Raw genomic sequence first — 68,537 nt, forward strand, 5'->3', positions numbered from 1 at the left:
GAGCTCTCACCCACACCCAGCAATAAAGATACCTCTCCTGTACTCGAGTGTCTATTGGAGGCCAAATGGGGAACATGGACTTCCACCCCACCTGGCAGGAATGAGTCAGCAACAACCTTTTTCTTTCTTCTTTTTCTTTTTTTATTTTGGTTAATTTCTCCCTCTAGTATATGTTTTCCTTAGACTTTTTAGAGAGAGTGGAAGGGAGGGAGGGGAGGGGGGGGAGAGAGAAACATTGATGTGAGAGAGACACTTTGATTGATTGCCTCTCCAACAAGCCCTGACCAGGGGTGCTTGAAGCTCAAACCCAGGTATGTGCCCTTAACTGGGAATTGAACCCTTGATCCTTAGGTGTGTGGGCCAATGCTCCACCACTGAACCACACTGGCCAGGGCACAACAACCTTTTTTTAATGACATGGGTCAGAAGTAGCTTGCTAAAACAGAAAAGTTAAATAAAATCTAGAGTCATCTAACATAAATTCCAAAATGTCCAGGATATAATAGAAAGTTATTCATCATGTCAAGAAATAGGAAAATCTTAACTTGAATGAGAAAAAACAGTTAATAGATGCCAACATTGAGATGATACACATGTAGACAAAATTTTTTTTTTCTTTTGGTTAATCCTCACCCAAGGATATTTTTTCCATTGCTTTTCAGAGAGACAGAGAGAGAGAGAGTAGAAGGGAAGAAGGGAGAGGGAGAAGAGAGAGAAACATCCATGTGAGAGAGACATATTGATTGGTTGCCTCTCCAAAGAGCCCTGACGAGGATCGAACCTGCAACCCAGGTATGTGCCCTTGCCCAGGAATGAAGCCCATGACCCTTCGGTGTGTGGGCAGATGCACTAACCACTGAGAACACTGACCAGGGTGTGATGTAGACAAACATTTTTTAAAGGAACTATTACAGAAATTCTTCAATAGAAGTTACATACAGCTTACAACAAATGAAAAGTAGAACATCTCAGCAAAGAAACAGAAGATTAAAAAAAGAACTAAATGGAAAATCAGAACTGAAAAATGACCAACATTTGAAAAAATAATGACTAAAAATGAACCAAATTTGACCAGAAACATAAACCTAAATATTCAAGAAACTAGTAAATCCCAAACAGTTTAATCCAAAGAAATTCACAGCAAGGCACATAGCCATCAACCTTCTGAAAACTAAAACAAAGCAGAAAGAGAAATGACACATTACCCCTGGGAAAAATAATTTGAATGACAGTAGTTTTTCATAAGAAACCATTGAGGCTAGAAGGAAGTGGCAGGAACATTTTTCAAGTTCTGAAAGCAAAGAACTGCCAGCCTAGGATCCCATATTAAAGTGAAAACATTATTCAGGAATAAAGGGGAAAATTAAGACATTTTTAGATGAAAGAAAGCCAAGAGAATTTGTGGAGCTGACTCACCTTACCCTAAAAGAATGGCTGAAGGAAGTTCTTGAAACGGAAGGATAAAAGGAATCTTGGGACATCAGAAAGTAAGAAAGAACTATGGAAAAAATAACAATATAGCACAGCTGTTCACCATTTGAAAAGATCATCAGAATGCTCAGAAGATAATCCAAGAAACTACTTGAGAATAGCATCCTGCCTTTTTATTTATTTATTTATTTATTTATTTATTTATTTATTTATAGCATCCTGCCTTTTTAAAAGACCAGCCTGGCTGGTGTGGCTCAGTGATTGAGTGTCAACCTATGAACCAGGAGGTCATGGTTCAATTCCTGGTCAGGGCGCATGCCCCGGTTGCCGGCTTGATTCCCATTGTGGGGCATACAGGAGGCAGCCAATCAATGATTCTCTTTCATTATTAATGTTTCTCCCCATTCCTTTCTGAAATCAATAAAAATATTAAAAAAAATAAATAAAAAGACCAGTGCCCATGCTCAAAGGTAATGAGCTCAGGCAGAAATCCAACTGAGTTCTCCATGTCAATCCACTCATCTAGGACTTAATACAAACCATTTTTATGATGCTGAAGTCAACTTTTTGCAGGTACATGTCTTAATCATCATGAATGCCATTTCTGTTGCTATTTTTGGTAAACAAAATGAATATTTTTACATGATATGAAAATGCTAGATTGTCAATAGCTTTTCAGAGGCTTTGTGGCCTGCTATGATCTCTTTGATGATTTCATCATTGTCTAACCATATTAAAGTATTACAATTTAGCAATTTTCAGGCATTTTTTGCCAGTTTTTACTGCTTTCTGATGTTTAAGATAGAAAAGTTATTTTATAAGCAACCTGAATACAAAATAATGGAGATGCTAGTTTGTAAACCCAGCAAATTTTATATGCATAGACTGCACACTTTAAAGCATTTCATTGCAACAGTTAATTGCACTGTGTAATCCATAGTTTTTGAATTGTTGGTTCAGTATTTGGCTCTTGAGAAAGCTGGCTTTTTTGTGTTTTTGTTAATCCTCACCCAAGGATATTTTTCCATTGATTTTTAGAGCATGAAAAGGAGAGGAAGAGACAGAGAGAGAGAAACATTGATGTGAGAGTGACAACATCAGTTGGTTGCCTCTAAACAGGTTCCCTGACCAGGGCCAGGGATCAAGCCTGCTACTGAGGTATGTACCCTTGAACAGAATCAAACCTGTCCGCAGACCGACACTGTATCCACCGAGCCAAACTGGCTAGTGTGAGAACATTGGCTTTTGTGTGTGTGTGTGTGTGTGTGTGTGTGTGTGTGTGTGTGTGTTCCATCTAGAATCCTTTTCAAGAGCTTGCTTTATTTTATAAATTTGAAGCTTTAAAATTGCTCTTTCTTTTCCTATATTTAATTTCTTTTTAGGTTACAAAGCTTTTAGAAGCAGACCCAGGCAATTCTCGGATCTAGATAAGCATTTAATTTTACCATTGAGCTGTTTAATGATTTTATAAACATTCTACGCTACTCTATAGGGAACACTTAGTTTTTCATTTGCTCATATTTTTTTAAATCAATTTGTGCCTTTGAGTAAACAAAGGACATAACATATGGAATGTCTTCAAAATACAACGAATTAAACACTCTTGATTTAACCATGATTAAAAAGTCCATAAATAAAAAAATAACATCCTTCACCAAATGGACCAAATTTTGAAAAGCCATTTTATCAAAGAAGATATATAGATGGCAAATAAGTGCAAGCAAAGGTGCTCAACATCATTGGTCATTGGGAAACTGCAAATTAAACCACAATGAGAGAGTGCCTCTGACCTATTGGAAAGGCTAAAATTAAAAACACTGACCATACCAAGTGCTGACAAGGAGTGCTTGAAACTTTCGTACACACTGGCAGGAATGTAAAGTGGTATAGCTATTTGGAAAGCAGTTTCACAATATCTTAAAAACAAAATATACCTACCATGTGATTTAATCATTCTATTCTAGATATTTACCCAAGAGGAATGAAAACATATGTTCATGCAAAGAGTTTAGATGAATGTTTATAGAAGCCTTATTTGTAATAATAAAAAACTTGAAACAACCCAAATGTCCATCAACAGGTGAATGGATAAACAAATCGTGGCATATTTACACATTGGAACACTACTCAGCCATGAAAAGGAATGTAGTATTGATACATGCAGCAACATGGATGAATCTCAAAACACTAAGAAGTTGGACAAAAAAAGAGTATATATTATAAGTTATCACACACACATATATATTTGTATAAAATTCAAAGTTTTCTATTGTGACAAAGATAAGATCAGTGGTTGCCTAGGCACTGGAACAGGGATGCAGAGAGAGGGATTACAAAAGGACACAGGAAAACTTGGGACTGATGGATATGTTCATTATCTTGACCATGGGAATGATGTCACAGGTGTATTGGTATGTGAAGACTTATCAAATTTAACACTTTTAAGTTATATATAAATTATATCTCAGTAAAGTTGTTTCAAAAACTTAAAGACCATCTCTAGGAAGATTATGGGATATAAGACAGGTACGGCTGAATTAGTTTTCTAAGCTTTCTTTTTCTGTGAGGATCAGATAGAAAAACAAAGGGAGAAATCTGTTAGGATGAACTACCCTTCATCTCTCCTGCATGGACATGTTTTCAGAAATATATGTTGTTATGAGTCTTTCTCCATTGCTTGGGGCAGATGGCTGGCACCTGCAGAAACAAGATAAGAACTCCTCTCCACTTAACTGACTTGTGCACTTCCCTCCCTTGACAGACTGGTGCACCCCCCTGACCCTACATGGCATACTTTTACCCTACATAAGAGAACCTAACCACCCTCGGGGCTGACACTTGATATCTGGTATTGAGATCCCTCCTACTTTGTTCTTCTTTCTCAGGATCGCAGCAGCTATTTTTTTTTTATTCCAGATGAATTTTTGGAGAGTTCTTTCTAGATCTGTGAAATATGCTGTTGGTATTTTAATGGGGAGTGCATTGAAGCTATAGATTGCTTGGGGTAGTATGGACATTTTGATGATTTTGATTCTACCAATTCATGAACACGGTATGTTCTTCCATCTGTTTATGTCTTCCTCTATCTCCTTTTTCAAAGTCCTGTAGTTTTCTGAGTTGAGGTCTTTTACCTCCTTAGTTAAGTTTATTCCTAGGTATCTTAATTTTTTTGGTGCAATGGTAAATGGGATTGTTTTTTTAATTTCTCTTTCTGTAAGTTCACTATTGGCGTATAAAAATGCCATAGATTTCTTGGTGTTAATTTTGTATCCTGCTACATTGCCAAATTTATTAGGTCTAATAATTTTTTGATGGAGTTTTTAGGGTTTTCTAAGTACAGTATCATGTCATCTGCGAATAATGACAATTTTACTTCTTCTTTTCCAATTTGGATGCCTTTTATTTCTTTTTCTTGTCTGATCGCTTTGGCTAGCACTTCCAGTACTATTTCGAACAGGAGGTGGCGAAAGTGGGCATCCCTGTCTTGTTCCTGTTCTTAGGAAAATGGTTTTAGTTTTTGCCCATTGAGTATGATGTTGGCTGTAGGTTTGTCATATAAGGCTTTTATTATGTTGAGGTTTGATCCCTCTATTCCCACTTTGCTGAGCATTTTTTATCAGAAAAGGGTGTTGGACTTTGTCAAATGCCTTTTCTGCATCAATCGATATGATTATGTGATTTTTGTCTCTCAATTTGTTTATGTGATGTATCACATTTATTAATTTGAGGATATTGTACCAGCCTTGCATCCTGGAATAAATCCCACTTGGTCATGGTGTATGATCTTTCTAAAGTAATGCTGGATCCGGTTTGCTAGAATTTTGTTGAGGATGTTAGCATCTGTGTTCATCAGGGATATTGGCCTGTAATTCTCTTTCTTTGTGGTGTCTTTATCTGGTTTTGGGATTAGTGTAATGCTGGCTTCATAGAAAGAGCTTGGAAGTGTGCCTTCCTCTTGAATTTTTTGGAATAGTCTGAGAAGGATTGGCTTTAGTTCTTCTTTGAATGTTCGGTAAAACTCCCCTGTAAAGCCATCTGGTTCAGGGCTTTTGTTTGCTGGAAACTTTTTGATTACTGTTTCAATTTAATCAGTAGTTATTGGCCTATTCGGGTTTTTTGATTCTTCCTGATTGAGTTTTGGAAGCTTGTATTTTTCTAGGAATGTGTCCATTTCGTCGAGGTTGTCCAGTTTGTTGAAGTAGAGTTGTTCGTAGTATTTTTTGACAAACCTTTGTATATCAGTAGGGTCAGTTGTTACTTCACCTCTTTCATTTCTGATTTTGTTTATTTGGGTCCCCTTTCTTTGTTTCTAGGTGAGCCTGGCGAGAGGTTCCTCAATCTTGTTAATTCTTTCAAAGAACCAGCTCTTGGTTTCATTAATCTTTTGTATTGTTTGGTCTCTATGTTGTTTATTTCTGCTCTGATCTTTAATATTTCCTTCCTTCTGAATACTGTGGGCTTTTCTTGTTGCTCTCTTTCTAAGTCTTTGAGTTGTAGGGTTAGATCATTTATTGCCAGTTTTTCTTGTTTTTTGAGGTAGGCCTGTAGAGCTATGAACTTGCCTCTCAGGACTGCTTTCATTGTGTCCCATAGATTTTGGATTGTTGTGTTTTCATTGTCATTTTTTTCCAGGATGCTTTTTATTTCTTCTTTGATCTCTCTGGTAACCCAGTCATTGCTTAATAGCATGCTATTTAGCCTCCAAGTGTTTGATTTTTTCAATGTTTTTATTGTAGTTGATTTCTAATTTTATGCCTTTGTGATCTGAGAAGATGCTTGTTATGATTTATATTCTCTTGAATTTGAAGAGACTTTGCCTGTGTCCTAATATATGGTCTATCCTTGAAAATGTCCCTTGTGCACTGGAGAAGAATGTATATTCTGTGGCTTTGGGGTGAAATGTTCTAAAGATGTCAATTAAGTCCATCTGATCTAGTGAGTCATTTAGGATTGTTGTTTCTTTGCTGATTTTTTGTATAGAGGATTTATCCAGTGATGTCAGTGGTGTATTAAAGTCCCCTACTATGATTGTATTGTTGTCGATCTCTCCCTTGATATCTTCCAGGAGTTTTTTTTTTTATGTATTTGGATGCTCCTACATTGGGTGCATATATGTTTATCAGGGTTATATCCTCTTGTTGTATCGATCCCTTTAGTGTTATGAAGTGGCCTTCCTTATCTCTTGTTATGGCCTTCACTTTGAGGTCTATTTTGTCCAGTGTAAGTATTGCTACCCCAGCTTTCTTTTCATTTCCATTTGCCTGAACGATATTTTTCCATCCCTTCACTTTCAGTCTGTGTGAGTCCCTTCTTATGAGGTGGGTCTCTTGTAGACAGCAAAGGTATGGGTCATTTTTTTTTATCCATTCATCCACTTGATGTCTTTTGATTGGAGCATTTAGTCCATTTACGTTTAAAGTTATTATTTAAAAGTACTTGTTTGTAGCCATTTTTATTTTTTGTGCCTGTGTTCTTTCTTACCTTTTTATTTCTTCTTTTTACACCATTCCCTTTAGCATTTCTTGCATTGCTGGCTTGGTGGTGATAAACTCCCTTTGCCTTTTTTTTTTTTGTCTGTGAAGCTCCTTATTTCCCCTTCGATTTTGAATGATAGCCTTGATGGATAGTGTATTCTTGGATTCAGTCCCTTGCTTTGCATCACTTTGTAAATTTCCTTCCATTCTTTTCTGGCCTGATGTGTTTCTGTTGAGAAATCATTTGATAATCTAATGGGAAATCCCTTGTATGTAACTTTCTGTCTCTCTCTTTCAGCCTTTAAGATTCTCTCTTTGTCCTGAATATTTGCCATCGTAATTATGATGTGTCTTGGTGTGGGTCTTTTCGGGTTCATCTTGTTTGGGACTCTCTGTGCTTGTGTGACTTTTTTCTTCCCCACATCAGGGAAGTTTTCGGACAATATTTCTTCAAATAGGTTTTCTAAGCCTTGTTCCTCTTCCTGTTGTTCTGGCACCCCTATTATTCATATGTTGCTTCGTTTCATTTTGTCCCATAGCTCCCTTAGGCTCTCCTCCTGTCTTTTAATTTTTTTCTCCTATTGAAGTTCAGTTTGTGTGTGTTTTGCTTCCCTGTCTTCTAATTCGCTAATTCAGTCCTCCGCCTCTCCTAGTCTACTTTTGAAACTTTCCATGGTGTTTTTTATTGTAGCTATATCACTCTTCATTTCTTCTTGATTGTTGCATAAGTTGTTGATTTTTTTCCTCCATCTGGTTTATGCACTCTAGGACCCTTATTCTGAATTCTTTTTCTGACATATTGCATGCCTCTGTTTCACCTAGCCGCTTTTCCTGCGAATCATCCTTTTCTTTCCTTAGGGTTTTTTTTTTTGTCTACCCATTTTTTGGTCTTACCAACTGATCTAGATGTCGAGTTGTGCAGGGGCTGCTCCTTGGGTGGCAGTGGTTCCTCGGGCCTCAGTTGACCCTCAAGTGGTCGCAGTAGTGGCTGCTCCTCAGTAGGCAGCGGCTCCTCTTGTGGGTGCCGTTCGCAGCAGTGGTGTCTCCTCTGGCTGGTTAGGTGAGGCTGCTTGCCCAGCTGCTGTTCCTTGGGTAGGGGTGGGCTGTTCACGTGGCTGCTGCTCCTCGGATGGGTGCGGACTGATCACGTGGCCGCTGCTCCTTGGATCGGGGCTGGCTGCACACTGCTGCTGTGCCTTAGATGGGGCGGGTTGCTTGTGAGGCTGCCACTCTTTGGACAGGGGCAGGTTGCTTACAGAGCTACTGCTCCTCATGCGAGTGTGGGCTGCTCACGCAGCTGCTGCTCCTCAGAAGGAAGATGGGCTGCATGTGCGGCTGCTGCTCCTCAGATGGGGGCGGGATGCTCACCCAGCTGCTGCTCATCGGACAGGTGCAGACTGCTTGTGGCTTCTGCTCCTTGGACCAGTGTGGGCTGTGCAGAGCTGCCGCTCCTCAGATGTAGTCGGTCTATCTGTTCGTGTGGCTGCTACTCCTCAGACAGGGGCGAGGTGCTTGGGCGGCTGCAGTGCCTTGGGCCAGAGTGAGCTGCACGTGCATCTGCTGCTCCTTGTACGGGGGCTGTCTGCTTGTGTGGCTGCTGCTCCTCAGACAGGGGATGGGCTGCTTGCGTGGTTGCTTCTCTTTGGATGGGAGCGAGCTGCACGTGTGTCTGCTGCTCCTTGGATGGGGGCAGGCTGCTCACCCAGCTGCTGCTCGTCGGACAGGTGCAGGCTGCGTGTGTTTGCTGCTCCTCGGACCAGTGTGGAGTGCGGAGGGTACCGCTCCTCAGATGTGGGTGGTCTGCTTGTGTGGCTGCTGCTCCTTGGACTGGTGGAGGCTGCTCAGGCAGCTACTGCTCCTTGAATGGGAGTGGGCTGATTGTGGTGATGCTGTTCCTTGTATGGGTATGGGCTGCTCACACTGCTGCTGCTCCTCATATGGGGGCAGGCTGCTCGTGCAGCTGCTGCTCCTTGGATGGGGGCAGGTTTCTCACACATCTACTGCTCCTCAGACAGGAGGAGGGTGTGGGCTGTACAGCTGCTGCTCCTCGGATGAAGGCGGGCTGCGTGGGGCTGCCGCTCCTCAATCGTGGGCAGGCTGCTCGTGTGGCTCCTGCTCCTTGGATGAGGGAGCGGGCCACTCACACAACTGACAGCTGCTGCTCCTTGGACAGGGGCAGGCCATGTGAGGTTTCTGCTCTTTGGCCTGGGGCAGGCTGCTCATGGGGCTGCTGCTCCTTGGACAGGAGTGGGCTGTTCACGTGTCTGCTGCTTGCGTGGTTGCAGTGCCCCGGGCTAAGATATTGGGCCAGTCAGAGGGGAGCATGCTTCAGAACTCACAGAAGCCTGCACTCAGGGTGGCTGGAGACTCGTTGACCGTGGGACCACAGCTGAAGTAGCAGGTCCCTAGCAGGGGTGTCTGTAGAGTCCAAGGTGTTATCTGAGGGCACCGTGGGTGGGGGTGAGGCCTGGCTCCCAGTTACAGCAGCTCTCCCCTTATAAACGCTAGGCTTCTGGTGACGAGCCGGCCTCCTGGAACTGCTTACACGATAGCAGAGGCTGCCTAATTAGGCGTGCCCGTTTAGCCTGACCCCGAAGGCCGTGCGGGATCTATCTGTGCCTCACTCACATACACACACACACATCCCACATGACCACACACTCCTCTTTTGGTCCCTCACTGACTCATGCTCTCTCCCTCACTGCCACCTTCTTCCTGCCTCTGTAGTTGGGTCTGGGGTGTTATTGACCCGTTTGTGGATGGAGTTTCCTCTCCAGGTGTCTGGTTATGAGGCTCACTCTCTAGCACCTGGCCAGACAGGATATAATTCGCCTCGATAAGAGACAACACAAAGGGTCCAAAGCACGAATGCACTCACGATAACAATAACCCTATTATAAATGACCACCTGAGAAAAGAGAATGAGGGGCGAGAAAAGAGAGCATAAATGATATCGAAGAGAGCAAAAAAGATAAGAGAGAAAAGAAGAAGGAAGAAAAGGAAATTATATATATGGGGAAAACACCACAGAACCAATACATAAACAAACAAAACAAAGAAAAAAATAATAACAATAAAATTAAAAAAAATACAAACATCAAACCCCCAGCAAAGAGGGTGGGAGCAGAATCTGTAGATGCTGAGCTTATATATAGAAGATAAGGTTAAGAGTTGGATGAATACGGGGAGGATTTCAGTTCAGTATAGAGAAAGTAGAAAGGGGATGGGTGGATAAAAGGAAAGAGAATGAGAAAAAATAATAATAATAAATTTACAAAAAATTTGATTTCAAAAATGGTATAAAAATAGCAAATAAAAATAAAATAAAATAGTGATGAAAAATGTGAAAAGAAATAGAAAATAAAGCAACAAACAAAAACAGGAAAAAAGAAAAAAAGGAGATAACAAAGTAATAAAAAAGAAATAAAGTAAAATAAAAATGAAAAAGTGAAGTGTTCCTTTGGCTGACTTAAGATCCCAGTCTTCTGTACTGTAGTGTTTCCCAGGATCCGATTTCTGTGACTGAAAGTCTCTAGTCCAGCCCCTTTGTGCTCCTCAAATCAAATTCTTTCTTTGAGGGTGTGGGGAGAGAGGATTTAGGGTCTGGTTAATAAAATGTGTAATGAAAAACCGACCAAAGTCTGGAAAACCTCTTCAGAAAGGACTACATTAATCTCTAGTTGTAGATCGTCAACTATTCCTACTAAACATTCAAAGGTTCTTAATGAGATAGTTATCAAAACACACCCAAGATGTAATGCACTCTGTTCTAGAGTCAAGTAAATGTCAATGTCTCCATCAGAATTTGTGATGAACTAACATATAATAATCAGATCTGGCTCGAGATGACCTCAGTTGAAAATACAGGCTCAAAAGGGACATGCTGTTTTCATCAATTCCCAGGTTGAGGCTGGCGAGGCCAAAGGGGATTTCTCTTCCTGGGCACTAGGCCTGTAGCGCAAGTAAAGTTGCCAACCTAGGTAAAGTTGCCGCCCATGTGAATTGCGGGCTTGTGATCCAAGCAGACAGGCATTTCCTAAGTATGCATAGCAGTCACAAACTATAGCACCCCACCCAGACCATATTCCCCCCCTCCCAAACTAAAATAAAACTCTTCATTAAAGCCCAACAGCAATTAAACAATTTTCAATCTTCACTCTACATACAAGGCAACCTGAAATTTAGAGCAAGATTTAAAGAGAGACACATCTTGCCCTAGCCAGTTTGGACCAGTGGATGGAGAGTTGGCTTGTGGAATGAAGGGTCCTGGGTTCCATCTGGTCAAGGGCACATGACTAGGTTGTGGGCTTGATCCCCAGTGCGGTGCGCGCAGGAGGCAGCTGATCAATTATTCTCTCTCATCATTGATGTTTCTATCTCTCTCTCCCTCTCCCTTCCTCTCTGAAATCCATAAAAGAATACTCACCCTGCATCTTCTGTGGCTTCTTCATGTCCCAGTTGCAACTTTAGGAACCCTGATAAGTGCCATCTAGGTTGTAACCTAAAGCCTTTGGGAGGCCCAGGCTTTCTCTGTGTGAGACAGATATCAGGCCTCATTATCGAACCACTCATTCCCCCTTTGTTGCTCCGTGTAATAGAGAACGTAGCCTCCTGTTCCTGGTGACTTGACAACTCACCAAATGAGAGAAAGAGAGACCATAGTAGGCGTGCACAGCAGGATCCTTCCCCGGCCTTCTCTGTGGTCTTTTCCAGCCAGAGGAGTCATTGGTTTCCCTTTTCAAAGGGGCTGGTCTATTTTGCCTGTCACAAGACAAAGAGTATAGCTCAATGATTTATTTTAATTTAGGGTCAGAATGCAGACATTCCTGCTCTTGAGAAAGTTCCCAGACCACTCTACCACAGCCATAATAATTTCTCGAAATTAACTTTTACTTTTATCCAAGAAGCACATTTATGATACTCACTTTTATCTATTAATTTTTACTTATGTAACTTTTACATTGTTTAAAAGTTAAACAATGCCAAAAGGCTCATAAGGAAAAACAGCTATCTCCTATCTGATTTACTCTTTTTGTTTAAAAAAATTGACTTCAGAGAGGAAGAGGGAGTGAGAGAGAATCATTGATTGGCTGTTGCCTGCATGGCCCATACTGGGGATCAAGCCTGCAACCTGGGAATGTGCCCTGAGTGGGAATTGAACCGTGACCTCCTGGTTCATGGTTTGGCTGAGTGGATAGAGCATCAGCCTGTAGGGGCCCAGGTTCCATTCCTGCCCAGGTTGCGGGCTTGATCCCCAGTAAGTGTGCAAGAAGCAGCTTATCAATGATTCTCTCTCATCATTGATGTTTCTCTCTCTCCCCTCCTCTCTGAAAAAAATAAAAATATTTTGAGAAAAAAAAAAGAAAATTAACCACTGAGCCATGCGGGAGGAGCGATCATGAGCACTTCTGTCTGCCAGGACACTCCCTGCATTAAAAAAAAAATTAATGAATAGATTTTATTGGGGAGCCCTAAAAATTTCACTTTGTTTTCTGATGTAAGAAAAAAAATCAAAACATTTTCTTTGATTCTTTCATTTTTCCCCCTGACTTTATAAGAAGTCAGAACATTTCCGTGGGCCCCTCAAGGAGTCGTGGGTCACAGGCGCGGCTGTGCTCAGCGTGCTGACACATGGGTGGCCCCGAGCCCAGGCTGGGGAGAGCCCTCGGGAGACAAGGCGTCTGCCATCCTCTGGTCAGAACCTCCTGCCAGGGCTGAGCCTGCCAGGCTGAGCCGCACCCGCACCCAGTGGGTTTGGGCCTCTGGGCGCCCTCTTGCCCCAGCCCGAGCTGCTAACACCGCCTGGGGCGCGAACCGGCTGAAGCCCAGGTGGCTTCTTGTTTCCCTCGTTTCCCTCGGGTCTCCTTAGCCCTTCTCCTGCCCTGAGGAGTGGAGAAGCGCTGGGGTCCCCACTTGCTGGGGGAAGGCCAAGACCCATCACCCCGCCCTTGGGCTCCCCGCAAGCGCCTGCGCAGCGGAAGGCGCCCCCCTCAGGCCGGCGGCTGGAGGCGGGAGTTGCCTCTGGGTCCAGCTCAGGCTGCACCCCAGGAGCTCGGTCTCCAAGGCCTCGGGGTGGCGGTGAGGTGTGTGGGTAGAGGTTTGGATCTCTGTGGAGAATAGTGTTACACCTGACACTTCCTGTCAGCTACCCCCATGGAACATTCCAGTGGTACTTGCATTGTGCTCTTGGCTTTAACCTTTCTCTTCTCCATCATCCACTCACTCACTCACTCACTCACTCATCCATTCACTGAGTCAGTCACTCTTTTATTCAATAAATATGTGCTGAGGGCATACTCTGTGCCAGGCGCTGTGCTAGGACTGGGGTACAGTGGACACACACACAATGGCGCCTGCCCTCATGGAAGTCAGAGTTTAGTCTTCCCTTGGGAAGCTCTCGGAAGTCTTTTCAAACCTCCACCATTGCAGGCGGGTCTGCCCCGCGCTCCTCATTCCCATTTTCATTCACTTGCTGTAGATTCCGATAGTCCCCCTGACAAAACCCAGTTGGGACAGGAGTGCCCGGTCCTATCAGCGGGACACCTGGGTCTCCAACTCTACCTGGTTGGCCGGGAATTCTCTGCTCAGCGCTCGAGCTCGCGCGGGAGAGGACGGCTGCAGCCCGAGGTGGGGAAAGACCGCCCGCCCACACCTGGGCCTGGCTCCGCCCCTACAGGGCGGGGCACCTCCGCTCCGCCCGCGCTGCACTCAACCCCGATTGGCTGGAGGAGAAAACCAGCACCGCCATTGGTCTCCTCCTGAAGGGGCGGGGCCGGGTGGCGTCCGTTCCGCCCGCCGGAGGCCGAACCTGGCTGAGGAGAAACCAGCGGGACCCAGGCCCGCGGCTCCGCGGCCCAGAGCAGAAACGGTAGGGTGCGCCCCACCCGGGGCCAGGCGGAGCCAAAGATGCCGGCCTCGGCCGCGCCGCCCCGCCCCGGCTCGCATTTCCCGCTGCTGCTGTTGGCGGTGCTGAGCGGCCCGGTGTGCGGTCTGGTTCCCCGCTGGGTGCCCAGGACCTCGCTTCCCGTCTCCGGTAAGGCGCGGGCGCCCTCGCCCTCAGCCCTGTGCGCCGCGCCCAGGCGCCGCCCGCGGGTGCCTACACCCTCCTGCTCCCCGGACCCAGGCAGCCGCATCCTGGGCCCCTCCGCGCCGGTCATAACGGTCATCCGCGCCCGAGACCGGTCTTGTTTTCTTCTCAGTGGGCATTGAGTGTTAGCACTTTGGGCAGACAGAACCAGTGAAGCTGAGAGTTCAACCTGTTGGCAAAAGCTCTCAACTAGTTGATATTAATTTATTCTTAACTTCAGACCAGTGACATTTAGGATGTTTTGAGTTGAGAGGACAAATGATTGGAGTGTGGGCTTTCAGGTTGTGCTGGAGCAATAGCCACTACGTAGAGCTGTGATTACCAGGCTGGGTTGATGTCCAGGGACCCAGAGAGGTCCAGATGGCAAGGTGAAGCAGAGCTGGGGATACAAAAGGAGGTTGAGGGAACCAGGGCTTATTCTAAGCGTGAGAGAGACAGCACAGTCATGAATATGATTGTAGGGAGATGGGTGGGGCTCCGTATATCAGCCTATCTAGGAATGAATGGCTGCTGGCCATTCTATCAGTCTTGAGGGTAGCTGAGCAGATGAAACAGGTAGAATAGAGTTGTATTAGTGGGGGCATAGGAACCCCGGGGCCAGACATTGAGCTTAGAAGGTATGCTAACTTATTTGTTATCTTTAAATAGATAAGAGGATATTTTTTCCCATTGCTTTTTTTCTTTTTCAGAGAGAGTGGAAGGGAGGGAGGGGGAGAGAGCAAGAAGGAAGCGAGGGAAACATCGATGTGGGAGTGACATAAATAGATGAGAATTTTGAATGCTGATGTGAGATTTAGATTTGGTCATACTTAAGGAAGGAAGAAAGGATGGATTTGTACTATGTGTCAGATGCTTCCACATGTTATTTCATTTAATTCTCTCAACCACCCTGGATGGTGATATTTACAGAGGACAGTAATACTCAGAGAGGGCAAGTAACTTAAGATCATACAGCTGGTAAGTGAAAGAGCCAGATTTAACCTTGGGCTGATCCATTTCTAAAGCATATACTCTTGCCCACTATGCTCTATACCAGTGGTTCTCAACCTTCTGGCCCTTTAAATACAGTTATTAATGTTGTGACTTAACCATAAAATTATTTTCGTTGCTACTTCATAACTGTAATGTTGCTACTGTTACGAATCGTACTGTAAATATCTGATATGCAGGATGGTCTTAGGAGACCCCTGTGAAAGAGTTGTTCGACCGCCAAAGGAGTCGAGACCCGCAGATTGAGAACCGCTGCTCTATACCTTTTTGCTTTTTGGGTAGAATGCAGGTGGGAGGGACCAAGGGTTGTGGAGAGAGAGGAGGTAGTCTCCTAATGTGTTAGTGAAAAGAGTGTAGCACTTCCCTTCTAAGTAAAAGGAAGTTATTATTAAGTAGTGTGTTTTTTTTTAAAGGGAAATTTAGAGAGTACTTGAAGCTTTTAAAGTTATTTTCAAATTGTTTGTCATTTTGCTATGAATAGATTTTACAGACTTAATATTTATGTTGTTATTTTAATAAAGTGTTCTATTTTTATAGAGAAAGCATACCTGACAGCATTGTGTGCTAAATATTCTGGCCTCATCCGTTATTTATCTTCGGGAAAGTTACATGGCCTGTCAGGTTCTGTCATTTTCCCCTGATGGCTGATAAATAAATGGAAGAACACAAAAATTGGCTCTTCTGGCCTTGTGGACCTAACCCTTCTGAAGCGATGGCTGATACCACTCTTCCCTCTCTTTCACCAGAGGCTGACTCTTATCTTACCCGGTTCACCTTCCCTCAGACATACAATTACTCTGTTCTCCTTGTGGATCCTGCTTCCCATACACTTTATGTCGGCGCCCGGGACACCATCTTCGCTTTATCTCTGCCCTTCTCAGGGGAGAGACCTCGAAGGGTGAGAGATGAGAGTGGGGAAGAACCCAGAGCATGTGATTAGATCCATGGTTTTATGGGAGGTCAGGGAGGGATGTTGTGGTAGGAGGTGAAATGTTAGTGAAAATGAATAGGGGAGGCCATCAAGTACATTATCTCAGCTGAGGGTGTTTGGGGGGTCTTGGTGATGGGGGAGGGTGTGAGGGAGGTTCATGATGAGAGGAATCATTAGAATCACAGTTTTAGGTGATAGTGGGCAGTGGAATTATTAGAATCTCATTAATCTAGGACAATAACTTTCAAACTTTTTTGATCAGCCCTTAATAAGAAATATATGGTATATTTTGACTCCGTACACAAAGTGTGTACTTGAACCAATATTTACTCTCCTATATGAGATACATTCAGATATACTTTGTTAAAAGTAATGTTGGCTGTGATTTTACAATTGATTTTATTACTCATTAATAGCTGGGACCTCCAGTTTTAAAAACAGTGCTCTGGGGGTGAGGGGTGTCTCTGCAGTTCCCAAATTGATGGAGGTTGTGGAACTGTGTTATCTACCTTGACTTGGAAGAAGTTTGGGGAGAATCAGGGGGAAATGGTCATTCCTCCTTTCTCAGATTGACTGGATGGTGCCTGAGGCCCAGAGACAGAACTGTAGGAAGAAAGGCAAGAAGGAGGTAGGTGTAAATCTGGGCCCTGTCCTGAGTGTCAATTGAAATGTTGGCCCAGCCCTGACTCTGTCAGTCCCCTGCAGTGCTGCCATCCCAATGGGCCCAGGCAGGAACTCTAACACCATATCATTACCCACCATTACTGACCCCAGAGTGCATCTAACTGGCCTGACACTACCCTACCTTTCCTTGTACCTGCTGCTTCTGATTTTCTCTAACCATCTCTGACCCCCAGGGCGAATGTCACAATTTTGTCCAGATTCTCGCCATTGCCAATGCCTCTCACCTCCTCACCTGTGGCACCTTCGCTTTTGATCCGAAGTGCGGGGTTATTGTGAGTGACAGGGGTGGGAGGGTGGGAAGGGTCATCTGTGAGTGACCATGATGAGGGTCATGCTTAAGGCAACTGATGTGCATGATAAGCATTGGTGGTGAGGGATGTCCTCACTGGGTGGAGCCTTTGCCACTGGAGGAGGTATGAAAGGGTGGGGAGGGAGGTTGTCTGTAAAGGTAAGTTATACAAAGTCTAAAGGGAGATGTAGTGGGACAGTGAAGGAAGTTAGGGATGCTAGCTGAGCTCGGGAGAGGAGAAATCCAGGAGAAACTTCAGAGCTAGTAACTCACGTTTCCCTTGTCTATGTATGCTTTCTCCAGGAGCCTGGGTCCATTTCTTAATCAGCACTGACCATGCGTATTTCTTCCTCCCATGGCCTGTAACTCTCACCATCTTCTCCCATATCTACTGCCAACTTCACTGTATGTGGGCTGTGACCCTCTCCTCTCATGAGCTTCTGAGGTCACTGCCCACTAATTAGCATCTGCTGGCACCATACTCTGGATCAATCTTGCCTTCAAGGTGGCTGCTCTGTCAGCCATGTTTTCTTCCAGGTCCTGGTCATTGCTGCTGAAGCCCTGGCATTTCCACCCTCACACCCTGGCAGGCTTGGGACATATTTACCCTTAATCACATCTAGGCTGGTCCTGGCAACAAAAGTCCCTGGGACTGTGATATCTCAGGAAGGGTCTTGATGTTTTTGAATCCTCATCTTTTCCCATCAGTTATCCAGTTGTCAGTCATTGGTCCTCTGGTGGCACACCTTTGTGACAAGGCCCGAGGATGAGTTGAAAACCTCACACATCCTTTGCATCCGGTGTCTTCCCTTCCTACTCCATGAAGAAATAGGAGGGAGTACAATGACGCCTTTTCCTGACCCTGATCTTTTTTTTTTTTTAATATATTTTATTGATTTTTTTTACAGAGAGGAAGGGAGAGATATAGAGAGCTAGAAACATCGATGAGAGAGAAACATCGATCAGCTGCCTCCTGCACATCTCCTACTGTGGATGTGCCCGCAACCCAGGTACATGCCCTTGACCGGAATCGAACCTGGGACCCTTCAGTCCGCAGGCTGACGCTCTATCCACAGAGCCAAACCGGTTTCGGCCTGACCCTGATCTTTAACTTCAGTCTTGACTTCACCCTCCTGAAATCTTCAGTAATCCTTGCCACCTGGGTCTAGTCAGTGCTTACCTCCAAACCTCTCTCTGTTAAAGGCCATCCTCATATCTCTGTCTTAGAATGTTATAATTGTATATACTCAATATATAGCCAGTCCCTGTGGGCTTCTCTTGGGCTTATGCCAAGTCCTTTTCATAATGCAAATGATAGGCTCCCTGCTGGGTGTGGATAGCTCCCTCATCTTGTCATCCTGGGAAGGTTTCCTAGGCGGGTGGTATTGAAAATCTTTATATTTTATCAGGTAATATTGAATCTCTAGTTTTCCTATAGTCCTCATAAAGCTCACAAAGTAGCAGTAGAATTGTCATTGCCATATTTGTCCTTTTTGAGTCTGTGCAGGCTCAGGGTGCCCATGGGTATGAATATCAACCATGGCTTACAGAAAATAGTCTCCCAGCTATTCTTCCTTGGCTCTCTGAGGTTGGATCCTAATGGCTGTTAGGTATCCAGACAGAAAATGCTCTGGACATACCTGTCAGGATTGGTGTGACTTGGACCCCTGGACCCTCTCAACGAACATCAGCACCCAGAGCAAAATCAGGGGTCTGTGTTCTGGAGCCCCATGACTTTCAGCTCTTTTTCTGTACCTTCTATCTAGCAGGCTCATGAAAGGAAGGACTGTCGTTTTGTCGAGGCTTGTTTTAGGAGAATATAGGGCACAGAAAGATCAGCTGTGTTAACCCTTCAAGCCACATACCAATATTGCCCTCTAGACTTTCTGGATGCTCTCTTCTGCTTTTACCTGCCTGTCTTATCCTATCTGCCCATGCCCATCTGCTTGAGCAAGTTCTTGCCTTATCCTCAGTTCTGAGACTCCCATGTTACAGACTGATGACTTTGAGACTATTCATAACTATTTTCTGAGAGCTTTGACTAGCTAGCTGCTCCAGACACAACAGCTTGCTCAGAGAAATGAAGGTTCTTACAAAAGGAGTTCAAGCACTGGACCTATCAGTTCTAGCAACGTGGAGTGCTGCCCTTCAGCGATAGCTCATTAGCTTTTGGAGGTCAGTGTTTTAATTTGTTTTGTTGAGGGAACTCCAGCATTTAACAGAAAAAATGTTAGACTTACATTACAACAAGACTTCACATTCAATTGAGTATCTGCTTTATCCCAGACTTGGTACTGGGTATTTGACATTCATGATTGAGTTTAATTCTCATCACCCCATTATAATATTTAGGTGTTATTTCCTTCCATTTTACAGGCAATGAAACATAAGTTCAGAAAAGTTAGGTACCATGTCTAATATTATATATCTAGCAGAGGCAGAGCCAAGATTCAAACCCAGGTATGTCTGGCTCTGCTCCACCACTCCCATCCTTTAGTCCAACCTGCAGTACAGAAGACCTTACCTGGCTTCAACTTCTTGAGACATTTGACCTGTTTCATGTAACAGGGACCATCTCTCCCCACCCCACTGCCTCCCCACCCCCAACCACCTGACCTTTGCCAAGGCAGAAGGATGGATTCCAGCCCCACAGCTGAGTGAGGGCCTTCCAACCTAGCTCTAGCTCTGGCCTTCACCACAACTGATGTGCTCATTCGCACAATGATGATACAATGAAGAAGCTCAAGATTCAGAGAAAGAATGTAATAGAGTGGTCTGGCCCCTTTCAGACCTTATTAAATGCAATTTTGACCATACAGTAATCATAATCTGTTTAGTTAATAGGAGGCTCACTTGCTCTAAGGCTATAAACCTAGATAACATAATGATTCTATTTGGGGAAACTGGAAGAGGACTAGTTTTGATGAGTTTGAAGGGCCTGATAAGCCATCTCTGTGAGGAAGTCCAGCAGTCAAGTGCAAACGTGGACTAGAGTTGGAAGAACTGAGACTTGGAGAGTTAGAGGAATGATTTGCATAGGTCTGGCTGACAACATAATTAAACTATATGTGAAAAGGACTAAGGATATGTTTTTTACGGTTCATAGTTAGGGGCTAGAAAGAAGAAGAGAAACAACCAGAGGAGATAAACAACAATTATGTAGGAGGAGGGACTCTAGGAAGGTATAATTTGAAGAAAGTCAAGAAATAAAATATTTCAAGGAGGGGAGTGAGTCAAAAGTAGCAAAAAGTAAAGATGAAAGAATGAGAATTGAGAAAAGGCTCATCTTTTCTGTCCTTGGTGAAATGTAAGGGAGTAGTTTCCGGCATAGAGATGGGAAAACATAATTTGTTTTCTAGGAATAACAGGTGATCCAGGTTTGGTTAGAAGAAAGAGTTTCTTTTAAGAAGTATTAGAGAATAAGTAATTTGGGCTAAAGAGTTTCTACTCCAGGCAATGGTGGGCCATTTTGTCATTCTCTTGCTCAAATTTTAGTCAAATCAGTGACTGATAGACTAGGAATGTTATTCTGGGGTGGATATGTAGAGTAAATTGAGGATGATGGATGGCGGTGTGGCAGAAAGGGGGTTACTGCCATAGTTGAGTAAGAGGGGACATAGCAGGTTTTAACCATGTCCCTAAAGTGCCCACACAACTTGGTGATCTCTTACTGAACTGTCATCTTTCTCCTCAGGCTAGGATGCTCCCACTGCCACACAGGTAAGGTGCTTAGTCCTCCATTCCAGAAAACTCTTTGACCCAGTATTCACTTTTGGGAATCTCATATGACATCTGATTTTAACAGGCCTTGTCCAAGTCTCTCCATAAAATAAAATATTGTTTGCCAATTACAGCGAACACATAAGCAGTCAGAATGGGCCAGTAGTGTACTTATACTCAGGGGACATATATCTGCATTGCAGCTCCAACTACTGTCCAGGTTATTAGGCTCCAGTAACACCATCTGTCCATACTAGTTTGTGAGCCAGAGATATCCTGACACTTCCATGCCATAACTTTGATTCCCAACCAGCCACAGTTAACATTTCCTATTAGCTCTAGGTTGAATCATCCTTGATTTCTATTTTTAGTTATCTTGAAGCCTCTCTTAGTGTATGATGCCTAGCTAAGGTAACTTCTGGCTGGCTCTTACACCCTTCTCCCACACTCAGGTCATTCCTCTTGGAGTCTCTGGATGAGGAAGGCATTAAATTCGCAAATCCTCAAATTCTGACCTGAGCTGAAGCAGATTCTCTTCCCCCTTCTCTGTATCCTTGGCTCTGGTGCTATCTTTTATCCTTGGGCTGGGTGTGGGCCAGTAGTGTACTTATACTTAGATTCCTGGGCTTCAGATGGTCCTGTACCAGTCTCTTCTTTAATCTTCTGAAGGGCTTCAGACTTTAGCAGGCCTGCTCTCGTCCTCCTTGTTCTGTATCACATTCTCCAGCCAGTTGCAAACCCTACAAGTCAGCATTTCAGAGGAAAGATCAGCTGTTCAGCCTCACCGTGTCATCTAGGGCCATCTTAGGTGCTCCTTCATTAGAGCATGTGGTGGTTGGGTATTAAGGGATTGAAGGAAGAAGAATAAACTAATGAAAAAGTGATGACAGAGATGGGAAATGCAGGAATGGACAGGGGAACAGGAGTAACAGACTGGGAATATGGGGAGGTAGCAGAGGAATGGGAATTGGGAATTTCCTTCATCTGAACATCTTTGTGATTTTCATCATGAACCCTATGACCCCTAAACCAATTGCCCCTTCTGGTCTGTAGGCCGTGTCCAGGTTCCAGCAGGTTGAAAGAATTGAGAGTGGCCGGGGGAAATGTCCTTTTGAGCCAGCTCAGCGGTCAGCATCTGTAATGGCTGGTGAGTGGGAGAGATAAGAACCTGTGACTTCTTGCTATAATTGCTGCCTTCCCCACCCCTGCTGTTGGAATTTCTGTGTCCTTTCTTTCGTTTCCTAGGAATGCCTATTATTCCCATGTCTCTTTCTAGCCTTTCCTCTTCTCCCCAGCGTGCCTGTGTCCTGCTTTTCTCCAGAGTACTGTTTCCCTGAGTTCTCCCTAAAGAATGTGTTCTCTGCACCTCTGATGTGTTTCCTCTGCTAACCCCCCCCCCATTTTATTTCTGTTCATAAGAGGACTCTGCTACAATGCATATTGTAATACACTTGGAAAAAGTATAAAGAACATATGAACAGAACTGTTCGAAAGAACTTTGTGTGATGATATAAATGCTCTGTATCTTTGCTGTCCAAAGTAGCCACTAGCTACATGTGGCTATTGAGTTTCTAGTGCGACTGAAGGAAAGGGTTTTTGGTTGTATTTAATTTCAGTTTAAATGTAAGTAGTCACATGTGTATAGTGGCTAATATATTAGCAAAGGTCTAGAGTATCTACTCAGAAAACCACTGTTAATATTTTAAGATATTTCCTTTTAGCCTGTTGTAATGTGTATGCAAGCACATATTTTACTGGCCAGTCCTTTGTAGCTCAGAGGAGTCAGTAATGAGTATTCAATAAGTTCCTGCTGTTACTTCTTTTGAATAAGCCATATACAGTTGCTCAAGTGTTGAGTGGTTCTTTCACAGTTTCTGTATAAATCTTTTCTAGCCACAAAGTGAATTGTTTGTGCCCCACACAGCATGTATTTTAGATTAGAGGACTCCACATGCACCCTCCAAATTCAGTGAGGATCTAGCCATTTTCTCATGATAGTGTAAAACAAGCGGATTAGTAGAAATTTTATGTTTTTGCATATTATAAAACTTTTAAATGTCATTCTACATGGGTATAATTTTGAATTTTGTTATGTAACTTTATATCATAGGCATTTCTGTATAATTTAAAAATTCTTTGTAAAGAGAATTTTTAATGACATCATGCTATTACTCATCCTGTAAGCATACAGTAATTTAATGAAGCAACTCCAAATAATTTCTATAAATTAATTTTATTTTAAGTTTTTGCTATTATCCATTAATACTGTAATGAGCATTTTTGTGTATAAATATTTGTCATTATTTCAGATTGTCTCCTTAAGATTTCTGGAAAGAGATTACTATACCAAAGGGTGTGAGCATTTTATGGCTCATTATCTGTTGCTAATTGGGTTTTTAGAAAGAGTGTACCAATTTACAGCCTAAATCAGCAGTAAATGAGAGTACTTTTTTTCTCACATAAATTTCACCAAAATATATTGTTGTCACTTTAAAAGATCTTTGAGTCCTGACTGATGTGGCTCAGTTGGTTGGGTGTCATCCTGTGCACCAGGAGGTTATGGTTTGGATTCCTGGTGAAGGGCACAGGCCTAGGTTGCAGGCTCGATACCTGGTGGGGTTGTGCTGGAGGCAATCAATGTGCTCTCACTTCGATGTTTTTTTTCTCTCTCCCTCCCTCTCTCTCTCCAAACCAATAAACTAGTCTAAAAAAAGATTGTTGAGACTAAAAATAGTACCTTGTTTTAATTTGTATTTCTTAGAATATTAGTGAAGTTGAACATTTTTCATGTTTTAGTACTATTTTTATTTCCTCTCTCATAAGTCCTCTGCTTACTTTCTTAGGTCAATTACCAGGTGGGATATTAAGGTTTCAATCTACATATTTTCCTTTCTAATTACATTTTTTAAGCGAAGTTAAAGAGCAGATCAAAACTTTTTTCTTAAAATTTTATAGAGAGTTAGAAACATCAATGAGAGAGAAACATCGATCAGTTGCCTCTTGCACGCCCCCTACTGGGGATGTGCCCACTCCCAACTAGCTAATCAGTTGACTCATTCATCATACTGTTTTTTCATTCTTCACTGATTTTAGCTGTGAACTTTGTTATAAAGTTAATTTTTATCTATACTTTTGCGTAATATTTTATGAAAAAAATTGGAATGTAGGATCTAAATAAAATTTTTCTTATTTAGGACTTCATAGGAAAGGTCATAAAAGCTATACAAATTAAATAAATTTTAGTCAGATAATTAAGGAGTTTTTCTGAAAAGAAATAACAAATGTTTTGAAAGTGAACATAAGTATATATATAATAAATATAATATTGGGTTGTCATTTTTATCATTAATCTATAGTTGATATTGATGAGACCTTGTTTATACTCAAGCATATTTGAATGAAATAGTTTAATCGATGGTTTATTTTTCTTGACTTTTTATCAAGCATGTGTGGCAAAATTCTGAGCCAGTCATTGGGAACATTAAGAAAGATAGTGGTTGTGAATGCCTCTCTTTTTAAAAAAATTTATTTTGTTGTTGAGAGTATTACAGATATTTCCCATTTGTGAATCTCTTTTTAAAAAATAAGATTTTAAATTGATTTTTAGAGAGAGAGAAACATCAATGTGAGAGCAAAACAATCAGCTGCTGGGGATTAAGCCTGCAACCCCAGGCATGTGTCCTGAGTGGGAATCAAACCGGAAACCATTTGGTACATGGAATGGTGCTCAATCAACTGAGCTACACCAGCCAGGGCTGTGAATATGTCTTGATTCTACATAATTGTTTATTAGCAACATGACGTCTCAATTGCAACAATTTAAGATAATCATTTAACATACTTTTTTTTTCAAGCAGTAAACTTTAAGTACATTCAACCTTTTGCTTGTAATTTCTCAGTGTTCCAGGCAGCCAGTGAATTTGCATTAGCATGTGGTTCAATGGCACAGATTTCATAACGATCATTGCATGATAAAGAAAAATTTCAAAAATGAGTAACATTTTCAAAAAGATTTCAAGTTCTTTTTACCAAATAATGAAGTTGTCTTTTTTCCAGATAATGATGTTGGCTTTCATCTGATAATTGATGGAAGTGATCAGAAATCACTTTCTAAGAGTTTAGAATGACTAGCTTCAGACAGTTAACATACAACCTCCATGTCTCTTTCTGTCTCATTTCCATGTCATAGTCAATACCAATATAAATTTTTATGTCAAGTTGTAAAATTTATAGGGTTATAATTTAAAATTTTCCTTGATCTGAATATGTGCCAGTATTTAGTTGGAACTTTCAATGTTGATCCATTTGCCCTGCTATCCTCTGTTTTGAAAACAGTGAAATAGAAATAGTGTCAACATTAGGTCGGAACTAGAACCAAAATTCCTAGTTACGAGATATAAAAATGTCCTTAAAGATAATAGAGGTATTTTAAAATAAAAAGTTTTAGTAATGAAAATATTATTAGACTATAATATTTATTAATAGAATAAAATAACATTTTAAATGATAAAAATTACAATGTGCATTGTAGAAAGTTGAGAAAATGTAGAAATGTTAAAGAAGAAAGTGAAAAGTTTATTTGCAATTCAATGATTACCAGGTAATTACTATTATCTTAGACTACCTTTTCTGTGTCTGTCTGTGTGTATATTTGTAATAAATTGGAATTATTATGCATATTTCACTTAGTTATATAGTAAACATTTTCTTGCCATAGAAATTAATTATTCAAAAACATGATTTCTAGAGACTACATAACATTTATTCCATCATATAAATATTGCATAGCACAATTTAATTATTCCTATAAAATTATACATTCAGATTTAAAAACTATTGTTTTTATGAATAATACTGTAGGAGAAATCTTTTTACATAAGTTCTTCACATAAATGTCATTAATTGCATATGAGTAAATCCAATAAGTAGACTTGCACGGCCAAAGGGTGTAAAGGTTTTTACGGTGCTCGATAGGTTTATCTAAATTCCTTTCTATTTAGTTCAACCAACTGTGGTGAGAGGGCCTGTCTCACTGCATCCTTGTCAGTCCCAAGTGATATACGTAATAAAGCATACAAACAGTGACTTCCTCCAAAGGCTAATTTGATGTATTTTTTCCTTGCATCTCTATTAGTGAGACTGAACAACTTTTCATTTGTTTATTGGTATTTGTATTTCTTTTGGGAAAAGCCTCCAAAATCATGTCTTCAAATACGACATTTATGTATACTGCAGTTAGATAAAATTAACAAAATGATCTCAGTGTCTCTATTTGCACTGTTCAGATTTGGAAATATTGTAAGATATTTTGACAGTAACATTCACATTAGCCTAAATCAGGGGTGGGCAACCCCTGGCAAGCGTTCCAAAGATGGTACGCCAGTAACTTTTGCTGACACGCGAAACCCTCTCGTATAACCTTCCATTTACAATTTTTGTGAAAATTTGAATGACTTAAATGTTAAATTACAAGGAACAGGCAAGACACTTGATGGGATGTTTGGTTACATAAAGGCTTTTGAAAAGAAATTGGAAGTTTTTAAGAGGGATGTGGATAGTGAGAGATTTAGATATTTCCCAAACCTCAAGAGGAACATCAAAGACCTCCCAAAAGATGACCGAACAGACTGTGAAAGCCTTCAAAAGCTGTTTTTAAACATCATCAAGTCAACTATTGAGCAGTTCTTCTCCAGATTTGCGAAATTCAGAGAACTGGAAGAGACATCAAAATTCATGAGGTTTCCAGACAGCATGAAACTGGAGGAACTAAACTTACAAATGTTTTCATGGATAGACATGGCTGACTTTGAAATGCAGTTGATTGAATTTCAGAGTATCTTAATTTGGAAGCAGAAATTTATTGACCTTAGAGTTGACTTGGAAAACATTGAAAAAAAGCGATTAGAGACAGGAGTATCAGAGAGAAGTGTCGAAAACGAACTACTGAGGACTTGGAATGCCATTCCAGAAAATGTTTTCTGTTTAAAAACCTTTGCACCAGTGTTACTCTCCATGTTTTCATCCACATACGCTTGTGAATCTTTGTTCTCAGTGATAAATTTTGTTAAATCTCATAATAGGTGTAGCTTGACGGATGAAAGTAGTAGCTCGTGCATATCTCTGAAGGTCACGAAATATAAACCTGATGTAAAATCTCTGTCATCAGTGATGCAGCAGCAAAAGTCCCACTGATAATATCAAACGGAGTCATAAAGTTTTCTGTCGGACTATCAGTGTATATGTATACATTAAAAAATAAATGTATTTTTCATCATCATATACTGTGTTTTTGTCGCTCGAATGAATTTTATTATTTCTTCAAGGTTCTTCATATACGTGCACCTTAAGAGATATCGGGTAGGCATAACATGTTCTCAAAAAATTAGGGTTGGCACGCAGAAGAATTTTGAGTCAGAGATTTTGCTGGTTTTGGCACGCACTCACAAAAAGGTTGCCCACCCCTAGCCTAAAACATCAGCAGTTCCTTCCCAATGTCCTTTGTAGGGTCTTTATCTTCTGCTCATCAATGTTGTGGCTCATTAGATTTCCCTGCAGGATTCTCTTCTGTTCTCAGTCTGTGTGGTTATGATCTCAACCAGCCCTGTGGATTCTGTTTTCACTGCCTCCTGATGCCTCCCAGACCTTATCTGAAGCTACAGACCACACATCAACAGCCTTCCAGACATCTCCATTTGAATTTCCCATAGGAGTCTGAAAATCAGCCTGTCCCAAAGCTCATCATCTTCACTCACCTCCCCCAAACTTGCTCCTTCATCAGTGTCACCTCTGCTGAGTGCTTGCCCATCCAGGTACCTAAGCTAGAGATAGCAGTCATCTCTGGTCTTCCTATCACATCCTATTAAAAAAAAAAAAGAGGAGGTTTTATCAAGAAGAGCAGAGGGAGAGAGCTTTGCTCTTTCTCTTTAGGAACCTTTCCTGAGTTTATATCACTTTATTTTGGTCTCATTGCATCTTGTGTTACTGCATCTGCCAAGGAATACTGCAAACGTTTCAGATGCACTGGGTGCTGCCACCCCACCTCTTAAATCCAGGTGTATCTGCCCCAAGACTAGCATTCACACACTGAAACAGGACAGCTATACGGTCAGGTCAACAGAGGAAAAGGTAAATGCCACATCTCCAACTACCTAATTATGGCCTGATAATAGAGTGTGTTTTTAAAAAAAATTATCTAGCTGCCCCAATCCTTAGATAAGGAAATGTAGGCTATTAGGGTAGCAGCTATTTAACCTGCAAAGCTCTGATAATGAGAAGAAAAGGAAGTGGAGGAAAGAAAGCCAGGATATGTTTAAAATCGTTTTGTTTTTTAAATATATTTTTATTGATTTCAGAGAGGAAGGGAGAGGTCAAGAGGGATAGAAACATCAATGATGAGAGAGAATCATCGACTGGCTGCTTCCTGCATGTCCTCCACTGGGGATCGAGCCGGCAACCGGGGCATGTTCCTTTGACCGGAATCTAACCCGGTACTCTTCAGTTCGCAAGCTTATGTTCTATCCATTGAGCTAAGCCAACTAGGGCTGTTTAAAATCGTTTTAAAGGTAATGAATGATAATTCCTATTGTAAACTTTTAAAGGTGAGCATTTTGATAAGAAAGTGAAAACTTGAAACCCCAGGGGAATGAAATGTTCATTGCCATGACACTTACCCTAGTCTATCAGTGTTGTGTTCTTACACATCTGGGAAGCCTGTGCTCACAGGCTTATATCTGGGCAAGTAGAGATGTGGATTGACTTCCACAAATAATTGTGATTCTTCATCTTTTGCAACTTTCAATCTTTTTTTTTGTATTACCAAAATGAAAATATCTCCATTTTTTGGGTTATAAAATAAAATGATGCTAACTATAAAAACCATTCAATGAACACAAGAAGTACACAGGAGAAAATGAAAATCACTTATAATTTCATTAGTCAGAAACAAACTTCATTAACACTGTAGAGCTATAGCTCCTTCAACAATCTTTTCTACATCTGCAGACATGTATACATCTCTTGAAACGTCGGGTTGAATTGTACCCAGTGGTTTGTTCTAACCAGCTTATTCCCTAAACTCAACACTGTGGGCATCTTTCTCTTTTGCACATCATCTTTTGTCAGTAGGAAATGTATACTTTAATGTCTACTGACTTGATGCATTCAGTAATAATCCACCAAATGTACATTCAGGAATATTGTATTATATGGACAGTACAGCAAAATACTTGGAAGTGAGACTGTCCCGGAGAATCTAGGACATGGGGTGATCCTGTTTCCTCTGTAGATTCTTCCCTTCATTAACTGATGCTTGCTGTTCTTTCGCTGTGTTTGTAAGACTGTTGCAAGTTCCTTGGTACACCTGAAACCATGCTATTTCCTCCCAAAGTGTCTGATTCCTTTTGTAGTCCCTTAGTGTCAGTGATCCTCTGCTATTCCATCCTGAGTGTGCTCCTCAGCAATCTAGGCTCCAGAGTTGCTGAGTGCCCTTGATGATCTGCTAGAAAGTTTTGAACCCTTCACCTTTATCTATCATTGGGTCGTTGCATGGTTAACAGAGGTCCTTTACTGTTTGCAGAATACTTATGATTGTCTACACACATGTACCCCAAACCATGCTGCCAACATATTTATAACTGTCTCCACAACATCTCCCTCCATTCTCAGGTTATCCATGACACAACTTCTACCACACTTTTGGTTTTAGAGTGTTTTATTTACAACTCTCTTAGGGAAATTTTCATTCCAACTTTGGCTTCTTTATCAACTTTTATTTTCCCTTGGAAATACAGAAGACTGGCTAATTTGCTGCTCCATTTGGTACCAGGACTTGTGCCCCAAACCCGGTTTCTCCCTCCTGAAACCACTGCAAGGAAATAAATGCCATTTTTTAAATCCCTCCACCTCAGGCAACAATTGAAGCACATGGCCCCTTGAGAGTTCATAAGGAGCTATCTCCAACATGTATTGAATGCCAGCCCTGGGCCAGGCCCTACCTGGGCTCTGTGTTTATCTCATTTAAGACTCAGCACTGCTCTGAGGAACCTGAGGCTTAGGAAGGTTAATTTGCTCAAGATCATACAACCAGTAAGCATTCAGGGTTCAAACCCCAAACTCCCTGGCTCCAACATGCTTGGATTCTTATCCTAAACACAAATCACAAGAGAAAGTATAGTTTCCCCTTCCCTCCCCTCCCCTCCACTGTTTCTAACCCTCCACTGTTGCCCTCTGAGGGCTCCTTACTCTATTTTGCTCTGCATAATGTTTTTAACATCGTGGTGATCTTTCTGGTGCCTGAGGCATGAAGCTTTGCTCCATCATGACTGTTTTCCCTGTAGTGGCTCTACTCTATAGCTACTCTAAGTGGGTGAGCCCCATGGCTCCTGCTGGGGTTTCTGTGCATTGACTTCTGGCACACCAGCCTCACTTGCTTCTCCATCCTCTCTGACTTGATCTTCTGAGTTGCCCTCAGTAGCTTCCCCCCTTAGCAGTGGTCGGCAAACTGCAGCTCGTGAGCCACATGCGGCTCTTTGGCCCCTTGAGTGGGGCTCTTCCACAAAATACTGACTTCTGCGAATGGGCCACGAAGTTTCAATCCCACTGTCTGTGTGTGCCTGCAGATGGTATTTTGTGGAAGAGCCACACTCAAGGGGCCAAAGAGCCATTTGCTCCGCGAGCTGCAGTATGCCGACCACTGCCTTAGAGGGTGGTGTCCTAGGGCTCTCTTCTTGCTTTTCCTATCTGCGATGTTTACGTCATGACTGAAGCATGACTCCCAGTTAGCCTGACGTGGCCCTGCTGCCTGACTCCTTCTGTTTGATTGCCTTCCAATATCTCTGACCAGATGTCCTGAAGGTTCTTCAACCTTAGCATGTCCAACAACTAAGGTCACTTCTTCAGCCACCTCCTTTATAGGCCTTCTCCTGTCATTTCCTGGTTCATAATATCACCATCTACTATCATCCATCTTCTAAACAGGAAACCTTAGAGATACACTTTATTCCATTCTTCACACCTCATACTCCATTGATTTTCAAACCTTGTTAATGGACTCTACCTCAGAAGTATCTCCCAAGTCCAGTCCCTTCATTCCCTCTGCCCCTGCCTTAATTCAGGCACTCCACTCTTGCCTGCACTGTGTGAATGGCCTCTTAAGTAGCATTATCTTCTTAAAAACCGAAACTGATTATGTCACCTGTCTTCAAGAAAATCTCTGCAGTTGTGCTCTTACCTGTAAGATCAAGTCCATGTTCCTGGTTTTGGCAGAGCAGAGTCATCATAGTTGGGTGCCCATCTCTGCACCTCCAACTGCACCTCTGCTCGCTTGCCTGTCAGCTCCTGTATCCCATCAGCACTTCAGCCTGGGGAGTAGCCCACATTCCTAGACATGGCATCCTCCTCCCCACATGTTTATTGTCCTCCCTGAAGCCCTTCTACCTGGCAAATGCTCATTCTTCAGACCTGGCTCAAATGTCACCTCTGAGATGCTGCTACCCAGTCAGATGTGGCCGGGCTGTCCTCTGTGCTCCTGCACACATCTGTGCATCCCCACCTCTTGGTATCCATCTGATTAAACAGACTCAGATGAGGGTTCTTGGGGGCATTGATGTGCTTAACACCTGGCACAGTGCCTTGTATGTAGTAAGTGATAAAGTAATGCCACTCTGTTCTCTTCAGAACTGCTGTCCCCTGAGGGATTGTCACCTTTTACTCCCCCAAATCATTTTCCCTGGCTCTTGTCTGAGCCCTTGGCAGTGGTACTCCAAGTGACTATACTGCTCTCACATTCAGCCCAGAGCTGCACCACTCCCTTCTCACCCAGGAATCTGCATCTCGATCAACATCCAAATGATGCTAGTATTCCCTAAGGTTGTGACTAGTTCCAGAGCAGTGTACACCCACTAATGTTGAGAAAGAATGCTAGTTCCTTCAGACATTTACCACAGGGGGAGAACTTAAGTAAGACTGGGACTTGCTGGAAAGCTAACCTCCTTCTTGAAGAGTAGCAGTATCCTATCTAATAAAAGAGAAACATAGTAATTAGCCATACCTCCACTACCCTTCCCATTGGCTAATCAGGGCGATATGCAAATTAACTGCCAGCCAAATTGGCGCCCGGCAGCCATGCACTGAAGCAAACAGGAGGCTTGTTTGCTTCAGTGATGGAGGAAGCCAAGGTTCCCCGCCTGCCGCTGCCAGCCTCTGAGCTTGCAGTTTGAAACATTGTAAGAAATATAGAAGCTAAACAAAACCCCAGAAACCTGCTTTCAGTCAGCCAGGATTTCAGAGCTGGAGTTGAAACAGTGTTTCGATTAGAGAACCCAAACAAACCAGATACCTGCTTTCAGCAGCCGAGGCCTCAGAGCTGGAGCCAAGCCTCAGAGCTAAAGCTGGCCCAGAATAAAAAAAGAAAAGAAAAAAAGGAGCAGTTGGGAGCTTCAGTCACCCGCCAGCCTGAAAAGGGCCCTCAGCCCCTCACCCAGACTGGCCAGGCACCCCAGTGGGGACCCCCACCCTGAATGGGGTGTGACCAGATGCAAACAGCCATCAGCCCCTCACCCAGACTGGCCAGGCACCCAAGTGGGACCCCCACCCTGATCCAGGACACCCTTTAGGTCAAACCAGCTGGCCTCCACCCGTGCACCAGGCCTCTATTCTATATAGTAAAAGGGTAATATGCCTCCCAGCACTGGGATCACGTGACAGGGGGCAGCACCCAAACCCCCTGATCGCCCTGCGGCTCTGTGTGTGACAGGGGGTGGGACCACAACCTCCCTATCTGCCCTGTTCTGTTCCTGATAGGGGAAGGCGCCCCAACCCCCTGATCAGCCCTGCTCTGTACCTGATAGGGGGTAGCTCCCCAACCCCCTGATCACCCTGCGGCTTTGTGTGTGACGGGGTGGAGCCGCAACCTCCCCATCAGCCCTGCCCTGAGTGTGACAGGGGGGAGTGCCCCAACCCCCTGATCCACCCTGCTCTGTGTGTGACAGGGTGCGGTGCCCCAACCCCCTGATCGGCCCTGCTCTGTGGGTGATAGAGGGCAGTGCCCCAAACCTCCCCCCCCCCAAGGCCCTGCTCTGTGTGTGATGATCTCCCCCCCCCCCCACACACAGGCCCTGCTCTGTGTGTGATGAGGTAGAGCCATAACCTCCCCATCGGCCCTGCCCTGAGTGTGGCAGGGTGCGGTGCCCCAACCCCCTGATCTGCCCTGCTCTGTGTGTGACAGGGGGCGGTGCCCCAACCCCCCTGATTGGCCCTGCTCTGTGCGTGACGGGGGTGGCGCTGCAACCTCCCCATCGACTTTGCCTTGAGTGTGACATGGGGCAGTGCCCCAACCCCCCCAATCAGCTCTACCCTGAGCGTGACTAGGGGTGGCATCGCAGCCTCCCGATCCGCCCTGCTCTGTGCATGACAGGGGGCGGAGCCCCAACTCCCCAATCGGCCCTGCTCTGAGCCCGACCAGGGGCTGCACCTAGGGATTAGGCCTGCCCTCTGCCACCCGGGAGCAGGCCTAAGCAAGCAGGTCGTTATCTCCCGAGGGGTCCCAGACTGCGAGAGGGCACAGGCTTGGTTGAGGGACCCGCCTCCCCCCCAGTGCAAAAATTTTTGTGCACCAGGCCTCTAGTAATTAGTATATTACAGGGTAGAGAAATCCCTAAAACAAAGACAACACAAGCAAACCAACCAAACAGCCTGATTTCCACAAGGGTAGCTTTCTTCTTTATATATCGGTTTCGGAGAGAGGAAAGGAGAAAGGGAGAGAGCGCTAGAAGCATCAGTGATGAGGGAGAAACACTGGCTGCCTCCTGCACGTGCCCTATTGGGGATCAAGCCCACAAGCCAGGCAAGTGCCCTCATCAGGAATTGAACTGTGACCTCCTGGTTCATGGGTCGATGCTCACCCATTGAGCCACACTGTTCGGGATACTAGGGCAGCTTTCATTCTGCTTTCATATACATTAACATTCTGGCACTTTCCTCTAAACACTAGTCCCCCAATCTGCCCTGGAGCACTTTATATCCAGGATGATTTTAAATGAGGGAATCCTCTCCTGTGCTTAGCAGTGCCCTGCACTTAATGGGCCCTCAGCCCCTGAGAGTTCCTACCCCTGCTTTATCCCTGCTCTGCCTGTGGCCCCTTTTGCATCCTTCAGCAGGTCTCACAGCTCATCTCCTCCCTTTCTCCCTGCAGGGGAGGTTCTCTATGCTGCCACTGTGAGAAACTTCCTGGGGACGGAGCCCATTATCTCCCGGGCTGAGGGCCGTGCTGAGGATTGGATTCGGACAGAGACCTTGCCATCCTGGCTTAACGGTGGGGAGAGGAAGAGGGGGCCTTTGGGGACAGAGAAGGTGGGTGGAGGCTGGGTGGCCCCTCACTGAGTCTGTGGGATCTGAGGCCACAGGTCTCCCCAGCTCCAGCCTTTGTCGCAGCCATGGACTTGAGGCCAGCTGAGTGGGGAGATAAAGATGGAGACAAAGAAATCTACTTCTTCTTTATGGAGACTTCTCAAGCCTTTGACTCAGATGAGCACCTTAAAGTTCCTCGGGTGGCCCGTGTGTGTGCGGTGAGACTCCGATCCCAGCTGTCTGTCTGTTGTCTCCTGCTCTGCCTGGTATCTATCTTTTCTTCTCTGGGTCTTGGTCTTTACATTTCTCCTCTGTCTCCATTTTCCCTGTCTTGACTTATTTTCTGGGAGCTTGAAGAGTATCGGGAAAGGGCTCTAGCCCCTTTAACTCCATAACTACCCTTTTGACACAGTGTCCCTAGGAGGTGTAGAGGTGAAAGGTGGGTATTGTTGACAGATCTGGGCTCCAAACCCTGCTCCACCACTTCCTGCCTCTGTGACTTGGGGCAGGTTCTTTAGCATCCTTATAGATGAGGATATTGATAATGCCTAGCTATAAGGGTTGTTTTGAGGCCTAACTGAGATAAAGTATGTAAATCACATAGTATAGTACTTCGTAAGGGCAACAATGAACTTAGTCCCTGTCATTGTGACACTGTCTACCTCTGTATCATTCCCAACTGCTAACTGTCTGTATCTCTACATTGCATTCTTATGCGTCTGTCTCTCCATCTGTCCTTGTCTGGGGGAAACTCGTATTGGTCTCTACATTCTCCCTACAATGTTTGTCTTCTAAAGAGAAACGCACATGCTCTTTTCACCCCAGGGGGACCTTGGGGGACGGAGGACACTCCAGAAGAGGTGGACGACCTTCCTGAAGGCTGACCTGCGGTGTCCAGGGCCTGTAGATGGCCGGGCCTCTAGTGTCCTGCAGGACATGTCTATTCTTCGACCTGACACTGGAGTGGGGGCCCCCATCTTTTATGGCATCTTTTTCTCTCAATGGTGAGGGTGTCCTGGTGTGGAGGAGAATTACAGGGTGGGAGATAACGTGGGGCTGGCACCTTTCAGTGCTGTCTCTTCCAGAGGGGGTGGCTTCTCCCAGGAGCCGGCTGCATGGCTCCTATGCATTTCTTATGGGTCATCTCATTTGGCCTGGGGTGAGTTGTTCCCTAGTGCTCTTCAGATATCTGGCTCCAACCTGTGTCTCTTCCAGGGAGGGGGCTGCCATCTCGGCTGTCTGTGCCTTCCGACCACAAGACATTCGGACAGTGCTGAATGGTCCCTTCAGAGAGCTGAAAGATGTCTGCAACAGGGGACAGCCTGTCATGGACAGTGAGGTACCCCAGCCCAGACCTGGAGAGGTAAGGGGTCTGGGGCAGCTCTTCACCCCATGCCAGAATCGTCTCATTAGAGCAAGAGCCCAAGTAAGCATCGCGGATACTTCCTGGCCCCTGGGAAACATTGTCACCTATCCTGTGTTTTCCCTAGTGCATCGCTAATAACCCGAAATTCCAACAGTTTAACTCATCACTCTCCCTGCCTGACCGTGTGCTCACCTTCATCCGGGATCACCCCCTTATGTACAGGCCAGTGCTTCCAGCTGATGGCCACTCCCTGCTGGTCACTACAGATACAGTCTATCTCAGAGTTGTGGCCCACAGGGTGGCCAGCCTGTCAGGGAAAGAGTATGATGTGCTCTACCTGGGGACAGGTATGTTTAGTAGCCAAGTACATTGCCCATCCCGTTCACATATGTTCTTTTCAAAGAGAGGGTTGTATACTTACAAGTATGAGAGTCCCAGGCACAGGTACAGTGTGTCATTATGTCGTGCCCTCTGCCTGCTTCCTAGAGGATGGACACCTCCACAGAGCTGTGCGGATTGGAGCCAAGCTCAGCGTCCTTGAGGATTTGGCCTTATTCCCAGAGCCACAGCCAGTTGAGAATATGAAATTGTGTCAAGTGAGTCATAGATTTCGGGGAGTCTGGTGGGGAGACATTTGAGCTAGCTTGTGACCACGAAGTCTGAGATATGCATCATAGTCCTCTTTTTTACTCACTTCCTCTAGAGCTGGCTCCTGGTTGGCTCCCGTACTGAGGTAACACAAGTGAACACAACCAACTGTGGACGTCTCCAGAGCTGCTCAGAGTGCATCCTGGCCCAAGACCCTGTCTGTGCTTGGAGTTCCCAGCTAGATGCGTGTGTGGCCCATGCTGGCGAGCATGCAGGGTGAGTGTGGCTGCCTTGGCCTCTTGCCTGCTGTCACAGAGCTCTGACCTCTCCATATATCTTGCCTATTTCTGATCTGTTCATGCTGCCATGTGTGTTTCTTTTAGTGTCACTCTGTTTGTCAGTCCCTATTAATTCATCTGTTTGTCCATCATGCGGCCTTATGCATATTCCTGCCACTTTGCTGGGCCTGCCTCAGACCATGTGACTGACTTTCATGTTGCCATACACTGCTCAGTTTCCATGTTATAAGAGTTCCTAGAAGTGTTTCCACAGCTACCCGCTCCCTCCTTCCTGCCTTGTAATACTTTTTCCTGCTGCCTTGTAACACTCTGCATTCTCCCAGTTTTCCTCCCTGTCTCACCAGCCATCTCCCTTTACTCATTCCTTTCCATCCATTATCTGAATTTTGATATTTCTCACGGATCAGTCCTTCTTTTTACATGTCTACACGCTCTCTAGGTGATATTATTCTCATTATTTTCAACACCAACTGAGTGTTGTTGACAACTACAGATGTATCTGTAGTTGAGCTACACAATTCCTTATCCAACTGCCTACTTGGATGCTTTATAAACTGCTCAAATTTAGCAGGTCTTAGCATGCACTGTTGTTTTCTCGGTCTTTCACATGGTTCTCTGAAGGGACCTCTGTGAATCCAGTTGCTCAAGCTGGAAATTGCCCACACTATATTGCAGTTGGTACTGCCTCTAGCTCCATCTGTTATATCCTCAGTCCACAGCCACTTCTCTTTTTCTGTACTGCTATCACTCTTGTCCTAAATATCATCATTTCTTAATTAGATTACTCCAATAACCTCCAAATTGGTTTGGTTTTGTCCATTTGGGGATCCCATCATGCATTTTCCACTCAGCAGTTAACTTAAAATCATGTGACATATTGAAGCATATCCCTGACATTATATTCATCTACAGTATTTCATTATATATCTGTATCAGATAATAACTCTCTTAAAAACATTTTATTATAGGACATTTCAAACATTAAAAAATTAGATAATATAATGAATTTCCATGTATCTATCACCGGTCTTACTTGATCACTATCTTCACTCACTCCCAATTATTTTAAAGCAAATCTTAGACATCATATCACTTTACACTTAAATCTTTCTGTGTATATCTTTAACACAAAAAGGCTTTAAAAAATGTAACCATATTATCAATATCATACTGCAAACTCACTTTCTTAATGTCATCAACTATCTAATCAATGTCTGATTTTCCTAATTGCATATACTTAAAGATAGTTTGCTTAAGTCAAGATCAAAATAATGTCCATCAGTTGTAATTGGTTGATATGTTTCTTATTTATTTATTTTAAAAAATAATTTTTATTTCTTAAAGTATTACAAAGAGTATTACATGTCTCCCCCGCCCCCCCCTTGACTTTCCCCCGGCCTCCCCTACCCCCCAGTGTTTTGTGTCCATTGGTTATTCTTATATGCATGAATATAAGTCCTACGGTTGATCTCTTAACCCCCCCCCCCTAACCCTCCCCAGGCTTCCCATTGTAGTTTGAGTCTTTTCAATGCTGCTCTGCCTCTGCATCTATTTTTGTTCATCAGTTTATATTGGTCTTTATTATCCGTTTCAACCTTACCGGGGCCGTCCCCACCTCACTGGGGCCGTCCCCACCTCACCGGGTCGTTTCGGCCTCACTGGGGCCGTTTCAACCTCATCGGGGCCGTCCGGACCTCACCGGGGCTGTCTCGACCTCACCAGTGCTGTCTTGACCTCACCGGGGCCATTCTGATCTCACCAGGGCTGTTTTGGCCTCACTTGGGCCGTCCCAACCTCACCGGGGCCATCCCGACCTCACTGGGGCTGTTGTGGCCTCACCTGGGCTGTCCTGACCTCACTGGGGCCGTTTTGGCCTCACTGGGGCCGTCTGGACCTCACCGGCGCCATCCAGACCTCACTGGGGCAGTGTCGACCTCACCTGGGCCGTATTGACCTCTCTGGGGGCGTCCAAACCTCACCGGGCTATCCCGATCTCGCCGAGGCCATCCTGACAGTTGATATGTTTCTTAAGTCTTTTAATCTTTAATTGAGATTCTTTTCAAATGAGTAATTTTTAATTGATTGCTTGGAAGGTATTTTTTCAGATTGACTTCATGACTTTCTATTTTGAAACCTAGTTAATTTACTGTATATTTGTGCATATTACTAAGTCCCAATCTTACAAATATTTTATTTTATTTTTAATTTTGTTTTATTGCTTAAAGTATTACAAAGAATATTACATATGTCTCTCCCCGCCCCTTGATATTTCCCCAGCATCCCCTACCCACCAGTGTCTTATGTCCAGTGGTTATGCTGATATGTATGCATACAAGTCCTTCAGTTGATCTCTTATCCCCCCTCCTGTTCCCCAACCCTCCCCAGCCTTCCCGCTATAGTTTGACAGTCTGCCCGATGCTGCTCTGCCTCTGTATCTATTTTTGTTCATCAGTTTATAATGGTCTTTATTATCCATGAATGAGTGAGATCATGTGGTATTTTTCCTTCATTGACTGGCTTATTTCACTTAGCATAATGCTCTCCAGTTCCATCCATGCTGTTGCAAATGGTAAGAATTCCTTCTTCTTCTTCTTTTTTATAGCAGCATAGTATTCCATCATGTAGATGTACCACAGTTTTCTAATCCATTCATCTGCTGATGGGCACTTAGGCTGTTTCCAGATCTTAGCTATGGTAAACTGTGCCACTATGAACATAGGGATGCATATATCCTTTCTGATTGGTGTTTCTGGTTTCTTGGGATATCTTCCTAGAAGTGGGATCACAGGGTCAAAGGGGAGTTCCATTTTTAGTTTTTTGAGGAAATTCCATACTGTCTTCCATAGTGGCTGCACCAGTCTGCATTACCACCAGCAGTGCAGGAGTGTTCCCTTTTCTCCACATCCCCTCCAGCACTTGTCGTTTGTTGATTTGTTTATGATAGACATTCTGACAGGTGTGAGATGATACCTCGTTGTTGTTTTGATTTGCATCTCTCGGATGATTAGTGACTTTGAGCATGTTTTCATATGTCTCTTGCCTTTCTGAATGTCCTCTTTTGAAAAGTGTCTATTTAGGTCCTTTGCCCATTTTTTGATTGGATTGTTTATCTTCCTTTTGTTAAGTTGTATGAGTTCCATATAAATGTTGGAGATTAAACATTTATCGGTGATAACATTGGCGAATATGTTCTCCCATGCAGTGGGCTTTCTTGTTGTTTTGTTGATGGTTTCTTTTGCTGTGCAGAAGCTTTTTATTTTGAGGTATTCCCATTTGTTTATTTTCTCTTTAGTTTCCAATGCCCTAGGAGCTGTATCAGTGAAGAAATTTCTTCGGCATATGTCTGAGATTTTGTTGCCTTTGGATTCTTCTAGTATTTTTATGGTTTCCCATCGTATATATTTAAGTCCTTTATCCATTTTGAGTTTATTTTTGTGTATGGTGTAAGTTGGTGGTCCAGTTTCATTTTTTTGCATGTATCTGTCCAATTTTCCCAATGCCATTTATTGAAGAGACTATCTTGACTCCATTGTATGTTCTTGCCTCCTTTGTCAAATATTAATTGAGCATATTGGTTTGGGTTTATTTCTAGGCTCTCTATTCTATTCCATTGATCTATATGTCTGTTTTTGTGCCAATACCAGGCAGTTTTGAGAACCGTGGCTTTGTAATACAGCTTGATATCAGGTATTGAGATCCTGCCTATTTTGTTCTTTCTCAGGATCGCTGTAGCTATTCGGGGTCTTTTTTTATCCCAGATGAATTTTTGGAGAGTTCGTTCTAGATCTTTGAAGTAGGCCATTGGTATTTTAATGGGAAGTGCGTTGAATTTATAGATTGCTTTGGGTAGTATGGACATTTTAATGATGTTGATTCTACCAATCCAAGAACATGGTATGTTCTTCCATCTCTTTATGTCTTCCTCTATCTCTTTTTTCAACGTCCTGTAGTTTTCTGAGTAGAGGTCTTTTACCTCTTTAGTTTAGTTTATTCCTAGGTATATTAATTTTTTTGGTGCGATGGTAAATGGGATTGTTTTTATAATCTCTCTTTCTGAAAGTTCACTATTGTTGTATAGAAATGCCTCAGATTTCTTGGGGTTAATTTTGTATCCTGCTACATTGCTGAATTCATCTATTAAGTCTAATATTTTTTTGATGGAGTCTTTAGTGTTTTCTATGAACAATATTATGTCATCTGTGAATGAGGACAGTTTTACTTCTTCTTTTCCAATTTGGATGCCTTTTATTTCTTCTTCTTTTCTAATCGCAATGGCTAATACTTCCAGTACTATGTCGAACAGGAGTGGTGAGAGTGGGCATCCCTGTCTTATTCCTGTTCTTAAGGGAAATGGTTTTAGTTTTTGCCCATTGAGTATGATGTTGGCTGTGGGTTTGTCATATCTGGCTTTTATTAGGTTGAGGTATGATACTTCTATTCCCACCTTCCTGAGAGTTTTTATCAAAAATGGGTGTTGGATTTTTTCAAATGCTTTTTCTGCATCAATTGATATGACCATGTGGTTTTTATCTCTCCATTTGTTTATGTGATGTATCACGTTTATTGATTTGTGGATATTGTACTATCCTTGCATCCCTGGGATAAATCCTACTTGGTCATGGTGTATGATCTTTTTGATGTACTGCTGGATCTGATTTGCTAAGATTTTGTTGAGGATTTTGGCATCTATGTTCATGAGGGATATTGGCCTGTAATTCTCTTTCATTGTGTTGTCTTTATCTGGTTTTGGTATGAGGGTGATGCTGGCTTCATAGAATGAGCTTGGAAGTATTCCTTCCTCATGAATTTTTTGGAATAATCTGAGGAGGATAGGTTTTAGTTCTTCCTTGAATGTTTGGTGAAACTCCCCTGTGAAGCCGTCTGGCCCTGGGCTTTTGTTTGCTGGAAGTTTTTTGATGACTGCTTCAATTTCTTCCATAGTTATTGGCCTATTGAGATTTTTAGATTCTTCCTGATTGAGTTTGGAAGGTTGCATTTTTCTAGGAATATAACCATTTCCTCCAGATTGTCTAGTTTGTTGGAGTAGAGTTGCTCATAGTATTTTTTAAACTATCATTTGTATTTCTGTGGGGTCTGTTGTTATTTCACCTCTATCATTTCTGATTTGGTTTATTTGGGTCCTCTCTCTTTGCTTCTTGGTGAGCCTGGCTAGAGGTTCATCAATCTTGTTTATCCTTTCAAAGATCCAGCTCTTGGTTTCATTGATTTTATGTATTGTGTTTTTTTTGGTTTCTATGTCATTTATTTCTGCTCTGATCTTTATTATCTCCTTCCTTCTGCTCACTCTGGGCTTTTCTTTTTGTTCTCTTTCTAATTCTTTGAGTTGTAGAGTTAGATGGTTTACTACCATTTTTTCTTGCTTTTTGAGGTAGGCCTGTAGAGCTATAAACTTCCCTCTCAGGACTGCTTTCATTGTGTCCCATAGGTTTTGGATTGTTGTGTTTCATTGTCATTGGTTTCCAGGATGTTTTTAATTTCTTCTTTGATGTCATTGGTAACCCAATGAATATTTAATAACATGCTATTCAGCTTCCAAGTGTTTGAGTATTTTGGGTTGTTTTTATTGTAGTTTATTTCTAATATTATGCCCTTGTGGTCTGAGAAGATGCTTGGTATGATTTCAATCTTCTTGAATTTGGGGAGACTTTGTTTGTGACCCAATATGTGTTCTCTCTTTGAAAATGTCTCATGAGCACTTGAGAAGAACATATATTCCTTGACTTCCAGATGAAATCTTCTGAAGATGTCAATTAAGTCCATCTGATCTAGTGAGTCATTTAGGATTGCTGTTTCTTTGCTGATTTTTAAAAAAATATATATTTTATTGATTTTTTACAGAGAGGAAGGGAGAGAGATAGAGAGCCAGAAACATCGATGAGAGAGAAACATCGACCAGCTGCCTCCTGCTCATCTCCTACTGGGGATGTGCCCGCAACCCAGGCACATGTCCATGACCGGAATTGAACCCGGGACCCCTCAGTCCGCAGGCCGACGCTCTATCCACTGAGCCAAACCGGTTTCGGCCTTTGCTGATTTTTTGTCTAGAGGATTTATCCAGTGATGTCAGTGGTGTATTAACGTCCCCTACTATGATTGTATTGTTGTCAATCTCTCCCTTGCTATCTTCCAGGAGATTATATATATATATATATATATATATATATATATATATATATTTGGATGCTCCTACATTGGGTGCATATATGTTTATCAGGGTTATATCCTCTTTTTTTTTTTTAATATATTTTATTGATTTTTCACAGAGAGGAAGGGAGAGAGATAGAGAGCCAGAAACATCGATGAGAGAGAAACATCGATCAGCTGCCTCCTGCACATCTCCCACTGGGGATGTGCCCGCAACCCAGGTACATGCCCTTGACTGGAATCGAACCTGGGACCCTTCAGTCCGCAGGCCGACGCTCTATCCACTGAGCCAAACCGGTTTCGGCAGGGTTATATCCTCTTGTTGTATCGATCCCGTTAGTGTTATGAAGTGGCCTTCCTTATCTCTTGTTATGGCCTTCACTTTGAGGTCTATTTTGTCCAGTGTAAGTATTGCTACCCCAGCTTTCTTTTTATTTCCATTTGCCTGAAAGATATTTTTTCATCCCTTCACTTTCAGCCTGTGTGAGTCCCTTCTTCTGAGGTGGGTCTCTTGTAGACAGCAAATGTCTGGGTCATGTTTGTTTGTTTTTTAAAAAATATATTTCATTGATTTTTCAAAGAGAGGAAGGGAGAGGGACAGAGAGCCAGAAACATTGATGAGAGAGAAACATCGATCAGCCGCCTCCCGCACACTGCCCACTGGCAATGTGCCCACAAACAAGGCACATGCCCCTTACTGGAATCGAACCCAGGACCCTTCAGTAAGCAGGCAACGCTCCATCCACTGAACCAAACTGGTCAGGCTAGATCATGTTTTTTTATCCATTCAGGCACTCAATGTCTTTTGATAGGAGCATTTAGTCCATTTATGTTTAAAGTTATTATTGAAAAGTACTTGCTTGTAGCCATTTTTATTTTTTGTGCCTGTGTTCTTTCTTACCTTTTTATTTCTTCTTTTTACACCATTCTCTTTAGCATTTCTTGCATTGCTAGTTTGGTAGTGATAAACTCCCTTAGCCTTTTTTTTTGGTCTGTGATGTTCCTTATTTCCCCTTCAATTTTGAATGATAGCCTTGCTGGATAGAGTATTTTTGGATTCAGTCCCTTGCTTTGCATCACTTTGTAAATTTCCTTCCATTCTTTTCTGGCCTGATGTGTTTCTGTTGAGAAATCATTTGATAATGTAATGGGAGATCCCTTGTATGTAACTTTCTGTCTCTCTCTTTCAGTCTTTAAGATTCTCTCTTTGTCCTGAACATGTGCCATCGTAATTATGATGTGTCCTGGTGTGGGTCTTTTCGGTTTCTTCTTGTTTGGGACTCTCTGTGCTTGTGTGACTTTTTTCTTCCCCATATCAGGGAAGTTTTCGGACAATATTTATTTGGATAGGTTTTCTACGCCTTGTTTCTCTTCCTATTATTCTGGCACCCCTATTATTCGTATGTTGCTTCATTTCATGTTGTCCCATAGCTCCCTTAGACTCTCCTCCTGTCTTTTAACTTTTTTCTCCAATTGCAGTTTAGTTTGGGTGTGTTTTGCTTCCTTGTCTTCTAATTTGCTAATTCGGTCCTCCGCCTCTCCAAGTCTACTTTTGAAACTTTCCATGGTGTTTTTTATTGCCACTATATCACTCTTCACTTCTTGATTGTTGCATAAGTTGATTTTTTCCTCCATCCAGTTTATGCACTTTAGGACCCTTATTCTGAATTCTTTTTCTGACATATTGCATGCCTCTGTTTTACTTAGCCGATTTTCTGGCAATTTATCCTTTTCTTTCCTTAGGTTTTTTCTTTGTCTACCCATTTTTTTATCTACCCATTTTTTTAAAGCTATTATTTTATTATTATTTCCCATTTTTAAATCTCTCAGAGGATAGGAAATTGCCTGCAAGTCTCCCTGGTCCCAGTTAGCCATCTTTCCTTCAGTCTCACTTAACCCTTATGCTGTAATCTAGGACACACACACACACACACACACACAGACATGACACAGGGGCACACACAGAGGTCAGTAGAGCTCCCTCGGACACAGAATAAAGTTTAATTCTTCTGCGGCGGGGGTCCTGGCTCCAGTGGGGAGGAGGACTTTGTTTTGGACTTTATTCATGTGGGGATTTACTTGAGGAAAGAGGAAGGAATAGGGAAAGTCTGGTCCTTTTCTATATATATAGAAAACACCACAGAACCAATAGATAAACCAAACAAATACAAACACCAAACACCCAGTAAAGGGTGGGGGCTGAATTTGTAGAGGCTGAGCTGATATACCGGAAATAAGGTTAAGAATTGGATAAATATGGGCCCGAACCAATATGCTCAATTAATATTTGATAAAGGAGGCAAGAACATACAATGGAACCAAGATAGTCTCTTTAATAAATGGTGTTGGGAAAATTGGACAGATACATGCAAGAAAATGAAACTGGACCACCAACTTACACCATACACAAAAATAAACTCAAAATGGATAAAGGACTTAAATATAAGACGGGAAACCATAAAAATACTAGAAGAATCCAAAGGCAACAAAATCTCAGACATATGCCGAAGAAATTTCTTCACTGATACAGCTCCTAGGGCATTGAAAACTAAAGAGAAAATAAACAAATGGGAATACATCAAAATAAAAAGCTTCTGCACAGCAAAAGAAACCATCAACAAAACAACAAGAAAGCCCACTGCATGGGAGAACATATTTGCCAATGTTATCACCGATAAGGGTTTAATCTCCACATTTATATGGAACTCATACAACTTAACAAAAGGAAGATAAACAATCCAATCAAAAAATGGGCAAAGGACCTAAATAGACACTTTTCAAAAGAGGACATTCAGAAAGCCAAGAGACATATGAAAACATGCTCACAGTCACTAATCATCTGAGAGATGCAAATCAAAACAACAATGAGGTACCATCTCACACCTGTCAGAATGTCTATCATAAACAAATCAACAAACAACAAGTGCTGGAGAGGATGTGGAGAAAAAGGTACATTTGTGCACTGATGGTGGGAATGCAGACTGGTGCAGCCACTATGGAAGACAGTATGGAGTTTCCTCAAAAAACTAAAAATGGAACTCCCCTTTGACCCTGTGATCCCACTTCTAGGAATATATCCCAAGAAACCAGAAACACCAATCAGAAAGGATATATGCACCCATATGTTCATAGCAGCACAATTCACCATAGCTAAGATCTGGAAACAGCCTAAGTGTCCATCAGTAGATGAATGGATTAGAAAACTGTGGTACATCTACACAATGGAATACTATGCTGCTGTAAAAACAAGGAATTCTTACCATTTGCAATGGCATGGATGGAACTGGAGAGCATTATGCTAAGTGAAATAAGCCAGTCAATGAAGGAAAAATACCACATGATCTCACTCATTCATGGATAATAAAGACCATTATAAACTGATGAACAATAATAGATACAGAGGCAGAGCTGCCTCAAACAGACTGTCAAACTGCAGCGGGAAGGCTGGGGAGGGTTTGGGGGCAGGAGGAAGGGGGGTAAGAGATCAACCGAAGGACTTGTATGCATGCATATAAGCATAACCAATGGACATAAGACACTGGGGGGTAGGGGAGGCCAGGGGATTGTCAAGGTCGGGGGAAAAAAAGGAGACATATGTAATACTCTTTGCAATACGTTAAGCAATAAAACAATAAAAAAAAGAATAGGATAAATATGGGGAGGACCTCAATTCAGTATAGAGGAAGTAGAAAAGGGATGAGTGGATACAAAGAGAAAGAAGGGGAACAAAATAATATATTTACAAAGAAATTGATTTAAAAAATGATATAAAAATAGAAAACAACAAGTAAAAATAAAATAAAATTGAATGATGAAAATATAATGTGAAAAGAATTAGAAAATAAAGCAACAAACAAATAAAGGCAAACAAAGAAAAAAGAAAAAGAAAAAAGAGCTAAAAAAATTATAGTAAAAAAATAAAAATGAGAAATTAAAATGTCATTCCTTTGGCTGGCTTAAGATCCCAGTTTTCTGGAATGTTTATGATTTTTTTGTTTGTTTTTTGTTGTTGCTGTGACTGAATGCCTCTCTATGGGCCAGACCCTGTTAACTTCCAGGGACTAATCAGATTTTTTAATCCTTCATCCCATTTAGGGTGGAATCTGGGTGTGGCTGTATTCCTTGCCTGGGGCCTGGAGGGAGGGGTTATAGCTTCAGGAGAAAATGGCTGCCCAGGTCCTGGGGTCAGGCGTGACTCAGCACTCAACTTGCTGCCACCTCTCCTGAACCCCCTTCTCTCCCAGCCTCTCCCCAGATTCCACTCGTCCGCACCTTCTTCTCCTCAACACGGGTGAGTGTCTGTATCTGAAATGTCCTAGGAACAGGGTTCAGTGAAAGCAAACACACAAACGCCGGCCTCAGAAACGGGGAAGACTGAGTCTCAGTGAGCTCCTCTCTTACCGGCACTGCGTGGTCTGGTCAGGGCTTCAGGCTGCCCCCTTTGGGTCCAGTCCTCTGTAATTATGGAACCCAGACCTCAAATCCCCCGGCACCAACAGTCCTGAGGATTTCCTTTCCCCCGTCAGAAGCTGTGCCTGTCCCAAGGGATGTGGCTGGTTGCCGCCACACGGTTTCCCTCCGACCCTCTGGGCTCAGCGAACTGGCAAACTTTCCTGCCCAGATCCCTGGTTTTTACCTTTCCAGGGGAACTCTCCCCTTCCCGGCTGGAAACTGTCTCACCAGCTGAGTCTCCTTCACCAATTCGGGGTAGATGTTATTTGTTTCAGCTGCTCATTCTATTTGCTCCGGGACAAGCCTTGGGGTGCCTCTGCCTATTCCACCGCCATCTTGTTTCCTTATAAATATTTTAGAAGTAAAACTACTTGTTTTTGGGAATTAATTTTGGTTAAGAACTTTGATCTGGTATTTTAGTTTCTCTTGGGAGAAATTTGACACATCTCACATGAAAACAAGTGCTTTATTCTTTCCTTTATTGTTTTAATATTCATTAAAATAAGAATTTAATTGGTGTTGGATACCCTGTGTACTTGAGCCTCAGGGTCTCCTCCACATATATATGTATGTGTGTGTAGGATGTGGGGTGTGCATACATGCCAGTATACTTCTTAGTAATGTGAGAATAGACCAAGCTGGTACTTCTGTGCACTCTACCCTTCATACCTCAATTCATATAAGGGGGAAAACATAGACCATGAAGTTCCTGTGGCTATAGCCACACCTATGGCCTTCCCATGTTCCCAACTGTCAGCTAGACTAAGCAAACTTGGTTTTACCCAGAGACTTTAACATATTCATACTAGTCTCAGAGCTTATTTCAGGGGCTCCAGTTCATGTTGAAGGAATTCACACTCAAAGGGAATCTCCTTTTGGTTGAAGCTTTTGTGTGTTCCACCTGGTCTTCACTGACAGCCCACTAGAGGTCTCCCTGGCCTCCCTCCCTCCCTCCCTCTGGTAGTGGTGCCAGGAAGTTCAGAGTGAGCAGCCTGTCTTGCTGTCCTTCTGTTAGACATAGTTCATTGAAATCCTGAAAATACCAAATTGTATGATTTGAAACAGATCTGTTAGAGGCCAATAGGTACCAACAGTTGTTGAAGAAAGAGTTCCTATATAGAGATGAGCAGCATTATGAAACAAAGTCATCTCACTGACTGACCCTCAAAGAATTTTGATTAACTTTCATAGAGAAGTCCTCACTTTCTTTTAACAGAAAAAAGAAAAAAAAAAATCCCCAGACCACCCTGTAATTTTAATACTTTTTTCAGAGAAATCTTATGGTGTGGAGACTCAGCTGTATTTCTTGGAAGTTTCCAATGTTTTTTTTAAAGCACACCACAAAACATCCTTCCAACAGACCTAGTGCAGATTTAATTTTCTATGGTCTGCTAGAACGTATGTAGAATTTGACATGTTAATTGTCATGAGGAGTATTGGGGAAAATTTTAATGATGAGAATGTTGACTGATAATTCCAGGAGTGATTAATGAGATGATGGGAGATATAACGAGTGAGTGAGTATTCTGTGGTACTGAGGAGTATAGAAGGGAATATTGACACTGGATTTATCAAATATTCTCTTCTTTGTAGGCTGGTCCAAGACATAGAGTCAGCGGATGTCTCTTCTCTGTGTCCTAAAGAGCCTGGAGGTCTGTCTGGTTTATGGAAATGTGGGTGGAGTTGGGTGGAAAGAGGCTAGAAAGTTGTCCATTTTGGACCCACTTTGAAGTTGGATCCTGGAAGATATGGTAGCCAGTGACCTGGGCCTTACCCTTTTTGGGAATCTCCTTTTAGCTTTGCCCCCATGGTTCCTTCTCAAATCTGATATCCCTCTATGTTTCTCTTCATCAGCCCTCCACCCCCCAGCCTATAGCCTCACTACCTTTTATGCCTTTGCTGTTTCTCTGCAGAATACCCAGTAGTGTTTGAAGTTCTTGTGGCTACAGCTGTGCATGTGGTGTTGCCATGTTCCCCAAGCTCAGCCTGGGCATCCTGTGTGTGGCACCAGCCCAGTGGAGTGACTGCTTTTACCCCCCGGAGGGATGGGCTAGAGGTGGTGGTAACCCCAGGGGCCATGGGTGCTTATGCTTGTGAATGTCAGGAGGGTGGGGCAGCCCGCGTGGTAGCGGCTTATAGCTTGGTATGGGGCAGCCATCAGGTCCCTCCATACCCCTTCCCCACAAACCCTCCCCCGACCTTCCCTACAAGTCCCCCACCGCCGACCCCCTCAATCCCTCTCCCGTCCCCCTCCTCAAGCCAGGCTCATGCTGTGGGGGCTGGACTGGCTGGCTTTTTTCTGGGGGTTCTTGCAGCATCCCTGATTCTTTTCCTGATTGGTCAACGTCAGCAGCTAAGGCGACAGAGGGAACTTCTGGCTAGAGACAAGGTGGGCTTGGACCCGGGGGCACCGCCATCTGGGACCACAAGCTACAGCCAGGATCCTCCCTCTCTCTCCTGAAGATGAGTGGCTGCCCCTGGCTCTAGGCAAGAGGGGCAATGGCTTTGGTGGCTTCCCTCCACCTTTTCTGCTTGATCCTTGCCCGAGCCCAGCCCGTATTTGGTTAACTGGAGCTCCTCTGGCCACATGTGATGAAACACCCATGTAGGGCTGGGCAAGTAACCACTAGTGCATGACTGGCCCCTGGAATGGAGTGACCATTGAGATGTTGGGGTCACTGGGCCTGGAAAACCATCATGGCCTCTGAGTTCTCTTTGGCCTTTGAGTGATCACTTGACTTCAGTGTCAGCCCTCTCTGGCCCTAGATGGGTTCCAGGCCAGGCCTTTGTCTGTGTCCTGATTCCTGATTCCCATGAGAGATCACAACTTCTCTCTGCAGTGAATCAGGGCTTTTCCCACCCCTGCTCTCTGAACCCCAGTGACCCCTTCAGTTTTGGCCCATTATTTTCGGCCTGTAAATTAGGGGAGGGGCATAGGACATAGCTATGACTTTGCCTTCTGGTTGGACCCTGGCCAGAAGGAGGAGCTATGGAGGTGGTTGGAAGCTAATGTGCACTGAGTCCTTGGAGTGGTTTTGCTGATTCTTCTAGTTAGTCTAATTCTCTGTGGAGAGTGCATGATCCCCCTCCACCCCACTTTTCCTTCTTTCATGAAAGAGCATGTGTATATATGAGTGTTCATAGGACACCTGCCAAATGTGCATGAATGACGGGGCCATTGCTCAGGTATATTCATCTGAGTAAGGAAGGGGAAGGTTGGGGTGGGGAGTTGACTGCAGAACTTTAGACCCTATAGCCAGTGAAGGAATGGCTTTCTAAAAGGAAATAAACAACTGCCCCCACTCCACCAATCCCTTGGGTAGCAGGACAGGTGACCCCATATTTCAGTTTGTTTTCGCCTCCTGGATACCACCAAGGCATGCATAGCTGCTCTCTTTCTCTGGCTGGAGTGCAGGCTGGACCCCGTTTCTTTGGCTCCAATTAAAAATAAATTTCACAACATTCTAAACATTAGGGAACAACAAAAGGGGAACAGTCAGGAAATACAAGCAGTGTAAAGATAAGTTTGTATCAGTGACTTTACTCAGGTTGACACCCTTGCCCTAAAGCAGTTAGTTCTCCAGTGGGGGTCCATGGACTCCCTGAAATCATATGAAAAATGTTGTCTGTATATGTGTGTCTGTGTTTTTCTTGGGGGTGGTGGATTTTTATGGCTTTCATCAGATTCTCAAGGCCTTAACAAAGTTAAAGGACCACTGCTCCCAAGTCATGACACCGTTGCCCAAGCTAAGATGGTGCCACTCAGCAGCAGCTCTCTGCCTCGGCCCACCAGTTCTGTGGCCAACCCCTGGACTTGCAGCTCCTGGATGCCATGTCATTTCTCCAGACCCTGGAAGCTGAGCTCTGTGCATATTTGAAGACACTATGAACTCTCACTAAACTTAAAGACTTCTTCCTGCTTCACAGCTCTCACTTGCTTTAGGCTTCTCCTGCTCGGTTCTGGTCTTGGCCTGTAAATGTGCCTCATTCATCCCTGGTGGAAGAATCCTCCTCACCCCCTTTGAGCTCCAATGAATAATCCAGCCCTTCCCAGTTGAAGTTTTCAGCTCTACTTTCCTTGGCGGCAACTTGTGAATTACCCAAAAGAGTTCCCTTGGGTTTGGACTTATCAGTGGCTATGCCCTAATAAGTGTATGATCTTCAGCAAGTAATCTAACCTAGGAACATTGGTTTACTCATCTGTAAAGTGGGGATAATAATACCTACCTCAAGGTTGCTGCAAGGATTAAATGAGAACATGTAAACAATAAAGCACTATGTATACCAGTAGAGGTAGTTATGTAAAAATTGGACTATTCCGCCATAATCCTATAGCTTAACCAAATGGTAACCATGACACATGTATCACTTTAAGCTCCATTTGGTGGACGGAGCCTCACACAGATGTCATCTCTGGCCAGATCTTAGCAGCCAGTGTATAAGGCCCATGGAGACTGGGCCTGTGGTTTATTGTAATCCTCAGATGTCTCTCCTTAGTGCCTTATTAGTCCTTCTCTGTGGGAATGGAGGAAGGTGTGTGTTCTTGGGTTTGTCCTCACTTTACTCTCTCAAGGTTATGCATTAATTCCATTTGAGGGAGGAAAGGAGATGGGGAGATTTCAAAGGGGCCTGCGGTCTCTGATCAGGGGAGGAGGAGAGTTTTCCAAGGGCCGGGGGAGGAGAGGAATTCAAGCATATCAAGCTCTTGATGCAGCCTGCAGGCCACGAGTTTGATAGGCTGGATTAGATCATGGTGGATTTCAGCATTCAGTTCTTGAACAGTGGTTCTGGTTTGAGGAAAACGGGATGAGGAATGTAGGAAAAATGAGGAATGATGGGAATAGACATGAAATGAAGAAAATCACCTCTTAGTTGGAAAGTTCAAGCCCCTAGAGAAATAGTGTGAGTAATTGCATTATCTTTGGGGTATGGGAATGGAAGAGAGCTGAAGGAGGGTGCAGGATTCCTACAAGGACAATTGTGAGTATTCTGGCAGCCAGAGACCTGGCTGGCTTCACATGGTAAAGAAGGGTGAAGACGGGATTTGTGTCTCACTTCCTGGCATTCGCTCTTAAATACCCCTCTGTTTTTGGCTCTAGTCCAGCCGTGGGCAAACTTCGGCCCGAGGGCCAGATCTGGCCCGTTAGAAATGAATAAAACCAAAAAAAAAAAAAAAAAGACTGTACCCTTTTATGTAATGATGTTTACTTTGAATTTATATTAGTTCACACAAACACTCCATCCATGCTTTTGTTCCGACCCTCCGGTCCAGTTTAAGAACCCATTGTGGCCCTGGAGTCAAAAAGTTTGCCCACCCCTGCTCTAGTCCCTGATCCCTAAACTGTTACCCTCAGCTTGTCACTCCTATCATTGTCTGCTGCTACCCATGTGGCCTTACTGAAAATAGAGCCAGAAAGAGATGCTCATTATTGGCTTGTATGAGCCAAGGGAGCTCTAGCACAGCACTGGCCTAACCCAACAGGAGGCCAACTCACATCTTTTCCCTGGAGACCCCCAGTCCCTCCCTTTCCCCAGCAGCCCAATCTTCACTGGTGGCCTCAGTGATGGCGGGAAACATCCTTTTGGTTTCTGCTGGGTCCTGTCTGTCCTGGCTACTCTGCTTCTGTCAGAGGGGGCAGTCATGGCTGCAACAAACCATACACAGGTCCTGCCTGTCTCAAGGGTGTAGTGATAAGACTTGCCTTTTTTGGTTGTAGCAGAGGCAAAGTTGGAATTTTGAAAGATTGGTTTTACCAACTAGAGGAAAAACTGCAATGAAAGTACAAGAAATCTTTCTGCAGTTTTTAAATTTTCCCTGGTAGGCCCCAGGACAGGCCTCTGTGTGACATGGCAACTTGTTTGACCAGTAGACAACAGGTTTGGTTCCAGACAGGTCCATCTCAACTGATGTGAAACACCAGGTCCTGGTTGAGGTGGGGAATGGCAAGCAATAAGGAAGGGTCTAGTTTCCTGAGGATGTTAGATGGGGCCATGGGTCAGGTTAAGAGGGCTGCTTCGGGCCCTGTGGAGAAATAAGTGCAAGCCAAGATCTCTTCCTCTCTTTTCTTTCCCCTTGGTTCCCAGCCCATAGGACTGGGGTTTAGGGCTACAGATGCATCTTGGCCCTGCCCACTGGTGGGTGTGGCACTCCTCATTTATGACAGTGTTGGCACTCCGAGACTTGGCAGTGCTGGACCACAAGCTAAAGGCTTTCACCACCTGCAGCTGGAACCATGATTGGGGCAGGAAGAGTCAGCAACTGATGCTGGATCCAAAGGCCAACATCTCACCCTCAGGTTCAAGCAAGTCCTTTGAGTTGAGGCTGGCAATAAAGTCCTTCCAGGACTGAGGTTCACACTAGGCACTCTCTGATGGGTAAGTGTTGAGGAAGCTGGTTAGATCTATCTTGTCAGAGGCTGAGGCAGAGAGCTCTGGGGAAAGCTCAGGCCTGCATAGGCATATGTTATATCTGTCAAGTGAGGGGCTCCAATTAGCCTCAGATGGAGTTCCTAGAATTCTCCCCTGCAAGCCCAAGAATGCAAAGAGTCAACACACATTTTTAGTATTCTCCTTTCAAGACATGCTTACTCACGTATGATAAGTAAGCTCCTATTCCTTCCTCTATAAGAAGCGAGGAGGCGGAAGTGGCCCTTGCCTGTGGTGAGTGTGGGGATGGCTGTTTTAGTCTTTGAGTGACGTAGACTTGTGCTCTGTTTCCACGCAGTCACTCAGAAGTGACACAAGCTCTGTGGGATGGAGGGGTGGATGCTGGAGACAGTCAGGGCCTTGAGGATGAGGGGGAAGAGCCCCATACTTTAGTGTGAAAGGATGGAGCTGCCTGCCCATTGGCTGAGTGGGTTCAGAGAATGAGCTTCTCAGCAGCAGCAGTCAGGGGAACCGGACTTTTCTGTCCTTTGCTGGGAGCCACACAGGTCCCATGAATTCATATTCAATTCTAGGGAGAAAGACGGTCACCCTCAAGATGCCTGAGATAAAATATTTTTCTTCAAAAGTGACTGGGAGTTCAGGTTAAATTGATTCACAGAAATATTGTTTATTTGTCCCCTATGAGTTTGTAGAGAAACATTTATGTCTATTGTAACATCAGCATTTCTAAAATTAGCTGAGTCTGGATGTCTGCATTATGAACTGGCCTATAGACTGAGGGAACAGAACTAGCTGTAGAAGGGTAGAGTTGGATGGCTTCTTCTAAAGTGAAGAAGCCATTTCTCCTAAGGTAGCTTCTCCTAACACATAGCCACGAAATTAATCTTTTATCACACTTAAAACCTGTAGCCTCTCAGATTTACTGGATTTAGGCAATTTGCCTGTGATTTCATCATCCTATATAATAACAGCCTAATATGCTAAGTGTCCGGTTATCCGGTTGGCTGTTCAACCAATCAAGGCATAAAATGCTAATGATATGCTAAGGCCACTCAACCACTCGCTATGATGTGCATTGACCACCAGGTGGAAGATGCTCTGACTGGTAGGTGAGCTTGCTTCTGGGGCCCAGCCAGTGAGGACTGAGCGAGATGGGCCGGACATGCCCTGGAGCCCTCCTGCAGTCCCTCCCTGGCTGGCCAACCTCCTGCTTCCCCGATTGTGCACTGGTGGGGTCCCTCAGCCTGGCCTGCACCCTCTCTCAATCTGGGACCCCGTGGGAGATGTTGAAGAGCTGTTTTTGGCCCGACCCCGCAGGCCAGGCTGAGGGACCCCACTGGTGCATGAATTTGTGCACCAGGCCTCTAGTAATACTATAACTCATCATAGATTGTGATCACCTTGCAATTCCCAGGTGTCCTAGTTGCAAACCAAAGTGTCTGCTGCCTTGGCATTCTCCCACCTTACAGGACACCAGCATCTGCTAAGGCCATGCTGGGATGTGACAGACTGGGAAAAAACGAGATCACTCCATAATCATGTCTGCACACAGACAAAACAGGAACATTGTCCAAACCACGAAAATGACCAGGCATCCACCTGTTCCGGCTGGAGGAGTGGCTACTGCTGCTTCACCTGCTCCAATCATCCCTCTGTCTGAATGAGACTTAGTAAGACACCCAACCATAGAATTACCCCATTTCCTGGCAAAACCCCACCCAGAGCAAATCTCTGCTACCTTAAAGCCTCCTGCAAACCCTAGTGCAAGCTCTAAGTTCCTTCTTGAATAGCCTCTTCCTGAAACGTCCCACACTTCCCCATGAGTTTGTAATATATATTTATAGTCATAAAATGTATGGAATACACACAGAACTGTTAGCAATGGTTATCCCAGATGAAAAATGTTCACATTTTAAAAAATATTTTATTGATTTTTTACAGAGAAGAAGGGAGAGGTATAGAGAGTTAGAAACATCAACGAGAGAGAAACATTGATCAGCTGCCTCCTGCACACTCCCTACTGGGGATGTGCCCGCAACCAAGGTACACGCCCTTGACCAGAATCAAACCTGGGACCCTTGAGTCCGCAGGCCAATGCTCTATCCACTTAGCCAAACCGGTTAGGGCAAATTTTCTATATTTTTATTCATTTCAGAGAGGAAGGGAGAAGGAAAGAGAAAAATAGAAACATTGATGATGAGAGAAAATCATTGATTGGCTGCCTCTTGCAGACCTCGCACCTGGATTAAGCCTACAACCTGGGCATGTGCCCTGACTGGGAATTGAACTGGGGACCTCCTGGTTCATAGGTAGATGCTCAACCACTGAGCTGCATCAGCTGGGCAATTTTTACCTTTTTTAAAAAAACAATATGTATGGAGATAGAGGAGAAGAAATGAAAAGAAAATAAAGGAGAAGAATGAACTGAGTGATGATGACATTCTCTGGGGTAGTAGCTCTAAACTAAGTGTTGATAGTGACTTTATTGGATGATCTTTATTTTCTACAATTAATTTTTAAATATATTTTATTGATTTTTTACAGAGAGGAAGGGAGAGGGAGAGAGAGTTAAAAACACAGATGAGAGAGAAACATTGATCAACTGCCTCCTGCACGCCCCCCACTGGGGATGTGCCCACAACCAAGGTACATGCCCCTGACCGGAATCGAACCCAGGAACCTTGAGTCCGCAGGCCGACGCTCTATCCTGAGCCAAACCGGTCAGGGCTACAATTAATTTTCATTACATTTGAACATGAAGAAAAAGTTATTTTTAAATGTGTGAAAATCATGATTTTTCCAAGGAAAATACTCCATTGTTAATTTTAATTTTTGCAATGGCATCTTGTGCCTGACTAAAATTGTATATAAGTCATGTCTGGTTTGAAGACTTCTGATTTTTCAGGTCAGTTGTAGTACAGTGCAATAGGTGTCACTCGTTCCCTGAGAATGGCATATTGCTAATGCTGGCTGGAAGCCCTCTCTGAGCTGTGCCCAATTCTAGATCAATTACCTGTCTGCAAGATATACCTAATCTCTAATCTTTGAGTTATGCATGTGTACTTGTAATTTTACATAGTACTTGTAATTATAAGTACTATGTACTTGTAACTTTCCTTCCTCTTGTAATTTTAACCCAATTTAGATAAGAGGAATTATCACTACAGTAAAACACACATTCCCTTTATAGGCAGAACTTTCACATAGCCACCCTATCTTCAAAGTAGTCTTTTGAAGTACTTCAGGCAGGTATATGTACTTCATTTTACAGAAGCGAAAAATGAAGTTAAACAGAAAACTGAAGTTATTAATAGTTTGTTGGTCCAGTTTTCTTTTTCCTTCACTGGTTAGTTCTGTGCAGTAAAAGAATACTACTTGTGCTTTAAATATATTGGTATATAAATGTATCAACAGTAAAAATACATTTGGATTGGTTTCTGAGAAATGCCATTCAAATGATGAGAGCCAACCCATGCTGCTTGTGCAATGTGGTTGTGCGAAAGCTTCTGATGGATGCATGGCACAAAGGAGCCCTCTCCACCAGGACAGGGTAGGCAGTCTTCAGATGCCTGGGACTTCTTTGAAAACACCTGGCACTCTTGGGGAGCATGCTGAAAGGGACCCATGTTTATATGTGAGGTGGGGTTACATTAGAAGCATCAGTTATTGTACTCTGAGGTATATCAGACACACGGGGCTGTTTGCTTCTCCCTTCTGAGATCTCACACTTTTCCAATTCCTAAATGTGGTCATGCTCAGAATCTCACTTCCTGATGCTTGCCTTGTAGATGCTGCTTTCCTTTTTTCTTGTTTGCTCTTCCTCAAATGTTATGGAGTTAGAAAGCAAATGACCAAGATGAGACTGTCAGGGAGCTGGTTTTGGAGAGATGAGGAATGACTATACCAATCTTTTAAAAGTCTCGAGATAATCAAGGCCAGCCTTGATCTCAGTCTACTGAGTCACCCTGAGACCTGGTCGCTCACTCCAATGCTGTGGCAATTTGGAGAGAATGCTCTAGGCTGGAAGGAGGGAGTCCGGCCTTATGGAGCTGACCTGACCATCCTCTCACAGAGTGGTGGTCTCTGGTCCAGGAGAGATTAGAAGTGCTGGGGTCCAGCCCCAGCGGGTCCAGGCATTCCCCAAGGTGTGGACGGAGTCGGCGAAGAATGAATGACACGGAAGCAGTGTTTAGGTGATCATCATAGCCAGGTTCTCCTTCCAGGTACCTCTTTTATTGTCATCTACCATCTGTATATATACTATTTGGTCCCAATCCTATCCATTCTATACAAAAGGCCAGGGGGCTTCCCAACTCCATTCAAAGGTTACTCTATTGTTCCACTAAGCTACAAGGAAGTAACTGAAGGAGGTCACTCCAAGCAAAGATCAAAGCGACCAACCAACCCTCTGACACTCAGTTAAAGGGTTTTCTGATAAAAATCCTCACCTGGGGAAACAACCTGTCTTCTAGCCAGGTTCCTTCCCCTATTGTCCTCTTACATCTGCATTTATCCTATTTGATCTTAATCCCATCCATTCCATTCCAAAGGCTAGGGCATTTCTCACCTCCATTTCAAGGTTACTTGAAACATCCCTGCAGAGACTGCCTCAAGCAGCCAGGGTGGATCGGCTTCCAGCAAAGAAGAAGCTCCAGGGAGCAGCTGCTAGATTATGACTCAAGTTGAAACAGGGAGATGGCGAATCCAGTCCTCTTTCCAGCAGACATTGAGACCAAATAAGGACCTTCTTACAACTCTGGGTGCAGAATGGACCATCATTAAGAGGACTGAATGCACCACATATAGCCAGGCAATGTTTCTACAATGAGATGGGCAACGGCAGATGTAGGTTCCGACACAAAATTGTGGCCAACAGGAATGAGGTAGCAGAATGAGCTCAACCAGCCATCTGAGGTACAGTGTGAGGCCATCAGAATGGGCACAGATGAGGGATATTTAAGACCCCCGAGAGACCTGGGATCAGGTTACTGGACCTGGCATGCTCTGCTCATGACCGTCAGCCCAGTAGTGGGGCAGAGCAGCCTGGCATATGGAGGCTTGAGACTGCCAGAGTGATTTCCAAATCCACCCACTGGGGAGGCAAAAGCTTCTTCTGTGTGACCACAAGGAAGAGCCCTGTTAACTTTGGAGAAGGTGGGCAGCCTTAGAGGATGAAGCTAGGACTAGGTGTGGGTGCTGATGCCAGGGCCCATGGTCACCTGGGGAATAAGGCCCAGACTAGGCTTTTCTGGAATCCACAGATCTAGGGCTCCCCTTTCTAGGGGAAGGAACTAGGTGGCGCAGACCAATCTGTTTTTTCAAGGAGGTGGGGATGGGTTGGGAAGTGGCCTTAGATCACAAACACTAACCACTTTGGGAGAAACACAGCTCCTAATGAACTTGAAATGAGTTTTGCATGCACATCCATGTGCGTGTGTTTGTGAGTAATAGAGATTTATTGTTTTTTCAATTATATAAATATGCTTATTATGAAGCATTCAGAAAATCCTGAAAAGTATAGAAAAATAAGAACCACCTGGAACTCCATAGGCCAGATATATAATCTCTAAAAATATTTTGGTAATTTCCTTCCTGATTTCTCTCTATGTATATATTCAACATAGTATGCACATGTATATTTCAAATTAAATCATGGTATAAAACAGGCTGTAACCTGCTTCTTCCCTTTGGTACTCTATCTTGGACACTTTCCCACAACAATACATGTGGTTCTACACCATCATCTTTGGTAGCTGTACAGAATCCTATTACCTGATATTTCTTACTTTCTTTTTTTTTTTTAAAATATGTTTTTATTGGTTTCAGAGAGAAAGGGAGAGGGAGAGAGAGAGATAAAAACATCAATGATGAGAGAGAATCATTGATTGGCTGCCTCCTGCATGCCCCCTACCCGGGATAAAGTCTGTAATCTGGGCATGTACCCTGACTGGGAATCGAACCATGGTCCCCTGGTTGCTAGGTCGACACTCAATCACTGAGCCACACCAGTCGGACTGATATTTCTTATTTTAATGAATCCTCTATTGCTTAACATCACATCATCTGGAAATAATGATAAATCTGTACTCCCATTCTGCAGTGAACAATGACTTGGGAAAGGCTGACCCGTGGGGATATGTCCTGATGGTTAACGACAGTACTCTCAGCTTCTGGACTATTCTTTTAAATAACAGCTCTGTGCTGCTAGTTCCATTTTAACAAATGCTTCTGGAACATCTGCCATGTGGAAGGCATGAGGCTAGTTGCTTGCTAGCCTCATGTAGGAAATATAGAAGTGTAAAGCAAGGCTCATACCTGGGCAAATTGAAGCCTCTGCTTGCAAAACAATGTGTTACTTGACTGGTAAACCTTAAAAATAAATACTGCAACCCGATAATTTTGCCAAACTGATGTCCCAAGAGTGAGACTAAATACCTTACAACATCAATACAATCAATCACGTATGGTTTCTACTCCTTCCTGCCACTCCTACACAACACACTAAAGTAAATGTCAAGTCTATAGCTCATTAAACATCTAAATCAAGTCATGGGAAGACTAGCAACATGAGAGTATTTGTTTCTATTGTGGAGAAATAACTTTATAAGAATTAAAACTATAGCAAAAAAGAAAAAGAAAAAGATTGATAGATAATATTGGAAAGTTTCAAAAAAGAATTAACATCAATAAGAATACAATAAGATTATATGTGTGGATGTAATTGATTATATAAAACATTATAAAAAACATTCAGTTTTACAATGAGCAAGCATTAATTTAACGATAAAAAATAATGGTTACAGTAATATAAACTCAAGTTAAAAAAATCTTATTTAAGTAATAAGAAAACAATACCTTGACTCTAAATACTGGTCACCAATATAAGCAGATATTCTGGCTATGGTATACTAAACTCCAGGCTGGAGATAGGATAAGGTGAAGAAAGGAAAAAAAGTAAGAAAGTAATGAAAATGTCTATCATGTTCATATCCTTCAGCCTAGTTATCTCCCGCCTAAGAATTTATTTGAAAGAAAATCTTCTTAAGGCTAGAGAAGCTAAGTGTCTGAGGAGCTCCAACATAATAGGGAAATGGTCAACTAACCCATAGGGGATACATGCAATGAAATAGTATTCAGTCATCAAAATAATCATTAAAAGACTTTAAGGCCACAGGCTTAGAAAGTCATGTTACATAACAATAGCAGAAATTGACCCACACAAGTATTCTACTTCTGGAAAAGTAAGTTCTTATCATCAGGGCCTGGAAGTAAACATGGATAAATGAAATTAGTTGTGTTTGGAGGAGAGTAATTAGAATTTTTTTTAAAATTTAAAATGTGAAGTTTTTGGACAAAAACAATTTTTAAAGAAAATTGTGCTCTTGGGATATCTGGGTGTCTCAGTGGGTTATGCCAACACTGTCTACACCAGTATCAGGCACTGGCCAGATGGGACAGCAGAGCCACCTCCTCTTATAGCTGGGCCCAGACCCAATCTTGGAGCTGGTGTCTTTTTTTTTTTTTTAAATATATTTTATTGATTTTTTACAGAGAGGAAGGGAGAGAGATAGAGAGTTAGAAACATTGATGAGAGAGAAACATTGATCAGCTGCCTCCTGCACATCTCCCACTGGGGATGTGCCTGCAACCAAGTTACATGCCCTTGCCTGGAATCGAACCAGCGACCCTTCAGTCCGCAGGCCGACGCTCTATCCACTGAGCCAAACCAGTTTCGGAGGAGCTGGTGTCTTACATTCATAAAACTCCTCCCTCTTCCTTTAGCCTTTAGCCTAGCCTTCTCTCCACTCTCTCCTACAATGTGCAACCTTTAGGGGACAGCAGCACCAAAAAGCCACAGGCACAGTGCACTGCCCTCTTGGCTCCTCTTCAATCCCCAGACTTGCCCTTGTCTCCCATGACACAGCAGGGCAACCCAGCTCATGCAGTTTCCATATGCCGTACTCAGGGGTTTTTATTGCCTTCCCATTGCCCTTAACAGAAGTACTGCCAAATGCATCAATCAAGCAGTACCGGACTTTGTCGTATAGAAAGTGATTACCCAAGAAAGAGGATGCTGTATATACTCTTCATATCACCAAATTTCTTTCTAAAATGAGTAATCCAAGTTAAAGTACAAATTTAAAAGCTTCTGAACAAAGCCTAAGAGAGAAGCACAGGGTCATGGACAATTGCCATATGTAATCCAAGAATGAGGAGGAACCAAATATGGGTTGTAAGATTCTGGGAATTCTCTGGACAATGGTGCTCAGTCAACTTGCAATCATTTGTTTAAGCAAAAGGGCACAGAAAGTAGTGATGATATAAAACAGGGAGCGATCCAGGAAAGAATCTTATTTATGGAAGAGTGGGGCTGGAAGGAACTGAGAGCTGACAGGGCTACTGTCTCCTGTCTTTCAGTTGAGGAAATTCCAGGCAGTCAGAGGCCCAGCCAGGATCATAGTCACACAGTGAGCACTCTTCGCCCCTTTGGAATGCATTCTAGAGATTCTCCCCCCCTTTATTAATTTATTTTTATTTTATTTTTAAAAATATATTTTATTGATTTTTTACAGAGAGGAAGGGAGAGGGATAGAGAGCTAGAAACATCAATGAGAGAGAAACATCGATCAGCTGCCTCCTGCACATGTCCCACTGGGGATGTGCCCGCAACCAAGGCACATGCCCTTGAACGGAATCGAACCTGGGACCTCTCAGTTTGCAGGCTGACGCTCTATCCACTGAGCCAAACCGGTGCTGGCTATTAATTTATTTTTTGCTAAGTTAAAACATTCACATAACTTAAAAGTAAAAATATAAAAAGGTATAATTGAAAAGCCCCCCTCCCACCTCTCTTATGAAATTTCTTATGTATCTTTCTAGTGACTCTTTGTGAAAATACAAGCAAATAAAAAAGGACTAAAAAGTGCATTCTTATTTCCCACTGTTTCTAACACAGTGTGTCAAGGAGATCTTCCCACATCAATGCGTAGAAAGCTTCCTTGTTCCATTTTAAGATATTGAGTTGTAAGGATGTACCATAGTATATTTCACTAGTCCCTATTTATAAAAGCTTGGGTTATTTCTAATCCTTGTGTTTATCTTATAATCTGGTATATATGTCATCTCATAGGAATGTAGGTGTACCATACATGTGGGATAAATTCCCAGAAATGGGTTTGTGTGGTCATCACATGAGTTGTTAGATATTGCAAATTGCCTTCCACATAAACAGAGTAGAAGAGTTAGTCTTTGTTGCAGAGCTGTTCCCAGACTATGTTCTGCTTGTATTGATGTTAAATTTTCTTTCATCATTTGAGTAAATACCAGAAGGCATCAATTGAGGGCCATTAGTCCTGAGGCTAACATGCTGGGTAACATGGGGTCTTAAAACCTTGGCATAGCCAGTGCATGACATACAGTCCATAGTATCAGTGTCTCTCACCCCAAATTAGCTCTTCCCTGCCCTTCTTGAGACACCGTTGCTTGAAATGGCCTTGGATGTGGGTTATCAGGTGGTCAGTTCTAATTTTATCCTCAAAGTGATCCTTTGGGATGAGAGGTAGTTACCATGATTTCCACTTGACAGATGAAGAAACCGAGGCACAGAGGGGTGAGACAGCTCTCTCTATTGCCCTCTCCTCTTCTGGAGTGTAACTCAGATATAAGATTGGTGTCTTGATGAACTGGAGAGCATTTTTATTTTATTTTTTTTTAGCAATACAAAAGATAAATATTTATTCAGAACAAAACTTTTAATGATGGATTTTACCTTCTACTGAGAACATTTTAAGAGGGGAGAATTTTGAACTGGGGAGATGCAGGTCATGTAGTGAGAATAGTATATTGAAGGCTGGCTCTAGGGTCTGGGCTTAAGCAAGAAGACAGAAACAATCTTTAGTTCAAGTTCACCTTAAAACCTGGTTTGCTGTGTCTTTGATGTTTCCTGAGGCCATGGACTGGCCCTTTTTCATTTTCATACCTGGCACTTCTAGAAATTTTCAGGGCCTAGAGCAAGAGTACAAATTAAAATGCCAGCCTTCTGCCACCCCAGTTTATTACCCTTAACCTTCAGGGCAAATTGCTATTTAACATCTTTGGTGTCCAAACTCTTAGATGAGAGAGAGCCTGGGTGGGGGCCAGGGTCTCTTCCAAGTGCTTTAAAAGTATTCAATTATTTCTTCCTCAAGAAACCCTAGGAGGTAGGCACTATTATTATATTTATGAGAAAACTGAGGCACAGAGAAGGTCAGTCACTTGCTCAAGGTTTTCAGCTGATAAATGAAAGAGCAGAGTTGGGATTAGAATCTCAAGTAGCTGGTTCCAGAGTCCAAGCTCGTAAGTTTCTTCAGTAAGAGAGAATGAAGAAAACTCGTAGAGCAAAGGAAAGAAGGAAACTAAAGAGAGTCCTAATAGTGTTTGAGTCCCTGGTTCTAGTCCTTGATGTCTGAGCTTTCCTGGTGCCTGCATTCTTGAGAGTCAATGCTTCAGCTCTGCCTTTAATGCCGTTGGGTACCCCAGTGTCATTCCAATAGAAAGTGAAACTGGATTCAGCTGGAGGGGCTGAGTTGTTCCTGGGAAACTGAGGCTTCATGGAGCCCTGATGTCTTGGGACCTCTGATGGGTAGGGTATGGCCACAGGGGATTGTGTAGGATTCCTGCTGCCTTGCTTGTGGGAGGGGCTGTGGCTGTGAGGTTCCCGAGGCAGAGGGAGTATGGGCTGCCAGCTGCAGTAGTCTCTTTTGGACTTGCTTTTCTAGGTCTGCCCCCATGCTCCTTCCCCTGAGTCCTTGTGGGTTCACCCACTGCCTGCCTGAGCTGGGACACTCTGAGTATCAGTTCCTTCTGGTTTACCTCCCTCCTTTCTCCATCCTGGGGCCTACTAGCAATTGTTTCATCCACATTCTCATCAAGAACCCAAGCTAGCTTTCCCTATGCGCTTGCCAGGCCATTTCCTAACCGTGAAGTGGCCCTCTTATTTGTTTTCTCTGCTGGAGTTCAGCTAGAGAAAATTCCACAGCCAGGTGACTGGTTCTGGAATGAATTTATGATTCCCAACCTCAATGTTGGTTCTCAATGCTGCTAAAAAAATCCTTGTCCCCCCTCCCTCAGTCAGTACTTTTCAGGCACCCCATGCTAACTGCTCTGAGCTCTAGCCAGCTCCTTGAGGCCCCCCCCGCCATGCTCTGCAAAGGTCACCTTCACAGCGAGGGGCAGGGATGGGATGCACATTGGTTGAGTGGTTAATGAAGGTGGTGCATGCTATGCCCAGAATATGAAAAGAAAGGCAATAAGAGGGATCTCACATCACACTATGAAATTGGCTTCAGATCTGAGATATGCAAAGTCACTGAAAAGAGGCAATTTGATCCCAGGCCTGGATTATGGTTTTAAGATACCTGAAAAGAATGCATCCTTTTTATAAGTACCTTGGTCAGCCATGAAAGCCCAGAAAATGGGAAGCTATTGACAATCTAGCATTTTCATATCATGTAAAAATATTCATTCTGTTTACCAAAAATAGCAACAGAAATGGCATTCATGATGATTAAGACATGTACCTGCAAAAAGTTGACTTCAGCATCAAAAAAATGGTTTATATTAAATCCTGGATGAGTGTATTGACAGGGAGAACTCAGTTGGATTTCTGCCTGAGCTCATTACCTTTGAGCATGGGCACTGGTCTTTTTATTTATTTTTTAAAAAATATTTTTATTGATTTCAGTAAGGAACAGAAAGGGGGGAGAGAGAAACATTAATAATGAAAGAGAATCATTGATTGGCTGCCTCCTGTATGCCCCACAATGGGAATCAAGCCCGAAACCAGGGTATGTGCCCTGACCAGGAATTGAACCATGACCTCCTGGTTCATAGGTCGACACTCAACCACTGAGCCACACCAGCCAGGCTGGTCTTTTTAAAAGGCAGGATGCTGCCCTAACCAGTTTGGCTCAGTGGATAGAGCATCGGCCTGCGGACTCAGGGGTCCCAGGTTGGATTCCAGTCAAGGGCATGTACCTTGGTTGCAGGCACATCCCCAGTAGGGGGTGTGCAGGAGGCAGCTGATCGATGTTTCTCTCTCATCAATGTTTCTAACTCTCTATCCCTCTCCCTTCCTTTCTGTAAAAAATCAATAAAGTATATTTTTTAAAATGAGGATTAACCAAAAGAAAAAAAAATTGTCTACAGGTGTATCATCTCAATGTTGGCATCTATTAACTGTTTTTTCTCATTCAAGTTAAGAATTTCCTATTTCTTGACATGATGAATAACTTTCTATTAGATCCTGGACATTTTGGAATTTATGTTAGATGACTCTAGATTTTATTTAACTTTTCTGTTTTAGCAAGCTACTTCTGACCCATGTCATTAAAAAAAGGTTGTTGTGCCCTGGCCAGTGTGGCTCAGTGGTGGAACATTGGCCCATGCATCTAAGGATCAAGGGTTCAATTCCCAGTTAAGGGCACATACCTGGGTTTGAGGTTCAAGCACCCATGGTCAGGGTTTGTTCGAAAGGCAATCAATCGAAGTGTCTCTCTCACATCAATGTTTCTCTCTCCCCCCCTCCCTCCCTTCCACTCTCTCTAAAAAGTCAAAGGAAAACATATACTAGGGGGAGAAATTAACCAAAATAAAAAAAGAAGAAGAAAGAAAAAGGTTGTTGCTGACTCATTCCTGCCAGGTCGGGTGGAAGTCCATGTTCCCCATTTGGCCTCCAATGGACACTCGAGTACAGGAGAGGTATCTTTATTGCTGGGTGTGGGTGAGAGCTCCAGCTTCCCACATGGCCTTCACTGACATCATCGCACCAGTGTTCCAGGGAACACCACCCTTGCAGGGAAAGAGTGAGGTGCATTCTTGCAGCTTTCATTTCCTTTGCTGAAGCACAATTGTGAAACTTGGTTTCTAAGGATTTGATGATAAGGTCACTGCTCTAAGGATCACATGGTCAGGGCCAAGGACATGTTCACACTCACATTGAACTTCATCACCTTCAAAGTAGGGAGGTTTTCCGTGGCCAGACAATGTCCTCAATAAGCCCAAATCCACAGACTGCAAAACAGCATCCGCTAAAGCCAACATGTCCACATCTAAATGACAATCTGGTGGCATTAAGGTAGGGACAGATTGCCGGCAAAGGTCTTACAGGGAAGGCACTTTTTAATGAATGTGATGAACTTCCTTTTGATGAAAGCCTGAATAGGCCAGGTAATAAGGTGTAGCACACAGGAAGGTTTCAAATCCTCTGGCAGGTGAAAAGTAATGCAGGGGTATTCTGGAAGCTATAAGAAGTTCAAGCAATTCCAGGAAACATATCAAGCTGTTTATTATTTTAGAAGTGTCTTGGAGGTTTTCAAAATGCTGAGAAAATAAGAGGTAGTAAAAGACATCAAAAATAGTGTCAAAAGGAGGTAGGTACTGCTTTAGAATTTCTGGGGGGGGGGGGGCGGGGAGGGTTGTGAACATTTATATTTAAGGGTTTCTTTTATTGCAATAGTAAGAGTCCAGAAGCCATATACTACTTTACCACTTTCAGAGTATTGAGAACGAATTAAAAAAAGAAAGCAATCCAGGAATTACTTAATGTTTTATTTTCTTTCTATCAGAACTATAGAAGTAATGCGAGGAACTTTGCAGCCATGTGTGATAATAGTTTGGGAACACACAGGGTGATTTAGAATCAAAGTCAGGTGATTTTGAAAGAATTTTAATTCTCCTTCTATATTTCTCTTCTGCATGGAACTCAGTCTCCACAGACAGTATTCTGGCTGCCATCACTTTGATCACCTTTAACTGGAGGAGGGCTATTGCTCAGACACTGCTCTTCAGACACACGGGGGTTCAGAAGTGGTGGCCAAACTGACGGGATGGCTGGCGCCTGCCCCGGACACCAGGTCGAGGGTCCTCACGTGGCCTTTGCTTTCAGGAATGAGGCCACGGTGTTTTACATGGGTCATATTTTCTGCTTCTTTGCACACTGGTAATTGTTTCATGGACCTCAGACATTGTAGTCTTTACCTTGTTGGATATTAGATGTTTTTGTATTTTTAAGCTGAGTTCTGGGGCACCATTAAACTATTTGGAAACAGTCTGATCCTTTTAGGTGCTGCTTTTATGATATTCTGGGAGGGTCCTGAGCAGTGCTCCGTCTATGGCTACTTACTCCTCACTATTGAAGCCAGGCCCTTCTGTGCGCCTGACCCAGGGCCCCGTGAATGAGCACTGTTCTCAGCCTTTTATTGTTACTTCTAATCCTCTCAGGCGGGTTCCTCACACTCGGGCTGTTCAGTCCTCAGCTGAGTTCTTGACAAGAACCCTCTGCACATCTCCAGAGTTCCTCTGCACAGCTGTCCCCTCCCCAGCACGCTGTCCTGCAAACGCTGTCCTGCGAACTCCAGCTGCTTTGGTCTCCACGGACATCCCTCTCTGTGTTCTCAACTCAGAGGGTTTGCCACACTCTCCCCCACACGACCCCACCCCCCCGCCCCCTAGTGCTGTGGCCTAGCGCAAACGCTGGAGCAATTGTAGGACTCGCCTCGTTTGTTTCTTGCCTCTTAGGAGACACTGCTTCCCTGTCCAATGTCCATGTCCTGAAAACCATTGTTTTATGTATTTATGTGGCTATTTCTTGGTGTGTGTTTTTCAATCATTGTTTCAGGCAGAAGGATAAATATAGACGTTGTTCCATTTGGGCCTGATCCGAAGTCTCCTACAGAAGTTTTTAACTTTTTACTTGAAAAAAAAAAATTCAAACTTCCATAGAAATTGTGAGAATAGTATAATGAATGTTTGCTTATATACTCTTTTACCTAGATTCAGCAACGGCTAATATTTTGCCTAATTTGTTTTATTTCTCTCTAGATAGGTAGATACAGATATACGTGATGCATAGGTCATTATAGTTTTTGCTGGATCATTTAAGACTAGGTTGCAGAAATCATGCCCCTATCACATTATTATGTCCATTTTTTAGAGGAGGATACAGGCTCAGAGAGGCAAAGCAACTGGCTCAAGGCCACAGAGCTGCTAATCAAGGGAGCCAGGATGAGAACCCAGGCCCATCTTTCTTCACACCTAAGGTTTTAACCGCAACATTTACAAGAGCCACCGTCTTTACCCAGCACGTGAGAAAAGAAAGGTAAGACTCCAATAGCAATTCCCTATGGAGAATGGAGAGAAAAATCAAGAATTCTTTCTTCCTCTATCTTCAGTCCACTCTGGTGGCTCACCTTAGGCCCCAGTTATCTAAACATGTCACTTGTTTTTGCTCCCATCTAGTTTATTAGAGCAATTCCGTGCCTGCCTCGTTTAGCAGAAGTGAATTTAATGTGC

The 68,537-nt window shown here is 43.3% G+C and overlaps 1 protein-coding gene and 1 pseudogene across 1 annotated transcript; one reads left to right on the plus strand and one right to left on the minus strand.

The window, feature by feature from the left end:
* The first annotated feature begins 13,811 nt into the window (after window positions 1–13,811).
* On the plus strand, window positions 13,812–49,429 carry LOC102432021 (semaphorin-4F-like). Its single transcript, XM_023760639.1, is given in 16 exon segments — window positions 13,812–13,938; window positions 15,729–15,880; window positions 16,482–16,541; window positions 16,771–16,869; window positions 21,660–21,753; window positions 33,796–33,915; window positions 34,017–34,168; window positions 34,776–34,954; window positions 35,166–35,313; window positions 35,441–35,663; window positions 35,803–35,912; window positions 36,020–36,180; window positions 48,414–48,472; window positions 48,734–48,988; window positions 49,076–49,271; window positions 49,273–49,429. Coding segments are annotated over 16 exon segments (2,292 nt in total).
* A 13,672-nt stretch (window positions 49,430–63,101) lies between these two features.
* Window positions 63,102–68,537, minus strand: part of LOC111827567 — a 14,442-nt pseudogene continuing 9,006 nt past the window's right edge.

Source organism: Myotis lucifugus, unplaced genomic scaffold, assembly GCF_000147115.1.
Source record: "Myotis lucifugus unplaced genomic scaffold, Myoluc2.0 scaffold_186, whole genome shotgun sequence".
Classification (NCBI taxonomy): Eukaryota; Metazoa; Chordata; class Mammalia; order Chiroptera; family Vespertilionidae; genus Myotis; species Myotis lucifugus.